General features: G+C 38.1%; 3 protein-coding genes and 1 pseudogene across 3 annotated transcripts; 2 read left to right on the top strand and 2 right to left on the bottom strand.

The window, feature by feature from the left end:
• Positions 1-4,592: 4,592 nt before the first annotated feature.
• LOC134375968 (E3 ubiquitin-protein ligase TRIM58-like) lies at positions 4,593-20,649 on the bottom strand. Its single transcript, XM_063094682.1, has 6 exons — positions 20,227-20,649; positions 17,684-17,779; positions 14,678-14,908; positions 10,877-10,899; positions 10,680-10,780; positions 4,593-5,182 (listed from the first exon to the last, which is right to left on the bottom strand). Exons 1-6 carry the CDS (start codon positions 20,647-20,649, stop codon positions 4,593-4,595), a joined length of 1,464 nt encoding a protein of 487 aa, XP_062950752.1.
• Positions 20,650-43,069: 22,420 nt separating this feature from the next.
• On the top strand, positions 43,070-44,041 carry LOC134374740 (olfactory receptor 11L1-like). Its single transcript, XM_063092679.1, has one exon. It carries the CDS (start codon positions 43,070-43,072, stop codon positions 44,039-44,041), a length of 972 nt encoding a protein of 323 aa, XP_062948749.1.
• Positions 44,042-58,843: 14,802 nt separating this feature from the next.
• Positions 58,844-60,089, top strand: LOC134375814 (annexin A5-like). Its single transcript, XM_063094540.1, has one exon. The coding sequence runs from the start codon at positions 58,975-58,977 to the stop codon at positions 59,938-59,940; it is 966 nt and encodes a 321-aa protein (XP_062950610.1). The 5' UTR covers positions 58,844-58,974; the 3' UTR covers positions 59,941-60,089.
• Positions 60,090-65,912: 5,823 nt separating this feature from the next.
• LOC134375969 (olfactory receptor 2A12-like) lies at positions 65,913-66,858 on the bottom strand (annotated as a pseudogene).
• Positions 66,859-72,089: the final 5,231 nt, after the last annotated feature.

Raw genomic sequence — 72,089 nt, forward strand, 5'->3', positions numbered from 1 at the left:
AGGGAGTGAGTGAATAGAAACTGAGTCATTGCAATCAGCCAGGCAGCATCGGAGAAAAATCAGGCTGATTAGTTTGAATCAGTTTACAAAAAAATTTACCAAAATGATTGATTGGGTGCGTACTTTTGAGTACATGTAGTCATAGAATTAGGAATTAAAGACAATATTCCATATAGGTGAATGTGTATAATTTGTACATTTGTAGAACATGTATGCTACATATATGCAGACCACATCCATCCTCTCCTCCCGTATACCAGAACAGCTCCACAGAGGGTCCCAGGAGCACACCGAAAGCATGCATTGAATGGTCAGTGCTTGAAGAGCAGACAGATTTAATAAATCCCAGTGTTCCCAATTTCTCTGCCCTTTGGGATGCTAAGAGTTGAAATCACCACTCTACATTGTTCCCTTACATTTGCTGGCTAATAAGGCTGCTTTACTTCCCACTCCCAACCAGCTCCACATATCCCCCTCCTTCCACTTCCCTTCATCCAGGACCTTCTCAACATGCTTGAAAAATATGTTTGCTTAGTTAGTTTGCTTAATAAATCAGTCACTTGATTGGCAGGGGGAGGCGCTGATCAAATTAATTATTTGAATAAATCATCCAGTCTTCCGGATATACTTCGTTTGTATAGACATAGTTCTGCAGAGTTGTAGCTTAGGAAACACTTGACTTGAAATTTGGGGATTGACTTTTTCATTAGTCTTTACAGAAAAGAAGAGGATTTGATTGGTAATTGTCAGAGCAGTGCTTAAGGATATGTCACAAAAAAGAAAAAGATAATATGGGCTAGAAAAAAGTCTGATGTATAATAACTGAGGGATGCACAGTGGTAGAGAAGTGATGGGGAAGAAAGCAGACCCAAGACATCCCACTGCAGAGGGCACGGCTTTATTGTCTAGGTCAGATGAAGAGAGGCACATAAAGCATGCAAGAGGTAGTGTTTTTTTAAAAAGGTTTTAGTCTATATAAGTGTATACAAAGTTCCCCACATTCCTAGTGAATGTATGTGTGAACTACATAATCTCACTTTTCTGTAGAATCTAAAATAGATTCATAGAAGCAGAATGGAATGATGGTTATCAAGGGGTAAAGGGATGGGGAAATGGGGAGATGTTGGTCAAAGCATACAAAGTTTCAGTTATGCACGATGAGTGAGTCATGGAGATCTAATACGCAACAATGCCACTATCACTAACAATATTGTATACTTGCAATTCATTAACAGGGTAGAACTTAAGTGTTTTCACTACACACACACAGAGGGGCAACTATATGTTTTAATGAATTATTTAATTAATATTAAGTAGTTTTATTGTAATTATTTCACAATGTATATGCATTTCAAATTATCAAATTGTGTACTTTAAATATATACAACCTTTAATTGTCAAGTATTCTTCTATGAAAAGTAAAATAAAATAAAATCACCTAAAATGAAAAAAAAAATTTTCCGAGGTGGCTCCTGTTATATGAGACGAAGCATAATTCAAAGGTGTCAAACTACAGAAGACTCGATGGGACTGCACCTGGGCATGCGAAGTTATTGTGACACTAAAATCCATCATCTTTACAAAAATAGCCTTCTATTCAAACTTTCTCTATACCTAAAAATTGATTTTACTCATTTAGCACTTGGCATTGGACTTGATTGGCATTGAACTTTATTGTCTAGTTACAAAAATAATAATATATTAATTATGTAAAATTATTAATTTATATATAATTATTTATAATTGATAATAATAATAAAATATTAACACTTTCAGGTCCATCATTTAATTCTGCTCTCTGGATAGGCAATCATTTATTCATTCAACAAATGTGCATTGATTGATAATCACATAGAAACCAGTGTTTGGTGTACTTGGGATATGTCACTGTCAACAGACACAGATCCCTTTCCTCATGGTGCTTACATTGTATCACAAAAAGGCAAAACATATATAAATACATAAATAAGAATAAATCTAATAAATAAGAGAACAATATAATACATTAGAAGTTGATATGTACTATACAGGACAAAAGAGGCTCCACTGAACTCAGTGAGGGGGACTGGGAAGGTGAGTTCTGGGTGGGTTCAGGGGTGGGTAGGGCTGTGCAGTTCTCACTGAGAAGGTGGATTTGAGCGCAAGCTTAAAGGAGAAAAGGAGGTGGGTTAGGGGGACATCAAGAGAAAGAGTATTTCAAGCAGAAGCCACAGCTAGAGGGAAGGCCCTATGTTAAGAAGGGGAGGAAGAAAGAGTCAGAAGGGATTGGGGTTCGGAACCTCTAGGAACTGAGGATTCACTGTGAAGATTTTGACTTTGGGTTGAATAGGAGGAGGTCACTGCAATGGTCTTGTGTGCTAAAAGGATCAGCTCAGCTGTGATGTTGGGAATGAATGTGGGAGGCGCTGGAGCCCAGCCAGGACTACTGTTAGGAAAGGAATGTGGTAATGACTGTGGTTACAGCCGTGGAGCAGTCAGGGCTGGCTGAGCTCTGGGTACATTCTGCAGGCAGAGCCAGCAGGGTTTGCTGATGGACTGGATGTGGCATATGGTGAAAGCAAGACAGGAACCAACCAGATGTTTAACTTAAGCAACTGAAAACAGAAGCGCCATCCACTGAGATGGAGAAGCCTGTGATTATTTATTTATTTTTCCAGTTAGAGGGAGACTTGGGGAGAAACTTAGGGTTAAGTTTTAGGCATATTGAGTTTAAAATGTCTATTTTGATGGCAAGTGGATACTCGAATATATAAGGCTAGCATTCAGAAGGAATGACGAGGAAGAGCAGGAAATAGGTATGAATTTGGAGGATTTTGCTGGTAATGAATTAGAATTCCAGAGGGAATAGTAGAAACCTTTTGTAAACTGGGAAGGAGGAGGGGTTCATAACAGAAGACACATAAAGCTTTGTGAAGCTTAGAAAGCAAGGAATAAAGACTTACGTGGATTTAGTGACTCACATAACCACAATAAAATGTGCAATAAGGTGACAAGACTCGAGAGTGACAGTGGAGACCAGGATGTCAGGTTACATGGTGGGGAAGACGTATTCCTGGGACTCACTTTTTCACCTTATGAAGAGGGTAGAGGGCACGTGTAGGTAGTGTCCTTCCCAGGGAATGGGTGCAGCCCCCAGGGAAGGTTCGGTCTCAAACCAGTGACACAGTCCTTCCTGATGCCCTTGAGGAAGGGGCTCTACTGTTGAGCTAAAGTTCACCTTCCCTAACCAAACTGTGCATCCAAGAGGCCTGGGGCATGAATGGACTGTAAAATATGAACGAGAAGTATGTAAGGGTAGGTTATTTTCTGTTTGCAAATGAGAGACAGGGAGGAGAAGTGTCCGCTTATGTTCAGACAGTTAAAAAATCTAGAAAGAGAGCTACATTAATAACATGATTGCAAGGTAAGTGAATGATGTCAGTCAAAGATATCTCCCTGGACTTAAAGAGGAGGAGTAAACCTTTGGTAGATTATCATCAGGATAGCGTTAAATAAAATTGCCATTAATTCATATTTGGTTAGCATTTAAGCACTTTAGCATTTGCTTAGCAATTATTTATTAGGCACAGATACAGAGAAAGATGGCAACAAATTTAGCCTTCAATGACTTTTAAGAATTATGTTGGAAAGGTACAGAATATACTTTAAAAATAAATTAAATCTTCTCATCATTTCATTATAATCATCTTTACATTGTATCTAAACAGCAAAATTGAATCCTTTATGACTTTAAATATTTACCACAACGCTGTGAGGCCAGTATCATTGTTCCACGTACAGGAACACTAACCAGTAGCCAAGACAGAGAGAGAGAGAGAGGTGTGTTTATTTGAAGTCTTATAACTAACTAATAAATGTCTAGCTCAAAGAACTGGTTGAACCAAATTTCTGAGAAAGTCCTACTTTAACAAAAAATGTATCCCAAGATAAGAAAAAGTCTAGAAATCAGTGATATTAGATTCACATTAATAAATTTCATAATCCCCAAAAATACATCCCAAAATAAAGAGAATTCAGAATGTAATTGAATCTAGTAATAGGAAACTGAGTGTATATAGGAATGGTTCTGAACATATTAATCTAGAAGGAAATGAGGTTAAACAATGAGGTATATAGCAAAAAAATAAAAATAAACAAGAAAGAGACAGAGAGACAAAAAGAGAAAAAGCAGAAGAGAAGAAAAAGAGGAAGAGAAGTGGGATTACGGATCTGACACTTGAACGATATCAGACTGTTCGGAACCAACTTCAGAACTGCCATTTTTAATTATCAATATATGGAAGGTTTGGAATGAAAAGATATTCAAAAGAATGAAGAATTATAGTGAATGTATAGACATATTTGCTTAATACAAGGTCATTAATTTAAAGAAACCCATCAAGAAAGTGTATGGAGCCATTTGGAAATAGAATTTGATGAGATTCCTCCATTTCTATTTTATATTTTCTCTTTTGTCCCTATGGGAACATTGCCACAGCCACAAGGAATAAAGTGCTGACCTCAATGGGAACATGTGTGGAAACAGCACGTGTTTCCTTCACTCCCCTCCAGGAACCTCTGTCAGGCTAGGAAGGTATCTTGGGAAGAGACTTTTAGGAATGACCATCTCTCACATTAGATGCAGGGTCAGGATGACCCCTGGATGCACAATTTCCTGATTCTGCTTCTGTCACAGGTGGCAAATTAAGAGGAATTGTGTCACAGATGAAAAAATAAGGACGGAGGATACCAGAGAACAGCTGGTTAAATGTACAGATGTAAGACCCGTTTGTGACGTTGTAAAATGAGATTTCCCCGGCTTCATAGTCCAAGAAGATCCCGATGCAGCGAGGCCGTTCCAGTGGGAGGAGAGGCACCGATGGGGAGGCCAGGACCATGTACTCACTCCCTTTCAGCAGCCACATGGCCCAGACCCCGTTCTCAGGAGACGGGGTGGTGTCCCCCTTTCTTGGCACTGTGTCTTGACAGATGCCTAAACCCCACTCTGATCTTTCTCCCACCACAACCTCCCAGTAATGCCTTCCTGACGAGAAGGTCTGCAATCCCAGGATACAGGGCCATGTGTCAAATCGCTCGGGGTTGTTGGGGACGTCCCTCCACAGTTCCCCATCCTGCACACTGCGCAGGTCAGCGGTCAAGAGAAGGCTCGGATGAGCCGTGGCAGGATCCAGCTTTACATCAGCTGTGGAAAGAATTTTGTGGGACATGTAAAAGGACAGAAAGGACTAGTAAAAACTTAGTAAGTCACTGAGGAGAAAAGTCATCCAGTTCCTCATTCGTCTCTCTCTAATAACTCCCAAGGGAAAACAAATAAGTATTTCAGAACCTTGCAGGTCCTTCAGCATATTCGCCGTTACTCTCTAATGTATTCTGCAAAATCCAGAAGTCATGATCACTCCCAATAGAAAACATACCATTGATGCTATGACAAACCAAATGCATAATCATTTAGATTCCTTTCTTTTACATCAAAAGCATTTGGGTGCACTTAGGAGGATCTTATGCATTTAACATAAAATTTATAAACTCCTTGAGGATTTTTTCTCTCAAAACCTAAAGGAAAATTTTATTAAAACCAAATCTACTGCTTTCAAAGTTATATTATTGTGGTTGGCAGAACTTTAAAGTGGACCCCATGACCTGCACTCCTTAGTGTTGCCCTCATGATATGTTACATTATATCACAAGAGAGAAATTATCTGGGTGGGTCTAATTTAATTGCATGACCTTTTAAAATCAGAAAGGTTTCTCTAGCTATTGGGTTGGTGGCAGAGAGGAAAATCAGAGATTTGGATTTGATATATCACTGCCAGCTTTGAGAATGAAGGGTCACATGAGGAGAAAGGCAGGTGATCTTTAGAGCTGAGAGTGGCCTCCAACCAACAGCAGGAAAATAGGGATTGCAGTCCAGCAATTGTAAGGAACTACATTATGACAATGACCCGAATAAACCTGGAAGTAGACTCTTCCCCAGACCCTTCAAAGAAGTTCAGACTGACCAACATCTTGACTTTGGCCTTGTGAAAACCAAAGCAGAGGAGCCAGCTGATCCCACCTAGATATCTGATCTTCAGAATTATGAGCTAATAGATTGGTGTGGTTTTAAGCAGCTAAGTTTGTGGTAATTTGTTACATAGAAATGAAAACCTAATACTGACACTGTGAAGTTCCAGCAAGATTGATGTGACATTTGACCTGTATACATAATAAACAAATACATCTAGACATGAAATCTCAGTGAAGGGTGGATGTAACATATTCAGAGTATTTCCTTATATTTATTCAAAAGTAGTAAATTCATTAACATAGTTTTATTTTTAATATTGTAACAAATACTACTACCACAACTACTGCTACTACTACCGTTAATCTTACTCATTTTTAAACCACTTCTAGTGAAATATTATTGATGCCCAAACCTTAGTGGTCACATAACTAGGCACTGCATGCACATTATCTATATCAACCCATGTAACAGCCCTCAACATAGCTGTTCCTATTCCTGCATTAGAGATGAAGAGATGAAGAGTCAAAGAGTTTATGTGTTTCCCCAAACTCTAGCAGTAATCAATAACAGGGATTGAAATGTAGGTCTCCATGGAATTCTGTAAGGTTTATTTAACATATGTTATGGAACGTTACACACCGTTCCTGCTCCAGCACATTCGTCTTTTCATTTATAAAAAGAGATCTATGGAATGACTTTTGATGGCTACCTACCCCTTCTCTATTAAACTCAATTGCTCATCATGACAGAACCACCCCCCACCCAAACTGCTCATGTCCATCTTCCCAGCGACCTCCACACTGATGAACGGTTACTTGTCAGAGTTCACCTAACATGATTTCTTTGTAGCACTCAACACGGTTGAGAATCCACTTGTCCTGAAAAACCTCCTTTCTCTTTTCCAAAGGTACCAGTCATCCATGCTTTCCCCCCTCTCTACTCCCTACTCTTTGGTTTCCTTTGCTGTTCTCTCCTTTTCTCCTCTATCCCTACCACTGCAGAAACCTTGGTCTCAAGACTGGGACCTCTTCTCTCTCTCTGAGCTTACTCCGTGTGTGTCCTTAAGTTGGCTGGCTCAATGCGTTAATTAAATCACATCCATATGCTGACTGATTCCAAATGCATATCTCTAGCTTAGACTTTCCTCCTCAAACTCGATATTTGTAAATGCATCTGACTACCTGACATCAGCACTTGGATATTTAGCAACATCAACATGTCCAAAACCTAACTCACCTTCTGCCTCACCAGCAACTTTACCCATCAGTGTAAACGTCAACTTCATTATGCTAGTTCTAGAGACCCAAAACCTTGGAATCATTCATGGCTTTCTTCTTTGCATGACATGTTATAACTAATCCAACAGTACATCTTACCAGCTCAGTCTTCAAAATATACCAAGAATCTCTCTTTCTCAGTTTCTCCAGTACTAACACCTGTTCCAATCCATAATCATCTCTCCTGAAGTTATTGCAATGGCCGCTAACCATGTTTCTCACTTCAATCTTTGCCTCTCTGTAATTTATTCTCAATAAAGCATTCAGAGTAATGCTCATAAAACATTAGTCCAATCCTGTTTTTTTTCTATGTACAGCTTAAAAGTGATTTCCTGCTTCACTCAGAGACAGAGAATCTTGCTCACTGTGTCCTGCCTATCTGGACCCTCCCTGGCTTCTCCCCCATCCCCCACTCGCTCTGTACTGGTGTCTGCACAGAGCCCGGAACACCGGAACACGTCCACCAGGTATCACTGGTCGTTGTTTCTGCTGCCTGAGTGCTCTCCTCCAAATCAGATATTTGCTGAGTTATCCCTACTGGGTGAGGTCTTTCTTTATCACACCTTATTCAAAATTAGAACTTCTGGTCTCCCTTCTCATACTCTTTTTTTTTTTTCCTTCAAAATTCTGTATCATCTTCTCATACTCTGTGTATTTTGCTTAACTTAAGTAAATATTTGCAAGATGTTTGTTGTTGTTCAATGATATGTTATAAGAGTATCTGGCATAAAATATACAATATTGATTGAATTGATTATTTCATTCAGTAAAAAAAAAAAAAGAAAAGAAAAAAAGAAAATGGGAATATGAGGTCACTGGGTCTGAATGTGCCATAATGATTTTCATCAAGTCATGAGGTTAGTATATACAGATTGAGCATCACCAATACAAACATCCAAATCCCAAAATGCTCCAAAATCTGAAACTGTTTGAGGGCCCACATGACGCTCAAAGGAAATGCTCATTGGAGCACTTCGGATTTCAGATTTCTGGATCAGGGATGCTTAACAGGTATGTATTCTGCAAATATTCCAAAATCCGACCCACACTATATTCATCTGCCCATCAGAACACGGATGGAGTCACTGAGCAGTATTGCGGAGGTGGCTTTTCTCATGATGGGACAAAACTTTTTACACGTAATCGGTGAAGCCACTACTTAGCCACAGTTTGTTTACATAACTTGGCATAAATTATATGTAAAAAATGAAAAAAAAATATTGAACCTATACTGCTTGAAGAATGACATAATCAGACTGAACAAAGTAATTGATGACATTAGTTATTTCTACATAAAAATAGTTGATTGAATATCTTTGGCTTTATTGACTCACCAATTCAAGCAACTTATCAAATGTTAGCCAATAAATTGAACCAAACTTCTTGTTAACTGATACTCTGCAATGCTTTCATACTGATGATTTTTTTGGGGGGGGTCAAACATGTTTAACTTAGTCCTCCGAACAATGTGTTTTTTTTTGCATTTTATAAACAAGGAAATGGAAATTTACTGGAAATTATGTTACTCATATCACAGCTAATAAGGTATGAACTACTCTTTCAAGCCCATTGTTCTAACCAAATGCAGACTGTATGGGTGTCTGGGACTCTGATATTCTTTAGGATTGTTCACGAATATCCCAGTCCTCATTCTCCTGGGCATGGTGCACTCTCCCAACTATTTTACAGTTTGGCATAGCCATGTGCTTCACTTTGGTCAATGAAATCTCCAGGGAAGACATTCACCATGAAGGCCTTTCAGGCTCTATAACTGTGATACTGTAAAATACATATTTGGTTTTCACCCACAATTCTTGACATGTAGCTCCTAAAATCCTTAGAATCTGCAGAGCTATAAGAATGCCTTTTGCATGTTAATAAGATGAATGCCAGGGGAACCGACCATGTAGAGGGCTGCCACTTTCGGTTCTACACACCCTCCCTCACCACTGAGACGGCTGAAGGTTGAATTAATGAACCAATAACCAGTGATTTAATCAATCATACCTACATAATGAAGCTTCCATAAAAACTCAAAGAGACTATGTTCTAAGGGCTTCCCTACAGCTGAACACGAGGTGTCTGGAGGGTGGCACGCCCAGAAAGGGAACACGGAAGGGGAAAGGAAGTTCCCATACCTTGTCCTATTTGTCTCTTCCATCTGGCTGTTCATCTGCATTCTCTATAACATCCTTTATAAAAATGGTAAATGTAAGGACGTTTTTCTCTGAGGTCTGTAAGCCACTTTAGCACATTAGTCAAACCCAGGAGGGGGTTATGGGAAACCCGATTTGTAGCCGGTTTTTCAGGAGCACAGGCACAATCTGCGCTTGCAACTGGCATCTAAAGTGGGGGAAGTCTTCTGGGACTGAGCCCTCAATCTGCGGGATCTGATGCTATCTTCATGTATATAGTGTCAGAATTGAATTGAATCAGAAGACACCCAGCTGGAGAATCTGCTGCAGAATGGATGTGAGGCAGAAGTAAGGATAGGGCTGACAGGAGAGACTCCATTTTGTTGTCTGCTCTGAGAACCCAGCAGTAGTCTCTGTGCTGGAAATGCAGCAGAGACCCTCAAGGCAACAGACCACATCCTGTTCCAGGAAACACCAGAGAGGACAGGGGTTAAAGATAAGCCCTAAACATGTTGGTGTATCTCTTTCCCACAAGCATGTCATTACTCAAGTTTGCTTAACCCCCTTGTGTAAGCATTCTTTTACAGACCTCAAGAGAAAATGAGGTCACCACCTGATAAAGCTGAAAACAGAACGCCCTGACCAACTGAGGAAGACCCCAATCATGAGACCGGAGACCTCACCCTCTTTCCCATACCCAACTCTTTTGCCTTAAAAAACCCCTCACACTAAACAATCGGGGAGCAACACTCCTCTTTCATGTTGGCCCCTTGTGCACAAGCTATCTTTCAACAAACGTAGCTTGCTCAATCTCACTATGGGTTCAGTGTTCATTTCCATGACATTGACTCCCAAAGAACCTGGCATTCTAGGTCTAGGTCGGTAACAGATTGGCTGTTGTTGGAGAGAAATCTCCACATACTTTCATGACCAGAGATGTGTTGTACTGACTATGTAAGAGAATAGGGGAAAAAATGGCCCTTTTCCTTCCTATCTCTTTAATCACCTTACCCTTTTCTATCACCAACAGCACCCAGAAGGAGATGGAGCTCTGTCAACATGGATCTCAGAGTGAGAGGTTGTGACACAAAAGTCTCCACAATTCAGTAATCAATCAACAGCAGGCTGTTCAGAAAAATCTTGCTCATTTTGGCCATGAAGACTTTGGGTTCTGTTAGTTACTGCAGCCTGACTAGCACAGTAACAAAATGCAATAACAGCCAAACCCAGGGATCAGAGTTCTCCTATGATGCAACCTACCTTGGAACTTCCTCAACATTTCCCTCATGCCAGGGATGCGACATACTGTCTTCAGCTCCGTGGGGATGGTGTCTGGTTCGAGCCGTGTGACAGCCTTACTTCTGAGGAGAGCAGAGAACAGTCAGATTTCAGTTGGGTTATACACCTTCCTCCTCTGCCTCTCCCAGCCCCTTCACTGATTCAGAAAGTAAACGTACCTGCTCAAGGCTCCTCTCACACCCTGAAAGTGAAAGAGAAACAAAAACAGCTGAGCTAGACACAAGGGACAGTAAATTTCTTTTCATTAAAGCCCAAAATAGGCTGTCATTTAATTTTCTCACACATCTGATATAGCAGAATCATTAGTAATTGGAATAGAATCAGCTACAAAAACTTTAGGTTAATTCCTATGGCATCTATCAATGTATTTTCTGAATTGATAATTCTGGCACGCGGACGTTTTAACAGAGATTTATGTTCTGCACCTATTACAGATGGAATTATGGTAAAAATGGATCCTAAATATTTGTGGAATTTATTTGAGGAACAATGGTAAGTACAGACATAAAATGTTACTCTCAAAGTCTTTATAAGAGAACCCCAAATTGCTAATTCATTGAACCAACACATCAGAGCTACCCATAAGAGTAGGTTAACAAAGCAGATAAAAAAGGAAGTCACTAATATCTAGCAACCTATTATCTCAAAGTTGATTATTAAAAAAGCCTCCTGTGATACACTTCACTCCTTCCTCTAAAAACAGTCACCAGCCAGATAAATTTTGATAGAGCATAAAAGCAGGGTATAATTCATCTTCCCCTGCATGGGAATGACAGGACTTGGTCTTAGGCATTGTCAGGAAAATATAGTTTATTGGTACTAAAGAAGAAAAGTAAAGGACAGCATAAAAATAAACATAAATTATTTAAGAATATATTCTCCCTAAGATTTGTATTATAAATTATTTTAACATTTATTTTGTGCTAAGAAATGCTTATTCTAAATAAGATGTTATGGAGATATGGTGAAGTAAAGCAATGAATATTATTATTAAAAATGTCAAAGTACTATGTTTATTTGATATCTGCTATTTAGAAAGTTAATTTCTTTCTTTTTTTTTTTTTTTTTTTCGAGACTGGCACTCAGCCAGTGAGTGCACCGGTCATTCCTACATAGGATCCGAACCCGCGGCGGGAGCATTGCTGCGCTCCCAGCGCAGCACTCTACCGAGTGCGCCACGGGCTCAGCCCTAGAAAGTTAATTTCTTTCTGACCCTTCATTCACTTATAAGGAAATGGGCATAGCAATAATACTAATAATGCTAATAATAAAAGAACATAAATTTTACTTTTATATATATATTTTGAAAATAAAATGTGAAAAATTAAATGAAAATGCTTTATAAATAAAAATGCTTTATAAACCTACTCATTTAATAATTCCCCCACTATGTGACCAGTATTGTTTAGTAATTGTAAATGTTATACAGATAGTTAATATAGTTATTTATAACTATGTCATTTTCAGTGTCTAGAGCTAAGTCAGACAAAGTACAATCTGTCAGGCAGCTACTAACTGAGAATATAAATTACTTAGTACCAAATTTCCTGAATGAGTCACTGGGGATGAGACACAGAAAATTGCGCCCAGATAAATTCCTGCTGCAGGTGATTCCATCAAGATAACACGCATCCACCAACAAACACCATGGTTTTCCCTGTTCAACTGGGGTTTAATATCTTCATGAGGGATTAAAAACAATTATTTGTTTCTCTCTTATTTTTCCTTCTGCTCTGTAATCTCGAGTACAAGTAAATAGTGAGAGCTGCATGGGAGTCCATGTACTCCCTCCCCACCATGCCTGGACTGGGCATGCCACATGGGCTAGGAAATTAGCATTCACCTTAAATTTTTTTTATTTATTTTTTATTTCAGTGCATACTTATCATGTCAAAACAAGAAAAGTGAACTGCAAATATTACACATGTAGGAACAGTGTACATTATTTTATTTTGTTTTGTTTTGTTTTGGTCAGTTTTTTTAGCCTGGAAGACATTATGTTAAATGAAATAAATCAGGCACAAAAAGATACAGCATGTTCTCACTCATATGTGGGAGCTAAAAAGAAAAACAAAGGTGAATTTTTAGAAGTAGAGGTAGAATCATGGTTATTAGAGGTTGAAAAGTGGAAGGAGAAAGGGAATGGGAGAAGTTGGTTAATGGACACAAAATTACAGCTAGATAGGAAAAATAATTTCTAGTGCTATATAGTAGAGCTAGGCATCTATAACTAACAATAACTTATTACATGTTCTCAAATGGCCAGAAGAGAGGAGCTCAAATGTGAAACGAGTAAGGCTAGGCCTGAGAACAAAACTGATTTCATTTTCCCTGCAGAGGACATTTTGTTACTTTTCCACTGCTCAGTCATGAGAACCCCCAGGGCAAATGATTACCCCAAGGGCTGTCCTGACAAAATAGACTGAGAGGGGAAACAGATATTTACTGAGTTGCAAAACCCCTCCCCAAGACTTGTTTACTGTGATTGTAAAAGTTACAGATTAACTTTAAGACCCCTTTAGGAATTCCCACCTGTGCACAAAGCATCAAGGTGACTGCTACAATGACCCTCCTGGGGTGACAGTGGTGTTCATGTGCTACTGAGCATGCACACATGACGCAACCAGGAAGAACCGAACAGACCACCTCCAGTGACACTGGCCTGCCACCCCGTAACTCCTTTCCTTATAAAAGACCCTAAGCAGCTCCCCTTGGGAGGCTAGCTTTACTGTTGCTACCCCCTTCTGCATAAGTCTATCCCCTATTTTAATAAAGCATTGCTTGCTTTACTGTTGGGTACATTGTTCATTTCTATGACTTTGGAATCCGGGAGCTTAATTTAGTCACTGGTGAAAACTGGAAAGCTTTGAGCACCAGAGAAGATTCTAGCTGCAAGATGCAAGCGGCCACTGGGACTATTTTGCTCCCATGTCTCTGCGGCTGGTAGATCTCTCCTGGAGTCCCTGGCCTAACTTCTGACAAGCCAATGGTTATTCTCTTTACCTTTCTCTGATTTTTCTGAGCCCTCTTCTGTTTGGTTGGATTGTATCTATTTCTATATAGGTGCACCCTGGAGGGCTCCTGGCTATGCTTTGTTTTTCTGATTTAAGTCTAGTCGATACTTTTCTTCTTTATGCTGAAAACAGTGGGGAGAACTGCTTTTATCAATTACTGTTAATAGAATAGGTTGGCCCCACCGATTGGGACTAGGATAAACTGGACCCCACTGCTTCACTTTTCTCTTTCTTTGTTTGCTTGGTTAGACATTTAGTTGAGTATCGGTAATCTGAATAAACCTTCCAATCTTTGCACCAACTTTTGGACTTTCAGGTCATTCGTTTAATGTGAGAGGGCAAGCCGAGCCTGGCCTGTCAGTAACAAACGTTCTCATCACAAAGAAATGATTAAGTTTTACAATTATGAATATGCTAAATACTCTGATTTGATCTTTACACAGTGTATACATGTACTGAAGTATAACTCTGTACCCCATAAATATGTACAATCAATACACCTTAAAATTTAGCATGAAAATTTAAAGTGTAACAATTTAAGGCACTATTCATACTTTTGGCTATTTATACCTGAAATGGGTTACCAAAGACTTTTTGGATTGACATCGCTGAGAAACAGCAATATTATCATTGACAGACCGTTTCACAGCCAGAAGAGTGTAAATTTGATTGTCTTTTTCCTGTTTAAAGTTTTCATAAACCATTAAATTAATTTTAATTTTTTAAAATTTTAGGTTTTTTGTCTTTAATATAAGCTGTATGATGCTCTAGGGTCCCTTCTGATTCTGATGCTAGATTTAGGATTAAGATGCTTTCCAAATAAATTATAGGGTACTCTTTTGCTAAAGAGCATAAATGCCCAAGTCGGTGTCTGGAAATGTCACTGTCCTCTTGTTTCTGTTCTCTTGGTCTCATTTCTGCTACCCTTCCCGCACTCGGCCTCACCTCCAGCAGACCCAGGGCTGGGCGCTGGCACCTCTCCTCCAGCTCCTCGGCCAGCTCCTTCAGGGCCTTGTTCTGCTGCACCAGCCGGTTCTTGCTCTCCCGCAGCCTCTGCAGGGTCAATCGCTCCTCCTGCTCCAGCCGCCTCAGCTGGAGTTGCTCCTCCAGGGCCAGAAAGCCACGATACTTCTCAAACTCCGACCTGAAGCACTGCCTCTGCATTTCCACTTTTTCCTGGAGTGAAATAAGGGATCACATCATCAGTGATTGGGGCAAGGTGTCTGAGTCTCCCCCTACATGTATAAGATGGTGGAGCAGGAGAACGCAATGTCCAGAGTTCCCTCAGCTCTATAACTCTGTGGACTGAATGGCTGCATTCTCACAAGATGCAGAATCCAGGCACCACTCATGTGAGAAGTGGCCTGGGAGAATATTCAAACTTAGAGTTTGAGAAAGACTGTTAGATTTGGGTTCCCATTTTGCCATAGGCTTGGGGCCAAGGTACTTTTATATTCAAGTTTCAACATCATATATAAAATGCGGGGAAAAGAGGAATATGTGGATTAGTGTTGAGCACAGTGAATATCATGGTGTAGTAACACAATAGAAGTTTCTATTTACTATTAATATATACATTAGTCGCTAGAAACACTAGAAAACAACTGAATTATAAACAGAGATTAGAGAGACCTGGATTTGTAAAGGTGAATAAGAAAAGGCTGAGAGATTAGAAAACATGAACTTTCTTTCAGAATATGGTAATTGCAAAACCAACCTTAAGGTTAATGTTCTCTGTACAGAAAAGAAAGAACAAAATGTTCCTCGGGCCACTTATTTCAGAGTTAACTTCAGAGAATTGTCCTGATTTCCTCCCAAGTCTCACATCTACAATTTTTTAACAGACCTAAGGAACATATTTTGCTACAAGTTTATTATATCTAAATTTAATTCTCTCAGGTTAGTATGTAAGAAGGTAGCTTTAAACTGAATATGAGAGGCAAATTATCCTCCCAGAGTATCTACACCTTGAATTCTCGGCCTTGTTTTTAAACATTGTAACTTCTTGATTTGACTAAAAGGCATAAGCTATCACTTTTTTAAAACTCTAACAATGGTTCTCTCCAAATCCTGTAAGACTCAGTTCCTTCCTCCAATTTTCTATCTCTGCCTTCTACCATTTTCTAAAACAACAGATTCATACAATCTTGACCTTTTTCTAAAATCAACCAACTCTGAATTTCACATTTAGATTTTTAAAAGGTATGATTCAATTAAATATAAGCAACTCTCCCCCATACTGGGGGTGGCTGTGCTGTTGAGCAGTGGAGTTAATAACTCGGCCACTGGAAATGAGTGGAGCCACATTCAGGGCATGAGAGATGATGTGGTGCGAGGGGTTTGGTTGCAGTTCATTTTCCTTTCACACATCCTATTGAGTACAGGTCGAGCACCCCAATCCAAAACCTCAAAATCTGAAAGACTCCAAAATCCCAAACTTGGATTTGTGATGCTGAACTGGTAAGTATATATAATACAAGTATTCAAAAATTCGAAAAGAATCCAAAATCCAAAACACTTCTGGTCTGAAACATTTTGGATAAAGGATACTCAACTGTATTAAAATTATATCTGCACACGCAGGAAAAAAAGTATTGTTTTAGAATTTAGAGTTTATTTTTATCCAACCTGTGTTTGTTGCATTTGACTCACATGGATACATTATTGATGGCAAAGATTATGTCGGTTTACTTGGCTTTGCCCTGGGATCTTAATAGCATCTCTATAATAATCAATGGAGCGTTTTTAAAAATGTAGTAATCCAGACCTTGGATATGGGGATTCTGATTTCAGTCTCTGGTCAGGCCAGAATTTAAAACAGCTGACTCGGATTATTAGCCTAAAAAGAACATAAAATTGTCAATTAATATTTAACTTTACCTATAATATACATAGTGATAGGAAAGCATAAGACTTATCCGAGAAGAAAAATACAGCAAAAAATGGTTCTTTGGAAACATCTGTCTGAGGACAGAGTTGAAGACTAAATTTTCAGAGGAAAAAAGAAGAAAATAATAAGGAAAATATAGAGAATGATCGCAGATGAATGACTACTTGGAGAAAGAGAAAGAGTAGAAATAACCTATAAAATATATCCTATATCATATAAGACATTGTGTAAATTTATAGAACTATAAACACAGTTTCTATAGATAGTTTCTCAATCTTAACAATACAGACATTTTCACCAGATAATTTCTTTGTTGTTTGGTGTGGAGACTGGAGACTGCCCTGTGCGTTGTACGGTGTTTAGCACATTCCTGGCTCCACTCACAAGACGGCAGTGGCACACTGCACACTCAAGTTGTGACATTCAAAAATGTCTCCAGACACTGCAAAATGTTTCTTGATGAGGGGCGCAAAATCACCCCAGGTTGAGAACTACTGTGTGTGTGTGTGTGTGTGTGTGTGTGTGTGTATGTGTGTGTGTGTGTGAGTGTGTGTGAGAGTGTGTGTGTGTGTGTGAGAGTGTGCGTGAGTGTTCGCAGGTGAGGTGTGAAAAAGAGGGAATATGGATATGAATACTGAAAGGAGGCTGAAAGTTCTGATAATCTTTCTCTATGTAAGATGACAACCATTAGTTGTACTGCACGTGCTATAAAGTTGTGAAGTGCTCAATATTTCATCTATCTAACAAATACTTTTTTAAACTAGTAGTGACAGTATGAGATTCTGTTCTGGGGATACAGCAATAGGTTTTACAGTCAAATTAAGACAGTAAAGCTATTTATTTATAATTTGGAATGGGTAGTATCAATAGAAAGAACAAAAGTGGACCATATAATTTGGGGGGACGGGATGTTCCTGGATGGCACAGAGATGTTTTTCTTGAGGAAGTATGTGGATGAAATATAAGTATTGGGGAATGGGAGATGGTGGAAGAAGGATTTATTGACCCAATTCTGGATCCTTCAGATGGGCAAGACTCCTGAAGCGCCCATATTCTATTACCTTCCAAATGACAGTCTTCCTCCCCATGTTAGCTTCCTGAGTCAAGGCCTCTTGCATCTCTTTCCTCACAAGTTCCAGAGCCATTTGGAGCTTTACCTGTTTGGGAACATATACTAAAATCATTATAGATGCACCCAGATGTGTGAGGAAATACAAAGATAACCTGAAACAGTCCTTAGAAAGCATATAAACAAGAGGGCTCGACCGTGGCTCACTTGGGAGAGTGTGGTGCTGATAACACCAAGTCAAGGGTTAAGATCCCCTTACTGGTCATCTTTTAGGAAAAAAAAAGAAAAGAGAGAAAGCATATAAACATGCTCCACCTCATTAATAACTAAACTAAACATAAATGTATTTAATACCAGATACAATCAAAGATTTATCTCAAAATATGTTCATTGCATCATTATTTACAAAAGTAAAACTGTAGTTAAACACAATGGAGTAAAAAAATGTTTTATGTTAACAGGATATAATTAAAATAAACTGTTGCAGAATATTTAATGACAAGAAATACAATTATAATGTCATGTAAAAGAGTATATTCTATAAAACAACACCAATTTTGAAAGAAAAGTGCTTGTAACGAATACATAAAAACTAGCTGAAGGTAAAGAAAAATGTTATTAGATAAAATATCATCCATTGGTGCTAGGTTAAAGACATGCTATTTTTATATCTCTCTATATTTCAATTTCTAAAAATTATTTACTACTTAATGATAATAAAAGAATCTATTACTAGTAGTATTATTAGGCCAAAAGAAATGTTGTGGATTCACATGCTTAAAATTAAAAAAAAAAAAAAGTATGTTGTAAATCTTACAATGAGTAAAAAAGTAATCCAATGAAAACTACATCTCCCTTCAACAATACGACCCTTGCTAGAGGTAAATATGTGTATTTTATTTAAACTCACAAAGATACACACATAAACACAATTTTAATAGGGAAAAAAAATTTCTATTCCCAAAGTTATTCAATAAGTCCTACATACACATCATTGCCTCTAAAAGGAGGATATTATATAGCTGTAGATGGTGTTGCACATAAAACAACAGTAGAATTTGTGGTGCCATTTGACAGGATGGGGTGGGTGGCATTTATTTCAGTGTGTACAAGAAATAGAGAATTTTGACACTTTTAGATGTAGAAAAGTTCCCTCAGACCCAGGAATTGTGAGCAAAAGCAAGGAGGTGAAAAAACAGTGTGGCACATTTGGGGACAACAGTGATTAGGCTAATTTTGCTGAATCTCATGGTTGGTTAAGACAAGAACTGTGGATACATAACTTAGGGCCCTAGAAAGTCTTGACTGACAGGCTCAGGAAATTAGATAATATTTATTTGTTATTTAATTAAGGAACTACGAAAATATAGAGAATGTCTTTAGAAATATTTCACTAGCCATGTGGTACTTTCTGGATTAAAAAAAAAAAACACACATACATATGAGATCCTATATATCGCAAGTCTAGCTAGAAAGTACCTAGTACGTGAATTTTGTAGATGACAACTGAAATCAAGAAGAAAAACCAAGAGAAGTATTTTCAGATAGATCCAGAGGGAAGTTTCCAGAGGGAAAATATACCCAAACCTGATTAAGTAACCAAACGAACAAAATAAATACATAAATAAAATTCTGAGAAAGCTAGTATTTGCAATTTATTAGTGTGATAGCATTTTAGTTACATATGTCAGTAGATTAAAGATCAAAGATGACTCCGGCCTCCTTTGTGCTAGTAGCTGTTCCAAATGTCGGGAATTTAAATGTGCTCAGAATATGTCCACAAACTTTTGAAGAGCACCAGGAGGAAGAATCCTACACAGAGTTTCGCAGTTGCCACCTTTGGGGAACAAATACTCCAATACAAGTCACTCTTCACTGAGGATTTCCAAATTATAAGTTTTCAAATATTTGCCAGCGCGTGGCCTGTGTCCCTCCTGCGTCAGGGGAGGCAAGCCTGCTCAGACTTTAAAGGTGGCAGGGACAGAGCCCGCCAGACTGTATTCCTAACAAATGCCCCAAACTGAGGGCTGTTAATTAATTAATATTACTTAACGCAGAGATAAACACTATGAAAAAGCAAAACTTTGTACGAATGAAAGTTATTAGGACGCCTTTACAATACAGATGTACACGGTAACCAGCCGGACCGCACAGCCCTCCCCACCGGAGCTCAGACGATCAGCATCGGGAAAAATAAGACCAGCATGAAATTAAAGAGCCAGGAAGGCTTCGGGGGAGAGGCGGGCAGCCTAAAGTGACGCGTGCGTTTGGGCTCCTGAGCAGGAGTCCCTAAGGGAGTTCGCCACCAGCGAAGGCTGGGGCCCCGTCTGAGCGTGAGCTGCGACGGAGGAGCTGGGGTGGGTGCAGGGCAAGGGGAGCAGGAGGCAGGAGGCCGGGGAGGACGCTTTGGCTCTGTCGCTGCGCAAGTCACTTCGCACCCCGGCTCAGCCTGCCCCTCTGTCGCAGCAGCCTTTCCAGACCCCGAATGGGGCCTCTCGGGTGCGCCCTGCCCGAGGACGGCGCAGCGGCTCCCACCTGGTAGCAGGCGGCGGCCTCCTGCAGCGGCGCCGTGCCGTGGCTCCTGTGCTCCGCGGTGGCGTCGCAGACCCAGCACAGCGCCACCTGGTCCTCCTCACAGAAGCGGCTCAGGTCCTCGCCGTGCCGCGCGCACGGTGGCGCCCCCGCGGGCCCCGCGCCCGGCCGCAGCTGCCGCACGCTGTCCACCAGGCTGGCCAGCTGCCGGTTGGGCCGGAAACCCGCGGGCCGGAAGGGGCCCCGGCACTGCGGACAGGCGTACACGCCGCCCTGCGCGCTGTCGCACTTGTCGCACAGCTCGGAGATGCACCTGCGGCAGAAGCTGTGGCCGCAGTCGACGCTGACCGGGTCCTGCAGGAAGTCCAGGCACACCGGGCACCTGGCCTCCTCGCGCAGCCGCTCCCCGGGAGCCCCGGAGGCCATGGCCGGGCCGGCCTCGCCTGGCCCCGCCGCTAGTGGCGCGGCCTTTCCAGCCGCCCGCACTATCTCCTCTCGCCGTCTGTCATTCAAGGGAGGAACCCCACAGCCTCCGGAGAGGGAGAGGCAGGCCAGGATGGGCTTTATCTGCTGGCTGCGGCTCAAGGGTCCAAATGAGCGACTCCTGATGAGACGCTACCACTCAGACACCCTTCACCACAGGTATAAGATTAACACTAGTGACCCAGGCCTCCTGGGACACTGAGCATTTCTCACTGGGATGCATCCCTCATGGTGCACCTTAATGAAGTCTCTCATTCCAAATTGTCACTCTCAGTCGACTTGGAGAATTGCTGAGCTCCTTTCTTTCATTATTTACCAAACTATTCCGTGGTCTTCTCAAGGCTCATGGTATGATCATTATTTTATTTTATTTTTTCCTTATAAGACATGGTCATTTTTTAAAGTCTTTTTTCCAAACATCAATTTTTTTTTTTTTTTTTTTGTCGTTTTTTCGTGACCAGCACTCAGCCAGTGAGTGCACTGGTCAGTCCTATATAGGATCCGAACCCGCGGCGGGAGCGTCGCCGCGCTCCCAGCGCAGCACTCTACCAAGTGCGCCACTGGCTCGGCCCCAAACATCAATTTTTTCTATCTTCCACCAACTATCTCACGATACCGGCTAATGGGGAGATAGATGCCTGCACACGAATGTCTATGCTAATGATAGGTCTAGAGCCCAATAACAATTGTGAATATGTAAATGAATATCTGACCCAGTTCAGTGAAGGTCCTATGATGAATACACACCTGTGTTTAGATTGGAGGTGACAGAGCTGTAGGCGAGATATTTGCTGGAAGGAATCATTCAAGCATAGCCTATCAGTGCTGCACGTGTGGAAGCTGAGACAGACAAGGAGGGAGCAAGATAATTTGACAGGATGTGATCCACCAAGGGGAGGCGGAATCAGGGTAAGTTTGGTGACGTCATTAAGGTCATCCAGAAAGTAGACATGTTTGGAGAAGTGTCAGTCATCTGAGTGAAATGTAATTTCACCATGGATGAGTTTGAAGTGATGGTGGGGCACGCCTCTGGTTAATCATTCAATCATTCCTCATCACTCTTTACTGCACATTTATGTTTGTTGATAGCTATGGAGTTTCAGGTGCTGCAGCATGCAGTTTCAGAAGGCAGGAGGGTGAGGAAGAGAGATAAGGCCCTATCTCTCAAGGAAAACTAAGATCAGCTGTGAGAGGTTCACGCGGAGTCGTGCAAACATATACAGTCCTCTGTCGGTATCCTTAGGGGATTAGTTCTAGGACCCTCCACAGATACCAAAATCCTCAGTGCTCAAATCCCTTGTGTAAAACGCATATAACCTACATGTATTCTTTTGTATACTTTAAATCATCTCTAGATTACTTTTCATACCTGATAATGTGAATTCTATGTAAATAGTTGTTACACTCTGTGGATTAGGGAATAATAATAAGAAAAAAGTCTGTACATGTTCAGTACAGATGCAATTTTTAAAAATATCTTCGATAGGTGGTTGGTTGAATCCACAGGTGTGCAACCCATGGATATGAGGGCAGGCTGTAATTACAAACAAATAGTTGGGGAAAAGGCCCCTCACCAATCCTGCAGAAACAAAATAAAGGACTCTGAACTAGTCTGTGGGATCAGGGTCAGACTCTTGAGGGTCTCTGAGCTAGCATCTGAAGGGCAAGTACAAGCTGGCAAGAAGGAAAGTGGTGGTACGGGGGGCTCCGCAAGCCTGAGCAGCCAGTCACAAAGTGAACTGAAGGAGGGAGCAGGATGGACCCAAGTGACCCAGAGATGTGTCACGGGCTTAAAGGTTAGGTGAATCATGACAATGGATAGATTCTTTAAGAACAAACATAGGTGTGAGCAAAACATCAAAGATGTCGTGCTAGAGAAGAAAGCAAAAGGGTTGAGGGCTTAGCAAAAGAGAAGCAGAGCCTGGCTCCAGCCTGAAGCTGGTGCCACCTGCTGAGAGGTTTGAGGTGAGCTGTGCCACCTTTCCATGCTGCATTTCCTCTCAAATGCAGTGAGTGATAATGCCACTCTCACAAGACTGTTCAGAAGATTAAATGAGCTAATAGACATTGTATACTTAATATAGGTCCCAGAATGTAGCAAGTAAATTGAATTGAGTATTGAAAAAAGAAATAGCAAAAAGAATGGGAGAAGGAAGGTGAGTCAGCACCTTACAGAATGACTGGCATACGCAGATTCTCAGTAAATACAAGTCGAATAAACAAGTGCATGAGTGAATGAACAGAATCAGGACAGTTGTCCTGGAAGCTAATAAAGGAGAGAATTTCAAAGGTGATAGTATCATAATATGAGATCAAACGTGAGGTACAAATTTTTCTGCATGACCTTTCTCTTTGTCCTCATGACTCTGGCAGATGCAGAACATTTTTCTATTGTACAAATATTTATCTTGAGACCCAATAAAGCAAAATTTTTTCTCAAATGTATGGATGAATTAATCACCAGGCTCACTTGAATTTAGATTTCTTAGTGCCTGGAGGCTAAGGAAAGGTCACCGGTTTTTGTGAGGGTCACAGTGCTTTTCAGGAGGGTGTGGGGAAGTGGGGGAGCTCACTCCTTCTTCCCCCACTGGTTCTAGAATTAAGCTTAAGCTGTCTTGTCTCTTTCACTGGTAGGCTAGGGATAAGATCTATACCACTGTTCTTTAGGAACACAATTTCCCTTACAGCACATCCATGGAGGTCAGCACCGGACTGGTTAATAACTAGGTGTCACCGTATTTACAAATGCTATGTCAAGTGCCTCCCCAAGCACTTTCCTCTTTAATAGGGGAACGTAACTTAAAATTGTATTTTTTTTGTGATCTTTCCGCTGGGGTGAATAAAGCACTTCTTTGTTTATGCTGATACAACCACACTCTGATGCACCCCTGCTTAATCCTATCTTAACTCCATCCCCAACTCATTTACAGGGTGCATGGTTGCAAATCTTTTACCTCCCCCACTCCCCACCATCCTCCTTCTCTAAAACTCCTCTCCATTTGTGTCCTGACTTCTCTGACATCCTGTTAATTCATTGAAATATGGAATCCACCATCATCTGAACATTCCTCCCTGCTCTCGTTCTTAACCTGGTTGGCATCGTGGCTGTGGGTTCCTGAAACTGTTTCTTCAGGACAGCAGTATTTTCTTCCTTACCCATGAACCCTTTTCACCAAGGCTGTCCTCTCTTTGTGGCCACACCCTTTGCCTCCGCTTTGGGGATTCACAATCTCCCAGCTCCACGACCCAAGCTCAGTCCAATTCACAGTGGGGGAGAAATGAAGTCAGCACAAACCTCAAGAGCAACAGCCGCTGACTCAGCATTTTCTCCCCTGCTTGTGGTTTTTAAAAGAACAGCTGTTTGTTTGCATTTTTCCTCCCAATTTTTTACTGTGGTAAAATACGAAAAGTTTACAGTCTTAACTATTTTTAAGTGTACAGTTCAATGATGTTAAATACATTCATAATGTTACACAACCATCTTTTGAATTCCTTGCATCTTTTAAAACTGAAACTCTTTACCCATTAAAGAATAACTTCCATTTCTTTCCTCGGCTCCCCCACCCCAGTCCCTAGCAATCACCACTCCCCTTTCTGTCTCCATGAGTTTGACTACTCTGGGTACCCGATATAAGTGAATCACATTATTTGTCTTTTTGTGACTGACTTATTTCACATAGCATATAATGTCCTCAAGATTCATTCATGTCATAGCACATTGCAGAATATCTTTCATTTTTAAGGCTGAATAAAAGTTCTTTGTATATGTATACCAAATTTTGCTTATCCATTCCTTTATGGCCACTTGGGTTGCTTTGACATTTTAACTGTTGTGAATAATGCTGCCGTGAACACGGGTGTACAAATATCTCTTTGAGACCCTGCTTTCAATTTATTTGGGTACATACCCAGAAGTAGAATTGCTGGATCATAAGTAATTCTGTTTTTAATTTCTTCGGGAACCTGCATACGGTTTTACACAGTTGCTGTACATCTTATATTCCCACCAACAGCGCACAAGTTTTCCTATTTCTCCACATCCTCACCAACACTTTTTGATAGTTGCATCCTAATGATTGTGAGGTCATAAACCCTGCATTTTTATTTATTTATTTTCCCCAGGAGCTATCTGGAATTACGGTTGAGCTAAGGTTGATGGTCCCTGTGGGCACAGGCTGAACTTACCCTATCTGAATTAGGGTTGCTGGGATCTAGTGTACCTGTGTGCTTCCATGGAAGGAATTCAGAGAGAAAGTTTAAAGCACAGACAGCTCCTGATGACTGTGATGGTGAGAGTGAACCAAGAGGTCTACAAGAGATGGACACAGAAGAATAAATGCTCACCTTTGTCTTGCTTTCCACACACATGAGCTCCAAGCAGTATATGTGCATTTTAACAAAGGTACATTTATATCATAATGTTTTATGTATTTATTTATTTGCATTATGTAGGATCCAAACCCTTGAACTTGGTGGTATAACATTGCACTTTAACCCACTGAGCTAACAGGCCAGCCCTCTGTTATATTTAAAGAGCAATTTACATTCTTTTTCACATAATTTGACTGAACCAGAGGAAAAAATGTATCCTGTTAATATTTTTATTTCAACATCTCTACACCGGGCCTGCACAGAATAAGGGCTCAGTGTATAGCTTCTGTAATAAGTTATTAAATGCAATGTGTTGTATGAGAGATACAATCACTCTCTGAAGGAGATGGTGTAAACTCCATCCATATTTTCAATGTGAGGAATTGGAATCTTGAGCAAGTGTATGAACAAATCCTATTATTACAGGTCCATTGTTGGATGATGCTCCTGGTGGGCTGATCACAGACATCTGTCTACTTGTTCAATAGAGTGTTTTAGGAGTCAGGAACCACGTGTTAATTAAGACACAGAGCTAATTAAGAACAGGAGCCTGGAGTTCGTGTCCTACTGCAGGGAAGAACTGGCGCATGGACAGAATAAAAGCACAGAGGGGACATATAATATAAGATGCAAGAACCAGAATGAAGATGCCACACAAGAGCATGGGGAAAGGGTTCTGAGAACGTTCACAAAGGAATTTCTATTTGAATTCAGTGCTCCAGAGACCTGAAATTTCAAGCCTGCCTCTGTAGTTCTAGAGGAATCAGTCAGAGAAAACAACACATACAAAGTCCAGCAGAGGATTAAAAACTGTGGTGTGTCTTGGAACCTTCCCTAGTTCTATGTGGCTCCAACTTAGTTGGCATTTGAGGCAGACCAGATAATTGCTAGTTTTGCATGCTACACAAAAGTTCAATTTTTATTGGTAGGCAATGGATATCAATGACAGACTTTCATAATTATCTTCATTGAATGTGGTATCTGACCTTGCTGTCCTCCCTGGTGGTTGTGTCTGCATTGAAACCCTGTGGTCACTGAATTAGAGGCTTTCTCTATCCTCAGGAATGCTCTAGGGTGGCTGGGGATGGGTGGGATGGAACAGCAAAGTTGTGGGATTTTCTAACAACTTTTAGAAGTAGCCCAGACCCAACTGCATTTCCATAGATCCTATTGTTCCATATGATAAATGTAAAAACAGACATGCTAAGGCTTTCTGGCCACTTCTCCAAGGAAGGTCTATGAAAAGTTCTTCAATGAGTTTGCCCTGATATCTCAACCCCCCAATTCCATTTTTGTTCTATGTAAAATGCATAGGAGAAAGACACAGAGGCATTGTTTTTTTCAGGTATATAGACTTCCTCACATCCACAGTGAATGGTCTAGCATTAGTCCAGTTTTTTATATTGTGCTATTGTTGTAAATCAGCTTGATACAAAAATATGTACTGGCACTTTGTACTTTTATGACATGCCCATGCTAAGAATATCTGTGAGTTCAAGGGTCTTCTGCAAACACAGCATTATAGCACAAGAAGAAAAAAAAATGAAAAATCATGAAAGAGGATTTTATTTCTGCTTTCTATAAGACTTACAGGAAGGTAAGAAGCATATTTATTGGATTAATTGGTGGCAGGGTGGGAGGAAAATCAGGAAACATCTCATGATGATATTTGAAGGGGATTTCCCAGTAGCAGAAACAGCAAGATGCAAAGCATTCAAAAAAAAAAAAAAAAAAAAAAAGATTACAAAGTTAAACCCCAATTTTTAAAGAAATGAACACATTTTCAAAGTAAATAAGTACAGGAGGTAACATGATCCGAGCTGAGCCTCTTAAAAGTAAAAATTTTTAAATTTAATTTTAAAATTCAAATTTGTCTGAAAAGCAGAGGTATCAATCCTGGGGCTATATCCTGAACACTCTCCCCAGGCCCCCTGCAGAGGGCTTCCCTTTTCAACCCCATTGCCCTCTGACCCTGCCTCACCCCTTCTGTGGAGGGAGATCTCCAATTCAGGTGTAAGGTTCCTTCCTTGTTTGTCTCTCTGGCTGCTCCTGAATTCCTAGCACAACCAGTGACCTTATGTCATTTGTATAACTAACATTTACTCATTTCCTTTTGGTGCCCCTCTGAGCTTGATTCTACTACTATAGCAGCTGTAGTTTCAATAATTGTCCTGAAAACCATGCATTCTGGCAAAAGACAATGGTCTGAAGCTGAAACAAACCTGTGTTCAAACACCAGTGCTCTGATATACCCACTCTGTGATCCTAGTGAGTCATGTAAGCCTCTCTGCCTTTGTACTCACTGCAAAAATGATTCCTTTTACAAGGCTTATGTGGGATATTGTGCGTAAAGTGTCTGGAATCTAATACATATTCAACAAATGCTCATTCAAACCCTGGCTCCCCAATCACATTATGCATCTGGAAAAAAGAAAAGGAAGAGAAATCTTTGGGGACATACTTTGTTCAGTTGTCTGAAAGGGCTAATTGTTTTGAAGCTTTCTTATCTCCATTGTGTTTAACATGGAGGTCTGCAGAAGTAAGGGCTTTCTCCCTAATTTTGTGTCAGGAGGTTTATGAACATAATAACAAATTACGTGCTGATTTCCAGATGTAATCGACTTAAAAAGAATAAGTATGTATTCCTAGATTGGTTATTTATCTTCAGTGGCTGATTTTTTCAACTAATTCACCAGCTGGATTCAGGTACTTGAGTCCAGAGAGTGGTTATAAATTAAAAACAGCCATCCTGCCAAAGTTTGACCTTGGAATTTTAGAAATTCTAAAAATATATAATGTAATTATCACTCTACTGAAAAGATAATGCTAAGATGGTTCATAAAGGCCATGAATTCCCACACCATACACATAAACACATAGAGAAGACAGCAAGCAATGAGGTATAAGGTTTAGATGATTCCTGTTCTCACTTTATAAGAAAGTTAAAATGAAGCTAATATATTTGAAAATAACTTTTCCAGCCATGTAGACTGCTGGACTCAGAATTCTTGGACCCCCGACTCTATCCATCATACATCAAGTTCTCACCATAGTAAGCAATGGTATAGTATTAGGATGGGATTCAAGAGAGGTGGTAGCTTTTTTCGAATCACAGCCTTAATTAGTGCACTTTAGAAAATCCCCTCCACTTTGTCTCTACGCAGAGGCAATATCTATACTGACAAAGCTGAATTTAGATTTTGTCAAGAAACTGTGCCCCTAAGTTAGTTCAAATTAATTTCTATCTATGAAATCATGGAATTAAATTTTAGAGAACACTTGGGTATCGACCTTCTCTATCAAATCATTATTCCCTTTTATAATATCTAACCAAGTGATAATCTTCTGAATAACATTAAGCCTGAGTTTTAGAGTGTTCTTCCTTTTATTGAACCAAAACATATTTTCCTAAAGGCTCCATTAATGGCATTTCTACTTTTATTATGAATCAGCAATTTTAATTCCTCTTGCAAAACCATTTAATTCCTCTTTTTAAAATGATCCATATTTATCTTCTATTGTTTTCTCTAAATCATATGAAAAACCTCCACTTCTTTGTCCTTACTGTTCTCTTGGCATAATTCTAAAACCGCACAACATCCTCCATGCAGTACATACCACATTATCTAGCGGCTTCTCAAGCACTGTTTTTGCTTCTCAAAAGCAAGGACAGTGTGCTTCACGAAGCCTGCAGATAAAGGCGTTCTGTCCCCAGTGCTTACTGTGTGAGACTTCTACTGACCTAAATACAAGATTGCTTCCCCTTTATTATTTTGTGAACAGGTATATTTGGAAAGGCAGGGCGTTACCATTCTCTACAACTGGAGAAGCAGGAAAGAGTTGTATTTGCAATATGACTTCTATATACAGATATTCTGGGTGGAACTTGTAGTAACACAGTAACCTTGAGCTAGGTGGCCTTGAGTTAACTACCTCCTTTCCGGGCCTCAGGTGTCTTGCTTGTAAATTGATACTCAACATGTAGACCTGTTGTGAAGGTCAAATAGTAATGTGTGTAAAGCATTTAGCACTGACTCACACTAAATAAATACCCCCGAACGCCAGGTATATTATTATAATAATATCATCACCATTTTTATGTTTTATAAAATGAAGTTAGCTTGTTACTACAATGAAACGCTATCACTTCTTTTAAGTTGTAATAACTTTTAGCAACATTTGGCTAGATTTAAAATTACCATTAAATATTTAAGTTTTCGTAATACCCATAAAATCATGATGATAAACAGTTACAGAATTTCAAATTTCTCTGTGCACTGATAAATGAATTAGCTGTGTATCTGTGAAGAAAAGTTTAGAAGCAACTTTACTGGGAAATATAAAAGAAGAATTCTTGAAATATTTCTAGATAAAATCTGAATATTTGAAAATAAATATCAGTAAATGTGCTGTTGTAGTGTGATATACATAAATGAAGGATTATATTTAACTTAACATAAATATTTATTAGTATGAAATAAATTATAGTCAAACATAAGGTTATAATGTTCAAAATGAGAAACCAATAATAGGATTTTAGATCCTCTCTGTAATGAAATGTACAGGAAATGGCATTATCAAATGGCATATTCAAACATTCCTAAGATATGACACTACCTTAATAAACCATTAGAAGCCATGGTGCTCACGGGAAATGAAAGGCTTTTGGAAATAATACCCAAGTTACTTGGGCCAGGAGAGTGGGGAAAGATAACCAAGTGAGAGAGGAGCATCGAACAGGGACTTTAAATAAATAAAATTAAGTTCTTCTAGTGGGTCATGGGTGCCTAAGAGTTTATGGCATTAATACTATTAGAAACCTACAAATGTGTGCTGTCCCTTGCAATTTACTTATTTCACAATGTGTGCTTTTTTCATCAATATACTCTTCACCTTTAGAAGTGATGTTTATTCACCTATTAACTTCTTGCCACAGAAAAGAGATGTCAACCCATGTCAAGACATGCTGAGGGTAGCTTACTGACACCCACTATCTGCCATGACCTGCTCTTATTGGGAGGCTGGGCTAATTCGTGAAGCCTGACCACTTGTGGTTGTGGTGATGTACACTGATTATGTTCCGAATACCCTCTGGTTGTATCTCCCTCATGTGTAGGCAATGATGGTCTTTGTAGGCCTGAGCATGCTCCCATCTCCTTTAATCCGGCTGTGGCTGATATGCACAGATCTGTTATTCTGTTTCTGCAGCTGTCAGAGAAAGTTGATGCATAGTCTGCTTTGCAGGCTCTATCATGCCTTTCTCTACAAACATGCCCATATCACAAGAGCTAGATTTGAGATGAGATATGAAAATCCCACATCAAACAATGGCCTATTATGCAATCCATAAATGGTGTTTAAGTTTTTTCCCCTAAAATTTAACAGGAGAAGAAAAAAAACCTATGTTGGAAATTAACTGTAAAAGTAACAATTTTTTAAAAAGCCAAGATACAGGCTATATAAAATTAGGGGCAGAAAAAGCCAAGATGCAGTCAATATAGTAGTAACCCAATTGTATTATCCAATGTGGGAATCACACAAAGATTTTGGAAGACAAGACATTAGGTGCCTAACTCGGGAAGACAGTACTATTGTTGGAGTGAGCAGGACTGAAGCCACGTTGGGAACTGAAGCTGCCTGGGGTGCAGAGGCAGGGGAGGATTTTTAAAAAGAGTTTTTTTCTCTCCACTCTTTCTTCCCATCCCCTGACTTTCTTATCTCACTTGCTAAGTAGGAAAACAAGGCCAAGAAGCTAATTTTGGCTGTATTCTGGAAGACTGGCCAGCTTTTAATTGTGCACCCATGACTGAGACAGGAATGATGCTCTATTGCAAGAATGAATGTGTCACCTATGTATGTGTTAGACTGTGGAGAAAGGTGGCCACTAAATGGATCTCTTAATTATCAGACCTTGGTACAATTGGAATGGTTTTGCCAGAGACAAGGCAAATGGGATCAAATACTTTGTTTTTAGTCTTTTATGCTTTTACATAAATAGGACTCTTTGAGAGGAGGACCAGGGTCCAAACTGATGGTTCAATGAGGTGGCTCCTCTAAACTGTCTGACAAGCCACCTTATTATTCCCCTTTATCAGACAGTGAGAAAAAAAAGGATAATAAAATAGAAAATCAATAGTTGTTAGAGGCTTTGAGTCGTATGGGACCTGCAGTGGCACCTCTTCCTGAGCCACTGTTTGAGACACCTCAGCTTCAAATGGTGGCCCCAGAGCTTCCTGATGATGAATTAAGTGGGGCATCAACCCCACTCCAATATGGCCAGGGCCTCGGAATGGCCTCTCCTTCTAAGACCCAGCAGAGGATCTATTTTGGCCCAGGTGCATACCCCACCATAAGGGGGCAATTTTCACTCCACCAATTCCTAGTTGGTGGACTGAATGTGCCGGGCCAACCTGCAGGATTTTTCTTGTCATATATGCTGTGGAGCTGGGGCTAAGGCTAATGTCTGGAATCCTATTGACATTGCCAATTGTAGAACTCTTAATCCTGTTTGTGATACCGATTGTCTAGCTACACGACCATGCTGGATGTCGGGCTCTTTTACCTGCCTGTAATCCTGTACTGACTGGGCCAATTGCCAAGCGAGGGCTGGGACTGGAGCTCACAGACCCCTCAAGCCCATTCACAGACTGGGTCACAAACCCTTCACATGCCAGGCTGGGTCCCCAGACCCCTCACATACCAGGCTGGGCCATTAGACCCCTTCATGCAGGTCTATGAGCTATATAACTGGCCAAATGGTCCTTGGAGCATTGGTTGGAAAGCATGGCCACACCGGGTGGACGCTTGAGGCAGATGCCCACCCACCTGCATTGCTAAAACTCTTCCGTCTCCCTCCCCCCCCTCTCAGAACACAAGAATAGCAACAAAACTAAAAAGATACATTGGCACACATGCGCACTAACTCCACACACACACACACAATTTGCTTACAAAGGATGTGCTAAAACCAGACCCAGATGGACCCGAGGTGAGGGTCCTGACCAAACTATTCTATTTTACCAACATACGCCTTTCTCTACCTTGGATGTTTTAAATTGGAAGCATTCAAACCCTCCATGTGGAGATGATCCGCAGAAAATGACTTAACTCTTTACCAGTGATTTAATACTCGTGGACCCATGTGGGCAGATGTGCAGGCCTTAGTGAGAACTGTATTAACAGCCAATGAGAGCTGACTTGCTATAGATAAAGCAAAAGGTGAGGCTCACCACCTCCATCAAGAGCATCTAATGGAACCCCAGATTCTGCAGGGGCTGTGCCCCTGCTTGAGCCTAATTGGGACCCAAATAATGATGGAACTGGAAGACATCTCTGATGATGAGTGAGGGGACCAGGGGGCTCCACTAAACCTTTCAGAGCTACTAATTCTTTCCTCACAGAGGTCCAAAGTACAATTGACAGTGGGGAACAAATTAATTGATTTTCTACTGGAGACTGGAGCCAGTCACTCATTCTTAAACACTAAACTAGCTAAAAGTGCTGGGAAGACAGTTTCCATACTAGGGGTTAGAGGTAGGCCCCAACAAAAGCCTTTTCTTTGACCTCTGGAGTGCCACCTGGGGGACATAACATTGAGACACAGCTTTTTGTATATGCTTGAGTGTCCCATCCATTTGCTAGGAAGAGATTTACTATGCAAAGTGACTTTTTCTCCTGAGAAACAATATATGCAGAGATGAGTGCCTCCAAGACTTGCAGTTCCAGATGCTCCTTACAGGAGTCAGACCTCCAAAAATGTGAACTGTTTCCACCCAAAGTCTGCAATCAAGTGAGTAAAACAGTTTGAGCTGATGGGGTCCCTGACTGAGCCAAAAATATAACTCCCATATCTATAGAACTGAAGATAGGAGCAGGAGTTCCTAGGAAAAAAAAGAAATATCCCCTGCAAAGGGAAGCCTTAGATTGTATTCAGCCTGTGCTGTAGAAGTTTTTGAAACATGGACTTATTTGGTCTTGTCAATCTCCCTATAATACCAATATGTTGCCAGTAAGAAGCCTCATACTAGTGAGTGTCACTTTATGCAAGACCTCAGAGCTATGAATAAGATGGTAGAAGATATCCACACCACTGTTCCAAGTCCTCGTTCATTACTGATGACCATACTGGGAGATTATGGTCCGTTTTCAGTTTTGGATTTAAGGATACATTTTTCTGCCTATCAGTAGAAGAGGAGGCACAATTGTTGCTTGCCTTTAAATGGTAAGATTAAAAAAACAAAAACAGAAAAAAACTGTTTTCCAGTGTGGCTGGACTGTGTCATCTCAGGGATTTGGAAATTCTCTGGCAATATTTGGCAAGGTGCTAGCTAGAGACTTAAAACCCTTTCAGCAGATGAAGGAAACTTATTGCAATATGCAGATGATCTGCTTATTGCTAGGCCTACTTTTGACAAATGCTTAAAGAACACCATTATCACCTTAAATCATCTGGCTGAATGTGGATATAGAGTTTCTTCTTCCAAAGCCCCAATTTGTAAGAAAAAAGTTAACTTCCTAGGTTTTTCACTAAGTAAAGAAAAGTGCAACCTTCTCTTTGAAAGAAAGATAAGTACAGCAGCAATAAGTCCCAAGCAATAGGAGACAATTGTGAGGGTTTGGGGGAATGGCCAGATTTTATTACATCTGGATTCCAAATTATAGGCTAACAGTAGAACCCTTATTTGGGGCATTAAAGGGGTTAGACACTGAGCCTCTATGTTGGACTAAGGAGTGCCAGCAGGCACTTGAAACCATGAAGGAAAATTGATGATGGCTCCTGCTTAAGGCCTTCCCAAGACTCAAAAGCCTTTCAGCCTGTATGTACACGAAAAACAAGGATTTGGACTGGGGCTTTTAATCCAGTTACTTGGAACTGTACCCCAACCAATAGCACACTTCTTTAAACAGCTGTAACAAACAACCAAGGGATGGCCACTTTGTTTAAGGGCTGTAGCTGCCACCTGTGATATGTTACAAAAAGCAGAAAAATTTTACTTTGGGACAACCTGTTGCAGTGTGTGTCTCCCACCAGATGCTGACTCTTTTAGAACAACAGGGAGGTTGCTGGCTTACTGCTGGGCATATGGGCAATATCAGGCAATTCCTTTGGATAATTCCAATATAGTCTTACAGACAACCACTAACCTGAATCCAACCACCCCGCTGCCCACCAGTGGCACAGAACACAGTCTAATTAATGCATGACTGCCTTGAAGTTATGGATGCAGTCTATTCCAGTGGGCTGGATCTTTTAGACCAGCTATTGCCTAACAGAGACTGGGAATTATTCATCAATGCAGCAGCTTCATGGAGCACAGACAGGGTGTGGCGCTACTGCAAGGCTAATGTCAGAATACTGCTGGCGTCGCCAATTGTGGAGGTCTTTTACCTGCCTGTAAACCTGCTGACTGGGCCAGACCCAGCCCTAGCTCAACAATCGGCCCAGACGGTACAGGATTACAGGCAGGTAAAAGAGCCTGACAACTAATGTGGTCATGGAGCTAGACAATTGGCATCACGAACAGGATTCCAGAGCTTAGCCTTGACTTCACAATTGGTATAGTCGGGACAGGATTAAGAGCACTACAATTGGTGATGTGGACAGTAGCCAAGAGCTTTACAATTGGTGTAATCAGGGCAGGATTAAGAGCTCCATGGATACGATATGGTGAATTTAACTGAGGAAATAGAGGCCCATGGCCCTCCCAACTGGTATCTCAGCTCAAACAGCAGAGCTGATTGCACTTACATGGGACAAAAAGTACAATATAAGGGAATCCATCCTTTTGAGGACCAGAAAATAGATTTCATTCAGATGCATAAGACAATGGGAAACTTTAAATACATACTTTTAAAATCAAGAAATTGATCATCAATGCTTTTATGAGGAATGCATTGATCAAAAAGGGGGAAATAATGTCTTGTCTACAAAAGCAGTTCTGTAAAGTTTCCTGGCCTTGAAGAGGGTGCTCACAACTTGGATGAGGTGTCCTGTTCCTAAACAAAGGATTCATGTACGTTCTTAAAAGACTTGATGTACTAATGTAGAGCTCTGCTAATGTCAGAAACCTGCCGATGTCACCAATTGTAGCGCTCAGGCTGGCTCTGGAGCTCACAGACCCCTCAAGTCCATTGTCCAGACTGGGTCACAAACCCTTCACATGCCAGGATGGGTCACCAGACCCCTCACATGCCAGGCTGGGTCACCAGACACCTCACATTTAGGTCTATGAGCTAGGTAACTGGCCAAAAGGTCGTTGGTGCCATAGGTCAGAGAGCACGGCTATGCAAAGCAGACGCCCCAAGCAGTATATGCCAGCCAAGATGGCAATGCTGCACATGCACACTAATTCCACCCACACACAATTTGAAAACAAACAATGTGCCACACTACTCCCAACTGGGCCTGAGGCAAGAGTGCCTGATTATTCTATTTTCACAGGTACTAATAATGTATAGTTTGCTAACTATGAGTAAGCTGTTAATCAACTGTTAAGATGATAAATAAGCAAATGCCCTTGGTCCATCCACCACTCCAGCTGGGCACCAAAAGCTATATCCTCCATCATGTCAGATAGTTCCATTCCACATTAACCCCTACTGTGCCCTGAAAACAGCTCAAATCAGTCAGATGAGCCAGCGGCCCATTCCATAGAAATGGAAGGAACTACTGACAGTGGGGAGTTGTTGGAGTGAGCAGGACTGAAGCCATGTTGGGACCTGAAGCTGCCTGGACTGCAGAGGAGGGAAGGTTTTTTAAAAGACAGTTTTTTTTCTCTCCGCTCTTTCTTCCCGGTCCCCAGACTTTCTTATCTCAATTGCTAAGTAGAAAAACAAAGCCAAGAAGCTAATTAGTACTTTGCAAACCTAATAGTTCTTTCTTTGAGACTTGTAGTGTTTTGAGAAATGATCAAGGTCAAATGACTGAAGCTGACCTTGGGCACCAGCCAAGTATACCCGTGCAAATCAAAATCTTGCAGGGTCCTGAAATAACAGAGAAGATGAGAACAGAAACCAGATGAGGCCTTGGCAAGTCCTTGTACCTGACCCATAGAGACAGACCCCTCATAGCTCACATCTCCTTCTCTCCTGCTTTTCACCTCCCACATTTCATTTCTTCAACCTGTCCTTTAAAAACCCCTCAGTAAATGTAAATCTTTGAGATGAGACAGCCTACCATCTCCTTCAGTTGAATACATCTGCTTTTCTAACACCAACCGTTTGATTTTGAGTTTTTTTCCTTTCCTTTTCAAGGGATTGGGCAGCAGGACCTGAGTCCGGTAACACTATTGGTATATTAAAAGATACATTTTTGTCTGTATTTTCTTTTCTTTTCCAATTTTTCTAAAAAATGTACACATGAATCATATCATTTTGAAAAAAATGCACATTAATTAAATCAAACATCAATAAATAAGAAATGATGTCATCCGACCCCATTAGACAATAATGTTTATGGACTCAATGGCATATCCCAATTCCGAAAGATCCCTATGCGTATAGTAGGTGTTAAATGTGAATTTTGTTGAATAAATGAATGACTGAGAACCAAACAAAATAAGTATGATTTTCTTCATTTATTTATTTAATCCTTTAAACTTTGTAAACTAAAAGATCCAAATTTAATTTTAAAATATTAATAAACTAGCTTTTCTTAATTAGACAAACTTCCACACACTTGGAGGTTTTTTATTTGTTTTTTGTTTTTTTAAATCCTGTCATATTAGGAATGGGTTGAGAATCTGTTTCGAAAAACAAAACACAAACAGTTTTTTGTGTACTCTCTTACTCAACAAGAATCCACACAGAAGACCAGCGTCTGACTTCTGTAACCAAATGTGTGGCGACTTTTTCTCACTGGCAAACAAGCCATCAGTTCTTCTGCGGACACTAGCTGGGTGTCTTCTGATTTAATTCTGGTGCTATCTACCTGGACATAAGATCCCACAAGTTGAGGTGTTACCAAAACCCCAAAAGTCCGTTTGCTCAGCACTCAATAGCTAATAATTGGGAGACAAGTGTCGGTGTAAGGAAAGGTTCCTTTAATCAGGAAGCTGGCAGCCTGAGGAAATGGCAGACTTATGTCTCAATGACCCTCTCTGCTTCTCCAAGACATGGCAAAGGGTTTGATAGGGACAGGTGGTAGGGGGGCCGATTCATGGTGATCTAAACAGGAACGTGCAGGCATAATCATACAATTGCACATAAACAGCAAAGAACTTCTCGGCTGGGAGCTGAATCATGTTGACCATCCTGCATGACATCAAGTAACAGATTCAGTTCCTGTTAATGTTTTAAAAAATCTAGTTAGTAAGCTAGCAAAGAATGGCCACCTGGGCTAACAGTTTCTTCTATAATTATTGTGTGTACAGTGTGAGCAAAAGTCATTATGTTCTAACAATCATGTGAACAAGAACCATTCTGTTTTAATGCCCAGCTGCAAGCTATGTGGTTCCGGTTACAAGAGTAAAATAAAAAATAAATAAATAAAATTTTTTAAAAAAAACCTTCTTAATTTAGAAGTTTAATAAAATGAAGCCACTTCTGTTCAGCCTGTTATAAAGGCTCAGTCCCCAAGATTGTCACGCCCTTCAGATGTCAGTTGCAAGCCTAGACCTCTGGAACTTCTAACCAAGGAGCTATAAATCTAAATCAGCGTTTCCACAACCCCCTCCATGGGTTCAATTAGTTTGCTGGAGTGGCTCGCAAAACTCAGGGAAACACTCGCTTTTACTGGTTTGTTACAAAGGCTATCTTAAAGGATACAGAGAAACAGACAGATAAAGAGATACATAAAGCCAGGTCTAGAAGGGTGCAGGGCATAGGAGCTTCCTTTCTCATGGAGTTGAGGTGCACCACCTTCCCAGCACAAGGGTGAGTTCAGCTGTCCAGAAGCTCTCTGAACCCAGTTCTCATGAGTTTTTATGCAAGCTTCATTGCATAGGCATGATTGATTAAATCACCGGGCACTGGTAGTGAACTTAACCTGCAGCCCCTCACCCCTCCTCAGAGGTTGGAGATGGGACTAAAAGTCACACCTCAGTCTTTTTTTAATTTTTTTTTCAAATTTTTTTTGTGTATGTGTGTGACCAGCCACACCGAGCGAACCGGCCATCCCTATATAGGATCCAAACCCGCGGCGGGAGTGCTGCAGCGCTCCCAGCGCCTCACTCTCCTGAGTGCGCCACGGGTCGGCCGGCCGGACACCTCAGTCTTTTCTGTGACCAGCCCCCTATCCTGAAACTACCTAGGGGCTAACAGCCATCATTAGCATAAGAAAAGAACTGTAACTAACTTATCACTTTGGAGATTCTAAGAAGTTTATAAATTGTATGTCAGGAGATTGGGATGAAAACCAAATGTATATTTTCAAAATATCACAGAATCTTTTCTTTTCCAACTCATCTTCTAAAACTCCAAGTGAGATATCCTTTCAGAGCAATTCATGTATTGCACTTGCTTTGTTAAATTGACAAATTGACACTAGAATGAGCTTTGGTACATTGGTACAGATTGCTTTAATTGAATGAATGGATTAGCTTGCAGTGATCATTTTTTTCTTAAATTTAGCCACACCTGTAATTAAAGTATGATGGTGAAATGCAGCCAATAAAAGCAGCCATCGAACTTTCATTGCTCAGAATAGGTCAATCACTAATTGCCTGCTTGCTGGATTTTAGAGAAATACCCTTTTGTTTGATTCGGTTTTTATTCAACATTATTGGTACTTATACTAAGTTAAATAAACAAATCCATTTCACAAAGAATGTAAAAATCACATCAACCCCAGGTGTTTTATCAACATCTAAGTCTCAGTGGGCAGAGTTTAATCTCAGAAGGTTGATTTCATTGTTTACTAACTCGACTAGCAAATTACAGAAGAACATCTGGGGAACAGGATTCATGGAAGGGACAGGTCCCCAAGAAACCCAGGGTTGTTCAAAGAAGTCTGCTTTCTGTCAAATGCCAGCAGAAGATGGCAAATTCTATTCTCACAGTGAATGCACAGTCCAAATTTGGGTTAGAGGAAGGCAAGGAAGATCCTGGAATAATTTAGTGCTCTGGATACTGAGAAAATGGAGAGGTAGGGGTGGTTCCTACAGATAAATGCAATTTTTTTTCAGAAGGAAATCAAAGTGTTACATGTTTTAGTGTCAAATGACATAAATTTTCTTGTTTTGGTTGTTGTCACTGAAGATGTTAAATTTAAAATTACTTCGACCTAATAAATTATTCCTCCTTATTCTTATCAAGGCAATTTTAGACTCTACAGATGCTCTGTCTATATGGAAACAGTGCAAAGATTTTGCCTGTAACTGGCTAGCATATAAAACTATAGTAACAGAAAAGTAACCAAGAAAGTGTTCTTGAAAAGTCAAAAGGTCACTTAGTTCACTCTAGGAAAGACTGCATAGAAGAACAATAGCATTCCTGATTATGTTTATTTTCATATAGTTTTAAAGAATGCCACAATATTAAATCTAGTTTACTATAGTTAAGCAGACTCAGTATTATTGGAGGCAGATTTTTTTTCAGTTCTATATAATTAAGGTAATTATGAGTGTTTAAGTAGTTAATATTTTAAGATGTGATTAGCTACTCATTGCTGAAAGTAAGCAATGAATGGTGATTAACAAAGTTGGGTGTTCTCGTGCATTTGAATGTGTACTGAGCAAAGGACTTTTAGTTAACCAGGACATTCAGCCAAATGCCCTGTAAACATTGTCTATTGTATTACACTGCTGTTTTGATTTTATTGCCATCTTCCAAACCTAGCCCTCATTGTTCCACATGTTTATTTTATTAATATAATACATTTACTGTTCATTTTAAATTGAGTCTCATGGTAACATTTTTACAAAAAATGAGAGAAAGCCAAGAGAGGGTGGGGGGAGACCATTCTGCAAGATAACATTGTTATTTTACTAAGAGAGTCTGTGAGCATAGCTGTGTCTCCAGAAATCCGCTATCATATCTTCCTCTTTCTGTACAAGATGATCTATGTAGATTAAATAACAGTATTCTAGCATCCGTTAGTTGTTCAACCAATGGTTTCAAGCTAGAATTGTTGCAATATTCTGCCTTCAAACCAAGATACACCGAATACTTTTACCTTGAATCCATGTCAGAAGCTCTAAGAACAGAGAAGGTGACATCTGAGCTGGCTGAAAAGACATGAGAATGAGCCCCATAGAAATGTTCAGAGACAACATCCCAGGGAACTGAACTTATTAAGTGGAAAAGGTGGTATGTCCTGGGTAGTTCGAGGAATACTAAGGAAACCAGAGTGCTGGGAGGTGAATGGACAAGGAGGAAAGTAGACTAAGAGGTTGGAGAGGCAATGGGAGGAAAGAACAAATAGGGCTCAGAAAACTGTTAAGGCTATGGCTTTCTTTCTCTCTCTCTCTCTCTCTCTCACTCTCTCTCTCTCTCTCTCTTTAGCTTTATTTAAGAAATTGAGTACCATAGACTTCAATATACATGGCATGACATATTCAATATTGTGGTTTTGGTAGCCAATGCATAGATTTGCTAAGATATCAATTTCACTCAATGTAAACATTTCATGATCACATGGAGATAATATTCCCAGTGATTTGCCCAAGTCGGAGAGGAGAAAACAGAACACAGCAAAAATGGTAAACTACAACAGAGATGAAAAACAAAAACAGCCAATTAACAGACCAGTTGATTCCTAATAGGTGCATAAAGTGATTGTTTGGTCATAGTGTTTTATTCCTTTACAGGAACAATTCATAGTACTTTCATGTTCCCTGTGTAAGCTATTGCATGTTCAAAGAATTTAATTTTGGCTGCTTTATTGAGCAGGCAGTGTGGAAATGGAGGAGCTGCAAGGAGACTGTTGCAACAATCTCGGTGAGAGATAGTGATGCTCTTTCCAGGGAGCACGGGATGTTAGTGAATAGTGATATAGTGATCGGATCAGAGTGTGCTTATATTCTCAGGTGGAGTCAGCTGACTTCACTGAAAAAGTAGATATTGGGTCTCACAGAAACAAGAATTGAGCAAGTAGGAGGATGGAGTGGCCGTTAAATAGATGGAGGTACTGCACTAGGAAGGCTGAGTATATCCGTAATGCTGGTTAGGTAGGGTAGGTAACTTAAATTTCAGATGCTGCTTAGACATGTGAGTGCTTTTCAAATAGGGCTGTGGTTTACAGAAAGCTTATATTCAAGCTTGATATATAAATTTAATGGTTGAGAGCTAAATGATGGCATTTAAAGTCAAAAGACTGCCTGAAACCAAAAAGGAAGTGAGGTAGATTAAGGTACTCAATCCTGGGGTTATATAAACCTGAAAATCCAGATCTGTAGATCATGGATATCAGGTGACTAGAGTCATCCCAGAAGAGGGACAGAACAACTGTGGATGCTGCTGACAGATCACAACAATTAGGAATGAGGATGCATGATTGGAGGGTGAGGACAACATGGCAGAGCAGTTTGTGGTAGTAGCCAGAAGAAAACCCTGATTGCTTTGGATTCAGGAGAGATAGGAAGCAGAGCAATAGGGGAGCTGAAACAGATGCTTTCAGAAAGGGAAAAAAGAAAGAAAAGAGTGAGCAGACAATACAGGCAGCATTTAATGGAGAACAGGATAGCATCAAGACATTCCTTTTTGTCTTTTTAAAAGAGAGATAAAACCAGTCAGTAGGCCTGCTGAGGAAATGACCAGCAGAAAGAGGGCTCTTGATTCAGGGGATGACGATGGTGTAACACCTGCAGTATCTTCCGGTGGCACCTCATGCCCACGGGGGTGGGCACAGACTTTATTCAGAGGGAGATGGAGGAAGTGGATGCACTAGAACAAAAGGTGATATGTGGGGGAATTTGCAGATATTCTCGTTAGAAGATTTCAGTTTTATTTAGTAAAATAGGTTTCTTGTTGAAGGTACAGATAGACAAGGATGTTTTGAAAGATTGGAAAGAGAAGAGCATAAATGAAATAGTCATTTAGGAGACTGGAAAAGTGAGTATATGAGGGAAATGGAGAATGATTGCTCTGTAGCACAAAGAATACACCAGTTAATTGGTTAGGAATTTTAAGGTGGCAATATCATGTGTTGTGTCTCACCCCCTCCATTGCATGAAGCTCACATATGGCAGGTTGACAGTGAATTTATCCAAAACTGTGTTAGACAATGAATTAAATGAAAGGAAGGAGAGGTGTACACGAGGAAGTGATTGCAGTGGCTGAACACAAGTACAGTATCTAACTGGGCAAGAAAGGACACTGGTGGATAAGATACAGGTTAGCTCAGCACAAGGCTTCACACACACACACACACACACACACACACACAGCAGGTATTGATAAATATTGTTTGAGAGAAGAATGAATAAACTTTCTCAGAATGTCATAGAAGATGCAAGTGTCTGTTCTCTTTTCCAGACAAAATCCATATATGAGAAAAGAAAGACATTTGATCCCATATGTGTGTGATTTTTTAAAGACCTTTGTTGTTATTGTTAGTTTGTGAGGTCTGTTTATAACTTTATTGAGGTATAATTGACAAATAAATATTGTATATATTTAAGGTGTACAACTTGATGTTTTGATATATGTATATACTGTGAAATCACAATCGATCTAATTAACTTATCTATCACCTCAAATAATTAAAATTTTTTCTTTTTCTTTTCTGGTGAGCACACTTAAGATCTACTGATCAGAGTCCTTTTTTTTTCTATTTTTTTTGGATTGAGACTTCTAGATTTCAGACAATTCCAACACAGAAAACTTGAGTCTCTTTACAGGATCTAATCTTCACAATCAGCTTGTGATTTCAAAATGTATTCTTACAGAAAAGAGCTGGAATTATGCATTTGCCCTTCTAAATAGCCACAAATAAAACTCTAAACTATTAGGAAAAAATTAATTCCTGAAGTTCCAAACACAGATAGTTCTAAATATTGTTATGGCTTGTGTACTGTGCTTTTCCAAAATGTTTTCCACCCCCCACCCACAGGCAATGGAGCACCAAAATGTGTCCAGTGTCACTGAGTTTCAACTGTTAGGATTCCAGAACCTTCTTCAGTGGCAGATCCTACTCTTTGCCATTTTCCTGGTCATCTACTTCCTCACCATCACGGGGAATGTCGTTATCATCACAGTGGTGAGCCAGGACCAGCGACTGCACTCACCAATGTACACATTCCTCAAACACCTCTCCTTTCTGGAGCTCTGGTACACATCCACCACTGTGCCCCTTCTCCTAGCCAACCTGCTCTCCCAGGGCCAAGCCATCTCCTTCTCCGCCTGTATGGCACAGCTATACTTCTTTGTGTTCTTTGGGGCTACTGAATGCTTTCTCCTGGCCGTGATGGCTTATGACCGATATCTGGCCATCTGCAGCCCACTCCACTACTCCTTCCTCATGAGTCCTGAAATCTGCACAAAGTTGGTGGCAATCTCCTGGTTGACAGGGGTGGGCACAGGCTTTCTGCCTTCCCTGATGATTTCCAAGTTGGATTTCTGTGGGCCCAACGAGATCAACCATTTTTTCTGTGACCTCCCGCCACTCATGCTGCTTTCATGTTCCAGTGTTTATACTACTGAAATGGCCATCTTCATCCTTTCAGTTGTTGTTCTGTGCCTTTGTTTTTTTCTGACACTTGTGTCCTATGTTTTTATTGTGTCCTCCATACTGAGAATTTCCTCAGCTTCTGGACGGATGAAGACCTTTTCTACATGTGGCTCCCACCTGGCTGTTGTCACTATTTACTATGGGACTATGATCTCTATGTATGTGCGCCCCAATGCTCATGTGTCACCTGAAATCAACAAGATCATTTCTGTCTTCTATACCGTGGTCACCCCATTGCTGAACCCATTTATCTACAGCTTCAGGAACAAAGACTTCAAACAAGCTGTTAAAAAAGTCATGAGAAGGAAGTGTGGCACCTATGGAGTAAGACTGAAAGGAAATTTCTTTATTAGGTAAGGAAAATCTGTGCAGGACACACAGTAGATTAAGTACAGGAGTAAGTGAATGCTAGGTTCACAGCCTTCAAACCTGAATGCCATTGTCAGTACTGCACTGAATTCTTCAAGCCACAGTGAAAAAGCTTCTTAATGGTTTCTTGTCAATAACCAGTCAGAAGCTAAATTGCCTCCACCAAGCCATTTTGGGGGCAATTTTGTTATTAGACACTGTCTTCCAGTTTTTGATGAGAATCTGTACAATTTCAGTACATGGTAATTACACATACATGACTTCCAGATTCTAAAATAGGATTTTTGTTTGTTTGTTTTTATAGCCTTATACACAGAAAGTTCTGCATCTGTTTAGTACTGTGAAGACACTGGTCTTGTAGACCTAAAACCTTGTGGGTACCATTAGTGCTTATTAAATAGATGTACAAAGAATAAATGAAAAAAGAAAAAAGTATATTTGAAATGTGTTTTGATCCACATTATCTCCTAGTAACAAGAAAAATAAATAAATAAAAAACAACAAGGAGTTTTGAAGTGTCAAACCTTTATCTACAATAACTTTGACTTTAATCTTTTTTTGTCTGCTTAATGAAATTCTAGCTAAGGAAATAAAAGAAGGAAGGAAGGAAGGAAAAGAAGAAGGGAAGAAAAGATCCAAAGTATTACATGCTATCATGAGCCTTGGGATTCAAAGAGTGTACACTAAAATGCTTAAATCACTTTAGGATTTCCTTTTATTCAGCTAATATTTATAAGATTTCTACTAGTCCTGCCCACTCTTCCATTCATTAATTTCACATATATTTAATCTCCTGATATGCGCCAGTCCTGTGATACAGTCTGAGTTCTTTGAGGACACAGTAACATAGAAAGGGCCATGGAAGTCTTTGCCTTAATGGAAATTCCAGTCAGGAAGGGAAGAGAAATATGTAATGAAGGATAAATAAATAATTAAATGGCTGTTTCTATTTGCTATGATCACTCTGAAGTGATAAAGCACAAGCTGGTGCATGCACATAGAACAGTAAGTTTGAATCAACATAGAAGGCTGGGAAAGCTCTCTGTGTTTATATAGTACTTTAAGCTACACTGCAAGGAGTAGGAGAACAGGAATGGAAAGAGTGGTCTGGAGTAAATGTCAAGAGAAGGCTGAGGAATGGGGGAGATGGATGAAGGAGATGAGTCTGAAGAGAAAGGCAGGAGCTTGTCCACACAGGTCATTAAAAGCCCTGTAGGGTTTATGGGTTTTGCACTAAGTGAAATGATTGATTATCAAAGGGTGCTAATTAGGAAATGACAATATATTTTGTATTTGCAAATCTCATTGCTGTTTAGAGAAAAGACTGAAAGAGAGCAAGAGTGGCTGGGGGTCATTCCAGTAGCCCAAATGGGAGATGAAGTTGGCTTGATTTTAGGTTTGTGGACGTAAGCCGTATAGTAAATGCCTCACAGATAGTGAGGTCAGGTGTGAAAATTCTGGTCTCACCTACTCATTCCTGGGCAGTGGTGCCTGTTTGTAGCCTCTTCATAGACTTGGGATATGTTCTTCATCGACCTCTGAGCTTCAGTGGTAGGTGCATTTTGATCTTCTAGCTCACGTAATTTCCTCCCACTACATGTCCTTAGGTTCTTTTACCCTCCTTTGTCCAGCCATCTCATTCTCTCTCTTCTGGGATTTGGCCTGTGAGAGCTGTTGCTTGCGGTTTTTCTTTGTGGTTTGATGATTTTCTGTAGTGGTACGCTTTGAATTCTTCTTATTTTTGTCCTGCGCTTCTAATAACAATTTTTGCTTTGTGTTTGCCGTGAGGCTTACATAGAACTTCTCACGCTTATAATAGTCTTTTCCAAGCTGATAACAACTTAACTTTGATTGCATACAACAACTCTACACTTTTACCCCCGCTTCACGTTTTATGTTTTTGATTTCACAATTTACATCATTTTGTAATGAGTATCCCTTGACAATTTATTTTAGCTATAGTTGTCATTAATAATATTGTCTTTTAACCCTCATAGAGTAATAAAATAGCCTTACACACCTTCACTATAGCCTTAGAATATTCTGAATACAGGTTTATGTTACCTATAATATTATGCTTATGTATACTTCTTGTTTTTAATAAGTAACTTTTAATTTCAGTTTAAAGAACGCTCTTTAGAAATTCATGCAAGGCAGGTCTAGTGTTGATGAACTCCCTTAGCTTTTGTTTGTCTAAAAAGTTTTCATTTCTCCCTTATTTTTAAAAGCTTGGCTGTATAAAGTATGATTGTTTGGTATTTTTTTTCTTTTCAGCACTTTTACTACATCATCCTACTCTCTCCTGGCCCACCAGGATTCTGATGAGAATTCCACTGATAATCATATTTGCACTCCTTTATATGTGATGTGGGGTTTTTCCCAGCTTTATTGAGGTATAATTGATATATAAAAATGAATATCATTAACATATACAATTTAGTGAGTTTGGACATGTGGATACATTCAAATTATTAACACCATAATCAAGGTGATAATACACTAACAGAGCCACCACCTCAAACAATTCCCTTGTGTCTTCGTGTTTTTGTTTTGATATGCTTTGTTTTTTTATAATCGACAGATAAAATGTTATGTATTTATCGTGTACAACATGATGTTTTGAAGTATATATGCACTGTAGAACAGTTAAATCTACCTAATTAATAAATAAATTACCTCACATAATTATCATTTTTATGGTGATGAAATAGAAGGTGCTCAGTCCCCCTGGGATCAGGTTTTGGGCCACTCCTCTGGGCCTCTAACTACTTCCCTTGGACTCAAGCCCCACCTCTGAGTCCTAAGCTATGGTGGCCAGCATTTTTGGCACCAGCACATGGAGGCAGACTTATGTCATCCCAGTTGCTGATCACGCTCAGTAAAAAGGAGTTTACTGCTTAAATGACTTTCCACTGGAGGCACTAGAGAGCACAGTATATTTGAATATATTCATTGCATGTGGTGGAATTTGACTAGTTAGCATGCTCTAAAAGAGACCAACAGAGCATGTGCAAGACTAGGTTACATAACTTAGTTGAATATTCATTAGATACCATGAATATATATAGATTACCAAACTATGAAAGTTGAATTCAGGAAGAAGGAGGGGCTGCTGCTCACCTTCTCAGTCAGCCTGCAGTTTGTCTGCAAATGTGTATTTCTTACTTTTGTATTAAACTTGGTGGGTGCCCTGCTCAGTCTCTGAATCTAGACCACACTATACCTGTGATGTCTGTACTTCTCGTTCTTTCTATTAAACAGGTTTTCACTTTCTACTGTGACTCTGCTCTTGAATTATTTCCTGTGGCAGAGTCAAGACCTGGTAAGAGGATGGGGTGGGTTGAGGTCGGCTCTTGGGCCTCCCCAGATCTTCTCCTCCAGTGTCAGTGAGGACTCTTAACATACTATTTTTTGCAATTTTCAAAGAAACAGTATATTATCATTAAATGTAGTCATCTTGCTGTACAATAGACTTCTTGAATTGATTCCTCACTTCTTAATGTAATTATGTATCCTTTGTCCAGCATCTGCCCACCCCGTCCTCTGGTAACCACCATGCTACTCTCTACTTCTATGAAATGAACTCTTTTGGTTTTGACATATGAGTAATATCATGCTGTATTTGTCTTTCTGTGCCTGGCTTATTTCTCTTAACATAATGTCCTCCATGTTCATCCATATTGTTGCAAATGACAGGATTTCTTTCATTTTTATGTCTGAATAGTATTATATTGTGTATATGTACACCGTATTTTCTTTATCCATTCATCCATTGATGAAAACTAAGATTGATTCCATATCCTGGCTATTGTGAATAACATGAGAATGCAGATATCTCTTCAACATACAGATTACATTTCCTTTGGACACATACTCAGTAATGGAATTGCCGAATCATATGGTACTTCTATTTTTAATTTTTTCATGCTGTTTTCTATAATGGCTGTACTAATTTGTATTTCCACCAGCAGTGTACAAGGGTTTCTTTTTCTCTACATTCTCACCAACACTTGTTATTTTGGTCTTCTTTACAGCCATTTTAACAGGAGTGAGGTAATATCTCATTGTGGTTTTGATTTTTATTCTCTGATGATGATAGATATCTAGCATTTTTTAATATACCTGTTAGCCATTTGTATGTCTTCTTTTGAGAAATGTCTACTCAAGTATTTATTTCACCCATTTTTAAATAGGGTCATTTGTTTTCATACTATTGACTTGAGTTCCTTATATATTTTTGATATTAAACCCTTAGCAGATGTATAATTTGCAAATATTTACTCCCATTTTGTAGGTTGTCTCTTCGTTTTGTTGATTATCTCCTTTGCTATGCAGAGCTTTTTAGTTAGATGTAGTATCATTTGTTTCTGTTTGCTTTTCTTGCCTCTAATTTTGAAGTCATATCCAAAAAAATCATTGCACAGACCAATATCATGAAACTTTTCCCCTGTGTTTTCTTACAGTAGTTTTATAATTTTTGGTCTTATAGTTAAGTCTTTAATCAATTTTGATTGGAGTTTTGTACATAGTGTGAAATAAGGGTCCAATTTCATTGTTCTGCATGTGCATATCCAGTTTTTCCCAATACCGTTTATTTAGAAGACTGTCCATTCTTTATGTGTCTTCTTATTACCTTTGTGGAAGATCAATAAATGTATGAATTTATTTCTGAACTCTCTAATTTGTTCCACTGACTATATGTCTGTTTTTATATATACCAGCACCTTGCTGTTTTCGTTACTATAGCTTTCTAGTAGATTTTGAGATAAGGAAGTGTGATGCCTCCAGCTTTGCTCTTTTCGCTGAAGACTGCTTTGGATACTTGTGCATTTTATAATTCCATAAAAATTGTAGGAATGTTTTTCTATTTCTGTGAAAAACTTCATTGGAATTTTGATAGGAATGACATTAAACCTGTAGATTGCTTTGGGTAGTATGGACATTTTATCAGTATTAACACTTGCAATCCATAAACACAGGATATCTTTTCATTTACCTGTGTTTTCTTCAATTTATTTCATCCATGTTTTATAATTTTAGTGCAAAGATCTTTCATCTCTTTAATTTTATTCACAGGTATTTTTTTGTAACTATTGTAAATGATATTATATTCTTGATTTCTTTTTCAGATAGTTCCCTAGTGGTGTATAGAAATGCTACTGATTTTTGTACGTTGATTTGGTATCTTTCAAGTTTACTGAGTTTGTTTGTATATTCTAACAGTTTTCTGGTGGAGATTTTAAAGTTTTCTATGTATAAAATCATGTTGTCTGCAAACAAGGACAATTTACATCTTCTTTTCCAACTTGGATACACTTTCTTTCTTTCTCTTGCCTAATTGCTCAAAGACTTCTAGTACCATATTGAGTAGAAGTGGTGATAGTGGGCATCCTTATGTTGTTCCAGATCTTAAAGAAAAAGTGTCCAGCTTTACCCTGTTCAGTATGATGTTAGCTGTAGGTTTGTCATTTATAACCTTGGTTGTTCCAGATATATTTCTTCCATATGTTGAGGGTTTTTAATCATGAAGCAATGTTGAATTTTGTCAAATGCTTTTTCTGCATCTATTGAAATGAGTGTATTGTTTGTACTTTATTCTGTTAGTGCGATGTATCATAATTATTGATTTGCATTGTTGAACCATCCTTGCATCTCTGGGAAAAATCCCACCTGATCACAGTGAATATTTTTAATGTGCTGTTAAATTTAGTTTGCTCGTATTTTGTTGAGAATTTTTGCATCTATGTTTGTCAGAGATATTGGCTCATAGTTTTGGGGTTTTTTTCTTGTATTCTCATCTGTTTTTTTGTATGAGGATAATGCCGGCATCATAGAATGATTTTGGAAATATTTAATATTTTTGGAATAGTTTGAGAAGAATTGGTATTTATTGTTACTTTTTAAATGGTTAGTGAAATTCAGCACTGAAGACTTTAGGTCTTCAAATTTTCTTTAATGGGGAAACTTTGTTTTTTACTAATTGCATCTCCTTACTCATTATTGCTCTACTCAGATTATCTGTTTGTTTGTTTGTTTCATAATACAATCTTGATAGATTGTGTGTGTCCAAAATTTATCCATTTCTTCTAGGTTTTTCAATTTACTGGTGTATAATTGTTCATAATAGTCTATTATGAACTGTTTTACCCAGTGGTGATGTCTCCTCTTTCACTTCGATTTTATTTATTTATTTACAGAGCTGTTTTTTATTTTATATTTTTAATTGGAACATAATTGAGTATACGTATTTATAAGGTACAGAGATGACTATCAGTATTTTTGTACAATATGTTTTGATCAAATCAATATTATTAGCATGTTAATCATTATAAATCTTAATTGTTCTTGTGCTCCTTACCAAATTTCTTCCTAATCCCTTTTCCTCCCCCCTTTGCAAATCTATTAATCATAGGTCTGTTCTGTCCTTATGAAAGTTCAATGTATTTCTGTAGTCTTTCTCTCTTTCTCTCACTTCCTCACTTTCTTTCTTTCTTACTTCCCACTATGAGTGACAACATGCAGTAGTTCTCTCTTTGTGCCTGGCTTATTTCACTAAATTTAATTTTTTCCAAGCTCATCCGTGTTGTGAATGGCAGAATTTCTTTCTTTTTTATGGCTGAGTAGTATTCCATTGTGTATATATATCACTTTTTCCTTATCCAACCATCTATCAATGGACATTCAGGTTGGTTCCAAATCTTGGCTATTGTAAACAGAGCTGTGATGGACATGAGAGTGCAGGTATCCCCTCGACATGAAGATTTCCATTCCTTTGGGTATATACCCAGTAGCAGGATTGCTGGATCACATGGTAGTTGTATCTGTAATTGTTTGAGAAACATCCTCACTATTATCCATAATGGTTGCACTATTTTACAGTCCAACTACAATATAGAGGAGTTTCCCTTTGTCCACATCATCACCAGCATTTGTTATTCTCAAGTCTTTTTGATAATAACCAGTCTAATGGGTGAGATGACATCTCAACATGGTTTTGATTTGCATTTCCTGGACGATTAGTGATATTGAGAATTTTTTCATGTATCTCTTGGCTATTTGTATGCCTTCCTTTGAAAAATGTTTATTTAGCTCCTTTGCCCATTTTTAAATTGTATTATTTGGGATGTTTACAGTGAAGTTGTTTGAATTCCTCAAAAATTCTGGATATTTGGCCTTTGTCAGATGTACAGTTTGCAAATATTTTCTCCTGTTCCTTGGGTTGTGTTTCTGCATTATTGATTTCTTTCTTTGCCATGCAGAAGCTTTTTAGTTTGATATAATCCCATTTGTTTATATTTTCTGTTGTTGCTTGTGATTTGGGGGCCTTAGTCATAAAGTTTTTGCCCACTCCTACATCCTGAAGTGGTGTTACCTCTGTTTTCTACTACGAGTTTCATAGTTTTGGGTATTTTACTTAAGTCTTTAATCCATTTTAGGTTGATTTGGGTATATGTTGAGAAGTAGGGGTATAGTTTCACTCTTCTACACATGGATATCCAGATTTCCCAGCACAAATTACTGAAGAGGCAGTCCTTCCCTTAGTGTATGTTCTTGGCTCATTTGTCAAAGATTGCTAGGCTGTAAGTACCTAGGTTGATTTCTGGGTTTTGTATTCTGTTCCATTGATTCCAGTGCCCCTTTTTATGTCAGTACCATGCTGTTTTTGTTATTATAGCTTTGTCATATAGTTTAAATTTAGGTAGTGTAATGCCTCAATTTTCTTTTTATTTTTATTGCTCAGGTTTTATTTGGCTATTCAGGGTCTTTTGTTGTTCCATATGAATTTTGGGATTGTTTTTTCATTTCTGTGAAGAATGCCATTGGTATTTTGAAGGGTATTGCATTGAATCTGTAGATCACTTTGGGTAGTATGGATGTTTACACAATGTTAATTCTTCCAATCCATGAACATGGAATATCTTTCCATCTTTTGGTGTATCCTTTCATTTCTTTCAGCAGTGATTTGTAGTTCTTATTGTAGAGATTTTTCACCTCTTTGGTTAAGTTTATTCCTAGGTATTTTATTCTTTTGGTAGCTACTGTAAATGGGCTTGCTTTCTTTTCCTGCTTGTTCTTTGATGGTGTGTTAAAACACTACTGATTTTGATGTATTGATATTGAGAGTGGCATCCTGGTCTTGTTCCTGTTCTTAAGGGAAAAGCTTTTGGCTTTTCCCCATTCAGGATGATATTGGTGGTGGGTTTGTTATATATGGCTTTTATTGTGTTGAGATGCTTTCCATCAGTACTTACTTTGCTGAGAGCCATTATCATGAAGGGATGTTGAAGTCTGTCAAGTGCTTCTTCTCCATCTGTTGAGATAATCATAGTTTTTGCCCTTGATTTTGTTCATGTGATATATTACATTTATTGACTTCTGTACGTTGAACTATTCTTGTCTCCCTCAATTAATCCCTCTTGATCATGATGTATAATTTTTTGATGTGTTGATGTATTCTGATTGCTAGTTTTTTATTGAGTATTTTTCTATCTATGTTCATCAAAGATATTGATCTGTAGTTTTCTTTTTTGTTGCTGTATCTCTGCTTTTGGTGTCAGAGTGATGCTGGATGAGTGGTCTCTGTTTCAATTCTTTTGGAATAGTTTCAAGAGAATCGGTACTAACTCCTCTGTAAAAGTCTGGTAGAATTCAGCAGTGAAGCCATCTGATCCTGGGGTTTTCTTTGCTGGGAGACTGCTGATCTCAACTTCAGTTTTGTTGCTTGTTATTGGTCTGTTCTGGATTTGTATTTCTTGGTTCAGTCTTGGTATTGTGTATGTGTCCAGAAATTTATCCATTTACTCCAAGTTTTCAAATTTGTTGACATGTAGTTTTATGTAATATTCTCTATTGATTTTTGCATCTTTTTTTTTTTTTTTTTTTAGGGATCCAAACCCATGGCCTTGGTGTTATCAGCACCGCACTCTCCTGAGTGAGCCACAGGCCGGCCCAATGATTTTTGCATTTCTGTGGTATCTTTTGTAATGTCTTCTTTTACATTTCCGGTTTGTTATTTGGGTCTCTCTCTCTCTCTCTCTCTCTCTCTCCTCTTTGTTAGCCTAGCTAAAGGTTTGTCTATTTTGTTTATCTTCTCAAAAAAAAAGCAACTTTTTGTTTCATTGATGTTTTGCATCACTTTATTGGGTCTCTATTTCTTTTTGTTCTGCTCTGAACTTAAATTATTTCTTTTTGTGTACTAATTTTGAGATTGGTTTGTTCTTGTTTTTCCAGGGCTTTGAGGTGTAGGGTTAGACTGTTTATTTGAGTCTTTCTAAATTTTGATGTAAGCATTACTTACAATAACCTTTCCTCTTAGTACCACTTTTGCAGCATTCTACAGGGTTCAGTATGATGTGTCTTTATTTTCATTAGTTTCAAGAATTTTTTAAATTTCCTGCTTAATTTCTTCTTGGACCCATAGGTCATTCAAGTGCCTGTTTTTTAATTTCAAAGTGTTTGCTTAATGTCTTTAGTTTTACTTGATAATTTCTAGTTTTAATCCATTGTGGTCTGAAAGGATACTTGGAATGATTTCAAATTTTGCGTATTTGCTCAGGCTTGATTTGTGACCTAACACTTGGTCTATCCTGAAGAATGTTCCATGTGCTGATGAAAAAAAATGTATATTCTGTAGTTGATGGATGAAATTTTTCTGAAGATATCTGCCAGGTCCAGTTGATGTAAAGTGTGGTTTAAATCCTGTGTTTCTCTGTTGTTTTGTTGTCTGTATGATCTGACAAATGGGTGTTCAGGTCCCCCACTAGTATTATACTGAGGCCTATCTCTTTCTTTAGGTCTAATAGTGTTTGCTTTATATATCTGGGTGCTCCAGTGTTGGGTTTATATATATTTATGAATGTTACTTCTTCTTGCTGGGGAGATTCTTCTACCATTATATAGTGGCCTTCTTTGTCTCTTTTTATGGTTTTTGGTTTAAAGTCTATTTTATCTGATATAAGAATAGCTACTCCTGCTCATTTTTGGTTTCCATTTGTGTGGTATATCTTTTTTCATCTCTTCACTATTAGTCTGTGTGCCTCTTTACAAGTGAGGTGGATCTCTTGATGGACAGCATATAGTTAGGTCTAGCTTTTTAATCCAATCTATCAGTCTGAATCTTTTGAGTAGAGAGTTTAATCCATTTACATTTAGGGTTGCTATTGTTTTCTGTATTCAAGTGAAATTAAGTTGCTATCAAATTTAAATAGAAGAGTATAACTAAAAGATATTTAATAAAACTCTTAAAATAATATATAGATATAGAAAAAGATAAAGAGAAAAGCAAACAAGAAAAAAATCACTACAACATCATCAGATAAGAAAGTAACAGTGAGTGAGAAACAGGACAAAAAATACAAAATGGATATCAAACTTGTATTTTTTGTCCTTTAATCAAATGATTAATAAAATATTAATAGTGTTTACATAATAATTTCCTTAAACATAAATAGATTAACCTCTCCGGCCAAAAGGCACAGAGTAGCAAAATGGATAAACAAAAAAACACGATCTAGTGATCTGCTCTCTACAAGAGACTCAGTTTAGATTTAAAGACACAGTATAGTGTAAAGTGAATGCATGAAAAAATATATTTAATACAGATGGGAACCAAAGTAATGCATACGAGGCTACCATTATATCAAACAAACCAGATTTTTAAGTGTAATACTGTCTCTGGAGACAATGAATGTCATTATATTATGATAACAGTATCTACTAAGCAAGAAGATATAACAATTATAAATATATGTGCATTTGGGGAAAATAGGATAATTTAGTCAGGCTCCCTCAACATTTCTTGTAAACAAGTTGTGTGGGTGGAGTTAGTGTGCATCTGCACCCATGTACATTTCTAGTTAATTGCTTTTGTGTGTTCTGCAGTTTGAAGCAGAATGGCCAGCAGAGAGCTCATGTCTAACAGTAGAGCATGTTTACTCTGCTGGCAGCTGCTCAGTTTCAGTTTTCCTTTGGACATTGCCAGTAGCAGTTGAGTTTCTGAGTTTCTCTTTGTATTGCCTAGCTCTTAAATGTGTGTGTGCTGAATAGAGACTATTCCTACTTCAACCAAGGCGACAAGGACCTTTTTTCCAGTTACTAGCTCTTATGCCTCCATGTGAAGGGTTTGTGAATGGGCTTGAAGGGTTTGTGAGCTTCAGACCCTAGCCCTAGCTCTACAGTGCACACAAACTCAGACTCCTTAATTAGATAAATCAAATATTGATAGATATGAAAAAGAAATTGATGGCAATACAATAATAGTAGGGAAACTAAATACTCTCTTACAATAATGGATAAAACATACAGACAGAAAATCAATAAAGAAAAAGCTAACTTGAACAATATAGTACACACTGTGGTCCTAATAGATATACAAGTGGTCTTCAAAAGATACGTAACATCTTTTAATTCCATTTTCCACAAACTTTTTGAAGTAAACTCATATATAAACTTTCCATACAATAGCTGAATCCACTTTTTTTCGAGCAAATATGGAATAATTCTCCAGGAGTGATCATATGTTAGAACACAAAATAAGTTTTTACACGTTTGAGAAGATTGAAAGTATATCAAATGTCTTTTCTGACCCAAATGGAATAAAAGTATAAATCAATAACAGCAATGAAACCAGAAAATTTATAAATAAATGGAAACTAATCAACACACAATTGAACAACCATTGGGTTAAAGGGGAAATGAAAAGAAATTTTAAAAGTATGTTGAGATAAACAAAAATAGAAATGCAGCACACCCAAACCTACAGAACATAGCAGTAGCAGTTCTATGAGGGAAATTAATAGCAATAAATGCTTTTATCAATAAAGAAGAAAAATCTCAAATAAATACCCTAACTTTATGTAATCTATGCTGTTGGATGTCAGGAAAGTGGTTATCTTTGGGGAGGTATTGATCAGAGTTTGCATGAGGGTACTTATGGGTAGTAGTAAAATACACATGCACATGTATTTTAAAAGAAAAATGTGATGGAATTGTGAAAATTCACAAAGTTGTACACTTTTTTTCTATTGGTTATGAATATTCATGGGGTACAAAGTTGACCGTCACCACTCATGCCCAAGATGTGATGGCCAGAACAATATTGGCAGCATGCTCTGTACACTTCTGAAAAGTGCATATTTTGTCAGTAAAAGATTTAAAAATTACCAGGCAAAAAATTAAAGACCAATGGGATTAAAATTCAAAGGAGACAAAATAGACTAAAAGCAGACACATACAGGGTGCAGAAAACTGGTATTTTCAGGTATGGACTTCAATATAATAATAGGTAAATTTTATTTATTCATTTTATTTATTTATTTATCTATCCATTTATTTATTTATTTATTTATTTATTTATTTATGTAATCACTCACATGAGTTATTTATGATATTATAATTAAACTGAGCCAAAATAATTTTTCACAAAAGTAAACCAAAATGCAATAATTTTACTATTATTTTCCATTACTGATGTAAAATTTTTGAAATTCATATACAGAACTTTAACAAATTGTACCATATGTATAGAAACATAAAGATATTTAAATAGTACCTGCCATTACTATTTGAAAACCACTCTGTTTTCTTCTCTCCTCCCTTCCCTCACCTTTCTTCCTTTTCCCTCCCCTTCCCTTTTCTTTTCTCTTCTCTTCTCTCCTTTCCTATTCACTTTGTTTTTCTTTCTTCAATTATCTTTGCTACTCTATTGCATTTGATCCTACTGTGTTATTGGATTGATATCAATAGGATACTAAGAGGCAGGCAAAGGTCAGTCAATTTTTCTCTGAAGGGCCAGGTAGTGCATATTTTAGACCTTGCAGGTCATATGGTTTCTATCACAAGGACTCAACTATGCTGTTCTAATGCAAAACCCTCCATAAACATTATGTAAACAAATGAGCATACTATGTTTCAATAAAGCATTATCTACCAAAACAAGTGGAAGTTTAGATTTGTTTCACATGTAGTTTTCTGATCTCTGATCTGAATCAAAACATCCTTTTATGAATAGTCTTGAAATAGAAGGAAAAACACTTTGTAATTCATCATTTCTAAAATTTAAGGCCATGGTATTTGTGAAAAACTAATTTCTTGGTGTTTTATCAATATATGCCTGACTATAAGCAACATAACAATTAAATTGACATAATATCTTGCTTGACCAATATTTCCATAATACCAATATTACCAATAGATTAAATAATAACAATAGTTACAATTACTATTGGGATAATAGGGATAATAATGTCTAGCATTATTGTGTGTGTGTGTGTGTGTGTGTGTGTGTGTGTGTGTGTGTGTGTGTGTGTGTTAGTACCCCTGTATTTCTAAAGTGGCATGGAATGGTCAAGTAATATGCAAACATTTCCTAGATAGGATGTGACAGAATTAGGTAGGATATAAAAAGTACTCAACATTGAGAAAATTTGATTAAGAAACACTTTAGCATGTCATAACCATTCTCAGTAAAGATGTTTAAATTGTGCTGCTAATTAAATGTTTATGCTGTTAGAGGGATCCCAAGTTTGAGAAATTCTGATGCTTTTAGATCATATTCTATTTACACTCTGTACCATTTAATAAGAAAAACAATTTTAATGAGAAAATCATATTTAAGAGATAAGATGTCTTAGTTTGAGGAAAATAGTGTATGCAATAAAACTATCAAATAAAATAGAAAAAAAATTATAGTAGTATCAGAAAAAAATACAAAAGGAGGAATTACAACTGATACCACAGAAGTAGAAATACTACTACTACTACTACTACTACTACTACTACTACTACTACTACTACTACTACTACTACTACTACTACTACTACTAAATCTACTCTAACCAATTAGCTGACAAAAAAGTTGGATAACCTAGATGAAATGGATATATACCTGGAAACATACAACCTACCAAGAGTGAATCATGAAGAAACAGAAAATCTGAATAGACCAATAACTAATAAGATGATTGAATCAGTAACCAAAAATCTCCCAACAAAGAAAATCCAGTAACTGATGGCTTCACTGCTGAATTCCACTAAACATTTAATGAATTAACACCAATTCTTCTTAAACTTCCAAAAACTTGAAGACTAGGGACTGCTTCCAAATTCATTTTATGAGGCCAGAATTACCCTGATAGCAAAGTCAGACAGACACTGCAAGAAAAGGAAATTATAGGCCACATCCTTGATGAACATAGACGCAAAAATCCACAATGAAATGCTAGAAAATAAATTTAACAGCACATCAAAAAGTTTGTTTGCCACAATCAAGTGGAATTTATTCCTGGGACATGAGGATGGTTCAACATACGCAAATCATTAAATGTGATGTAACGCATTAACAGAATAAAAGATAAAAATAATATAATTATTTCAATAGAAGCAGAAAAAACATTTGACAAAATGCAATGCCTTTTATGATAAAAAACTCTCAACAAATTAAGAATAAAAATAATATGCCTGAACAAAATAAAAGCCATATATGACATGCCCACAGTAAACATCATACAAAATGGTGAAAAGCTAAAAGCTTTTCCTCCAGGATCAAGAAAAAGATAAGGATGCCCATTGTCAGTACTTCTATTCAATACAGTACTGGAAGCTCAAGGCAGAGCAATTAGGCAAGAGAAAGAAATGAAACACATTTAAATTGGAAAGAAATAAGTAAAATTATCTCTTTTTGCAGATGGCATGATCTTACATATGGAAAACACTATAGACTCCAACAAAAAACCATTAGAACTAATACACAACCGTTGCTTGGAGCGGGCTGAGCGCAGCTGCCCCGATCCTTCCCGCCCGCATCCCTGCCCAGCCCTGCGCGCCGCCGCCCCGCCATCCACCGCTTTGCAGGAGGTTCGGGGCACTTGGGTCCCCCTGTCTGGCCCTGCATCGCCTTCTCCTGCCCTGACCGACGAGTCGCCATGGCACAGGCTCTCAAAGGCACTGTGACTGACTTCCCTGGCTTTGATGAGCCGGCTGATGCAGAAACTCTTCGGAAGGCCATGAAAGGCCTGGGCACCGATGAGGAGAGCATCCTGACTCTGTTGACATCCCGAAGTAACACTCAGCGCCAGGAAATTGCTGCGGCTTTTAAAACTCTGTTTGGCAGGGATCTTCTGGATGACCTGAAATCAGAACTGACTGGAAAGTTTGAGAAATTAATTGTGGCTCTGATGAAACCCTCTCGGCTGTATGACGCCTATGAACTGAAGCATGCTCTTAAGGGAGCTGGGACAAATGAAAAAGTACTTACAGAAATTATTGCTTCAAGGACACCTGAAGAACTAAGAGCCATAAAACAAGTTTATGAAGACGAATATGGCTCAATCCTGGAAGATGATGTGGTGGGGGATACTTCAGGGTACTACCAGAGGATGTTGGTGGTTCTCCTTCAGGCTAATAGAGACCCTGATGCTAGAATTGATGAAGCTCAAGTTGAACAAGATGCTCAGGCTTTGTTTCAGGCTGGTGAACTTAAATGGGGGACAGACGAAGAAAAGTTTATCACCATCTTTGGAACACGAAGTGTGTCTCATTTGAGAAGGGTGTTTGACAAGTACATGACTATGTCAGGATTTCAAATTGAGGAAACCATTGACCGGGAGACTTCTGGCAATTTGGAGCAGCTACTCTTTGCTGTTGTGAAATCTATTCGAAGTATACCTGCCTACCTTGCAGAGACCCTCTACTATGCTATGAAGGGAGCTGGGACAGATGATCATACACTCATCAGAGTCATGGTGTCCAGGAGTGAGATTGATCTGTTTAACATTAGGAAGGAGTTCAGGAAGAATTTTGCCACCTCTCTTTATTCCATGATTAAGAGTGATACATCTGGGGACTATAAGAAAGCCCTCTTGCTGCTCTGTGGAGGAGACGACGATTAATGGCCGTCTGGAGAGAGACCCCTGCTCCGTGCCCGCCAGAGCTGCCACTACCTTCCTTCAGCACATCTAGCTGCACTTTTTATATGCCAGTGCTCGACACATTGCCTTATTCATATGAGCATGCTAGTGACCAAACATATGTGTCATAGAAGAAAATAGCGGTGCTTCTTTCTGATCTTCCTCTCTGACTGTTGTAACTCTGAAGTGTACTTATGTTACTAAGTCTATGGCTGAGTCATTTATATTTTCCTTTAAGAGGTCAGATTGCTTGTAGCCTTTTTAAAAAACTTCATTTATATTAAATGGATAACCATATTACCTTAATAGAACCTTAGCCTTGAATTTTTGAACTCCTGGAAGTGTTGTTAATCAAGTTTTCTCCTAAATTAAACCTGCAAAATTACAATGGTTGTATTCAAACGAATAATGAGAAATAAACATTTCCTTCCCCCTGAAAAAAAATAAATAAATAAAAATTAAAAAAAAGAACTAATACACAAATTCAACATATATAATAAAGTTGGACGATATAAAATCAGTGGTGCTTCTATACACTGTATATTATAAACCACATACTACAGTATATATGTAATAAACTATCAAAAAAAAGCAAGGAAACAATCCAATTTACAATAGCATCAAAAAATAAAATACTTACGGTAAATTTAACGAAGAAGGTGCAAAATTCATACATTGAAACTATAAACCATTGACTACAGACACTGGTGAAGACAAAAATAAATGGAATGACATCTGATGTTCATAAACTGGAAGAATTAATATGATAAATTGTCCATATTATCCAAAGCAATCTACAGAGTCAGTGTCATCCCTATCAAAATTTCAATGATGTTTTTCACAGAAATTGAAAAAAAATCTAAAATTTGTATGGAACCACAAAAGACCCCACATGTCCAAAGCAATCATGAGCAGAAAGAATAAAGCTGGAGGCATCATACTACCTGATCTCAAAACTTACTACCAAGCTTAGCAACCAAAACTTCAAGGTGCTGGTATGAAAAACAGACATACAATCTGTTGTAACAAGTTAGATAGTCCAGAAATAAATCCACACATTTAATGATCTTCCAGAAGTGTGAAATGAGCACACAATAGAGAAAGAAACACATCTTCAATCCATGGTGCTGGGAAAACTGGGTATCTACATGCAGAAGAATGAAATTGGACCCTCACCTTATACCATATACAAAAATCTACTCAAAATGGATTAAATATAAATCCTGAATCTATAGAACTACTAGAAGAAAGCATAGAGGAAATGTTTCATGACATTGGTCTGAGCAATGCTTTTTTTGTAATGACAACACAAGCAAAAGTAGACAAGTGGGATTGCATTAAACTAAAACATTTCTGCACAGTAAAGAAAATAACACAGGGAAGAGTCGACCTATGGAATGAGAGAAAATGTTTGTAAACCATATATCTGTTCAGTGGTTACTATTCAAAATATATAAGGAACTCAAACAACTCAAAACTAAGGAAATAAAAAACCTGATTTTTAAAATGAGCAAAGGTCTTAAATAGACTTTTCTCAAAAGATGTATGAATGGCCAACAAGTATATTAAAAAAAAAAGAAGAGCATCATTAATCATCAAGGAAATTCAAAACAAACCACAATGAGATATCATGTCAAACCTGTTAGAATGGTTACTGTCAAAAAGAGAGAAGATAAGTAGTGTTGGCGAGAATGTGGAGAAAAAGGAACACTTGTCTGCTGCTGGTGCAAATGTAAATTATTATAGTTAATATAGAAAACGATATGGGAGTTTCTCAAAAAATTTAAAATAGAAGTACCATATGATCCAGAAATCCAAGGAAATGAAATCAGTGTGTCAAGGAGAGATCTGCATTCCTACGTTTGTGTCCACATTATTCACAATAACCAAATAAGGAATTGATGCTAGTGTCCTTCTGCAGGTGAATGGATAAAGAAAAAGTGATATACATGTATCATATATATCATATATATCACATGTATCATATATATATGGGCTCAATGTAATACTATTTCAGCACAAAAAAAGAAGGAACTTCTGTCATTTACAACAATGTGCATGAACACAGACAACATTATGGTAAGTAAACTAAGCCCGGCACAGAAAGACAAATACTACATGATTTCATTTATATGTGGCATCTCAAAAAGTTGAATGCAGGACCAAACCCGTAGCTCACTCAGGAAAGTGCTGTGCTGGGAGCGCAGCGGTGCTGGGAGCGCCAAGGCCGCAGGTTCGGATCCTATATAGGGATGGCCGGTGCACTCACTGGCTGAGCACAATGTGGGCGACACCAAGCCAAGGATTCTGATCCCCTTACTGGTCACACACAAAAAAAGTTGAATGCATAGAAGCATAGAGTAGAATGTTGATTTCCAAGGGCTGGAAATGGGGAGATGTTCTTTAAATGGTACAAACTTTTGGTTAGATGGAACTAATACATGCGGGATATCTGTAATAAAGCATAGTAGCTATAGTTAATAAAACCTACTGTATACTTAAAAATTGCTGAAAGTAGATCTTAAAAGTTCTCACCACACACAAAAAAACCTAATATGTGAGGAGGTGGATGTGTTAAATAGATTGATTTAATCATTCCACGATGTATACATATATCAAAACATCTTGTTGTATACAGTAAATGCATATAATTTTATCTGTTGAGTATAACTTAATAAACTGGAAAAAGATAAATTATAAGATATTTTACATAAGGTAAAACAAGGAATAGATATAAAAATAAATTTTGTGTGAGTAAATATCATTACTATTTGGGAACAAGAAGATTAATTTGTAGTGTAATACTGAAAGAGACTGAAATATTTGCTGTATCCAAGCATTCAGCAATCTATTAAATTTTTACTTGATTAGAACCCACAACAAAGAATTATTAAGCATCTCCCTCTCTCTCCTCTCTCTCTCTCTCTCTCTCTCTCTCTCTCTCTCTCTCACACACACACACACACACACACACACACACACACACACACACACACACACACACACACACACACACACACACACTATAGTCTGCCCTCTTTGTAAGCTAGAGAACAATTTAATGGGCCCTTAATTTATTTAATTTATTTGAATAGTCAGCTCATCTCAAATAGTTAAACTGTGTTTAAAGATCAAGCTTGTGTTTAAACGTCTAAAAAGCTGTCTTCATTTGTGTGGAAAAGTGTTGGGCAAAAATTAAAATACTTCTTTCCTTACCATGATCTCATTAAGATTTCTGGGAAGACTATGCTCTCATTACTTGAACAGAAAGTTTCTCCTGATTAATCCTTAGGGAAAATGACTTTGCTCAACATCTCATAATCGCACTTCCTTGACTATGGATTTCAGGTAACAGACTGTTTGCAAAATTCTTTAAATTTTCTATATCCACATTTTATCAGCAGCAAGTCCAAAATTTACTTTTGATGTTGGGGCAAAATTTGGTCTAACCAAAAGTGAAACTGAAGAAATCAGAAAGTTACTGAATGAAGTGAAAAATTTAGACAAACTCAAAGGTTTTCTAAAGGGGTGTGTGTGTGTGTGTGTGTGTGTGTGTAGGGGTGTGTGTGTGTGTGTAGGGGTGTGTGTGTGTGTGTGTGTGTGTGTGTGTGTGTCCGGTAAGGGGATCGCAACCCTTGGCTTGGTGTCGTCCACACCGCGCCCAGCCAGTGAGTGCAGCGGCCATCCCTATATAGGATCCGAACACGGGGTCAGCCCTTTTCTAAAGGTTTTAACAGAGATTATTATACAAGAAGTTAAGTTGATATATTTTGTGTTTCTTATGTAAGATCAGAAGAGAATAAACAGACTTGATTGGTGAATAGTACACAAAATTTATGCTCTCAGGAATTTTCCATTTAGAGGTAGCCAAACATCGAGCATGGGATTAAAATGGAGAGGATGGGTCATGTAGGGTACCCTGGGGAAAAAAGAAAAAAAAACTTTTAACATTGGTTAATACTGACTGACATTAAACAAGGGCTACTCAATTACAACTAATTTTTCTGTTTAACAGTCATTTCACCAAATATATTGTTATTTGGGATAATAACAGAAACACATTGCTTTTACTGCAATGTATTGGCTCTAGATTTACTTTAATCACTACCACAATCTCACACAATATTCTTTCATTGCTTGCTGTCTGTAAATCATAAGAGACAGATTCATTAGAACTGTAACATGATCAATTTGCAATGAACTAAAGATAGTCTGGTCATCAAATTCAAGTTAAATAAAATGGGCCCACAGGTTTACAAAGTTTGGTTTAAGATTTTATTCAAGCCTTCTGATTCACAATGTTTTTTCCCTTTCAAACCATTTCCTCAGGATGGTTTACTTGGAGCAATGGTTATGAGAGCAGGTTCTGATATTAGTGTATAATTATATTTGTAAGAGGCAATGCTTTGGATCATGACAGTCATAGTTTAGCTTTCAACAAATGTCACTAAAATATAGCCATTGCAAAATGAACACACAGAATACCATTCACATGCATGTTTGCACAATGTTGTAATGGAGACATAGATATTGCAGGTAATATTATGAATTAGGCACCTACTTTCTCACTCCACAGTAAGATTTGCTTTCTTTTTTATCTTATGGCATTGTATATTAAAATATAATAAAATTTTGACAGAGGAACAAATTCAGATTCTTGGATATTTTAGCATTAAATATCTTTACAAGAATGCAGAGGTCATGCATACACACGGAGCACCTGCAGTCATCCCCTAGGCAAAGGTATAAATCAGGTTAACTGAAGACATTAAGTTTTTTGAGGCTTCATATTTACCCACCATACATATAGAACCTCTAAATTATTCTAAGTGTACTTACTCCCCAGTATTGAAAAGAGGCGTTTCCAGATACATGGGAACATCAGCTTCCAACAATGATTAGTAAAGAAGTCTGAAAAGCTGTGTATTTAGTGGAATTGCTACACATTTCTTTTTTTTAAGTGAAATTCTTAAATTTAGCATAAAATCGTTCTTGCTCAATAGCAGATGGACAATGATAACATCTAGTGTAATTAAGAGTTTACCATATTTTAGGTATATTATATGTGTTCACGTTTGCAACAACCTATATATTGCATTTCCTAATTTTTCAAGTAGGAAATTGACTCACAGAGAGGTTATTTGGTGAAGGGCATAGAGCAACTAAGTGGTTGAACCTGGAATTAACTTTACAGCTTGCCTCCAAATTCAGCAATATTAATCTAATTAATATATAACCCTTTGAAATGCCATAGTTGTAAATATATTGTAGACAATATATATAAATATATAAAAAATAAATAGATAAAATAACTGTCAGTATTTATGTAAAGTATCTTTTATGTGGAGCAAACTGAAAGTCATTGAGAAGAGTTATTTTTCAATTTTAAATATAAAGAAAGCATTCCTTTTCCTAAAATTATTAAAAATTTAAACAAAAATCTAGATAAATAGAAAATAAAACAAAACAAAAAAAACAAGATTCTACACTTAACAAAAATAATTCTCATTAGTGATTTTAAAGATATGTTTCGCTTGTATTATGTAATAAGGTATTTCATATTCTGCATTGTTTTGCTTGAATTGATTGATAGAATAGGAAAGAATACCTTATAATTTGAGATCTTGAAAATAAATAGAAAATGAAATATTATAAAGGTAGTGACTGCAGGAAATGATAATTTCTTGACATGGAAGTTGAAGGCTGTGCTAACACAGTATTTGAGTGAACTGAAATAGCAATATTTCATCACAATAAATGAATATCCACAAATGTTCATTCATAGAGATGAGAAATCTGAATTGAAAACACTTGGGGAGATTTGTGAATATGTGATGACCATCTCATTCTGCAAGTCTGCTAAACTGGAATATCCTGTGATGAAGATTAGTCTCATAGAATTTGGATGTGCACATGTTAAAAACATAAACAAATATCTTTAATTTGTAAAGATTCTAGGGTGTGATTTTTTTTTTTTTTGTATATTTGTATAACTCTTCAATGGCGCCCTTGAATTCCTTGTTCCTCAGGCTCTAAATGAAAGGATTCAGCACAGGGTTGATGATTGCATAGAACACAGAGATCAGTTTGTCTCTTGCTGAGTTAAGGGATTTGGGATTCATATACCTGATCAATCCTGTTCCATAATCTGTGATCACTACAGTCAAGTGGGAAGCACATGTTGAAAAGGCTTTTCTCCTGCCCTCATCTGAGTCTGTTCTCATCACTGCCACCATGATTCAAAGGTAAGAAAGAATAATAAGGAGGAAAGGGAGTAATACCATTCCAGCCCCTCCTACAACCATCATGATATCCCACAGGGATGTGTCAGCACAGAGGATGTGAAGAAAGATGGGCAATTCACAGAAAATATAGTCAACAACATAATGACCACAGAGAGGGAGGATTGTGAAGTAGAGGGGAACCACTAAAGCAAGAAAGCCAATAGTCCAGGTTCCCACAGCCAGTGCCACACACAGACGAATTCATGATGAGCAGATATCTCAGTGGGTAACAAATGGCTGCACAGCGATCTAAAGCCATCATGGCAAGTAGGAAGCACTCAGTTGCCTCCAGGAATGAAGTGATGTAGGTCTGAGCAAGACAGAAGTTGTAAGATATCACTTTCCTGTTTACAAGAAAGTTAAAGAGCATATTGGGGACCACACTGTGCTAAAAAAAAAAAAATACTTTGAGAAAAGCCAGATGCCAGAGGAAGAAATACATGGGAATCTGGAGAGAGGGATCCAGAATTACTAATATGATAGCAGCTGTGTTTCCAAAACAACTTGATAAGTAGACCACAGAGAACAGGAAGAAGAGGGGAAACTCAGTTTGGGGATGATTGAAAAATCCCACGAGGACCAGCTCAGTGATGGTGCTGGAATTCTCAAGTTCCATTTTGAGAATTGAAATATGCCTGCTCATTAAGAAGAAAAAAAAATGGTCTTATATAAAAATTCTGAAGTCAAATCATTTCCCATTTACATCAACTTTAATGCTGATGATAAATGCATCTTAAATTGAAATAAAAATTATTTGTAAAAATTTCTTGGACATAAAGGTGTCCAAATCACAGTCTTCATCATATGATTACCAAGTTTTAATAAATTACAAAAAGCTTTTGGTCTGAAAGTGAAAATGTCACCCACTTATACTTACTATATCATATATGCTGCAGAGTACTTCTTTAAATTTGGCTAATCAAATATTATTATTCATTTCTTAAAAGAGAGCTAAAAGTTCAATAAAATAAAGCAACTTGCATAACATTACAAGTAGAAAACATGAAAGCTGAAAATAATTGTATTCTCCTCCCACTAGATTAAATATCAGAAATGATATTGTATTTTTCATTTAGTGAGACAAAATTTTTATTTTCTTTCCATCCTGATTCCTAGAGAAAATAATTTATCATCTCATATGTGTAATAACACACCTAATTTAATTATTTTGACTCTTTTAAATCTCAATGTTAGTAAAAATAATATAGTTAATCTTCCAAAAAATTCAGCTTCCAAATATTAATAGTGACCTTAGAGCAGATGTATGTGGGTGATAAATCCAGGATTTTTGACCATTTTAAGCACAGTGTGAAATTGCCTTTATGGGCTTATGACTCCTACATGTACACATATCTACAGCAACAAACTTCCTGTACTCTAAAAAAATCTGAAATAAATTTACCAGCATGTGCTGAAATGGAAGATATAGGCTGGTTTTATAAAGTGTAGAATATCTGATACAAAGCACATATACACAAATGGTATTTGCTATTAACAAAGCAACACAACACTAAACAAAAATAGAATGAAACTAACAGATGCTTATGAGAATACTTTTAAACACAAAGGAACTTAAAACAGAAAACATGGAGCTTGAGGTTCACATAGACTCTTTGAACCCTACTTCTGCTTTCTCTGTAAACTCATATTTCCAGTGCTTTCCCTTTGTCCCACCTTCAAATCCTCTCCCCCTCCCTTTTTTTGGTCACTTTCTGGTTGGCTTCTGGCTGAAAAAGTTTTCTAGATTTTGCTGCAACTTTCTCTTTAGCTTTCTTTTCTGTATGCATAGCCTAAATTACTAAAAGAGCAGACCATACGACTCACAAAGAGACAAGGTGGTAAAGGGTGAAGAGATGCAGAGAGAAAAAGGAGAAAAGAAGAGCCACAGAGCAAGAGATATACAGGGAGATGGAGAGAGAGTGAGAGAGCACGAGAGTGAGAGAGTGCACGCACATACCTACAGGCAGAATTTTGAATTCTCTAATTGTGGAAGGGAATGAGTTTATGAAGAGGAGAGCAGCTGACAAGCTTGCCCAGTCTTTTGATGTTAGGAAATCTGTTTATCCATAGTCAATACTGGCAACTGATGAAAAGGGTCAAACTATCAAACCTTCACCTACAAAGCAGATGGCGTGAGAACCACAGCCATTTGACAACCACTAGAGTTCATTATATTGAACATTATGCAGAAATTTTCTTTCCTTGGCAATGTGCTTCTCAGTATCCACGGAAGTTATGTTGAAAAGAATGAGATAAATGTGGCTACTAATAAGCAAAACTTGTTTTCCTGATTTTACATTATTAATTTTAGTATAGAAGTTATCCATATTCTCTGTATTCCTTTTCTTACTCATTCCAACTCTAATTTACATTTGGGATATTGAAATGTAGGGTAAAATAAATAGAAATTGTTTTCTAGGCATTATAAATCCAAAGGAGATATGTCAGTAAGTTGAGTAAAATCTATTAATAGAGGTAACGTTTTGAGCTATATTCAAAGGGAACAAGTTAATTTAATGTAAGAAAGAAAAACAAAATAATTTATGCCCCACTTGCTGCTAATGACAGACAGCTCATTAATGTAATTTGTAATTTCCCATTTATGGTGATAGCTGTTAACTCCATTGCTTTTCTGAGAGAAACATCTCATTTTGAAAGTTCTAAAAGTAATGTATTAATGATATTGCATATATTTTTAAAAACCTACAAACTTTTTAAGTTGAAATTTTGTAAAGTCCTGGATAAATTAAATTGTGTTTTTCAATGTTATCTGCTTACATTTCTCCTCATTAACAGAGTTCATTTTCATTCTGATGATATAGAAGCAAGTTGTATCAACATGTATATAAGGTATGAGTATTTGACAAGGAAAATTCACACTGGCAAAATGAAAATGTTCAACGTGTTTTGTTCACACATTTTCAATCCCATGAAGAGTAATAGAGCAGTTTCTGCACTTCCAGTGAGGATGTTCATGTATTTATCAATAAAAGTTATGCACCAGATTCTAATTTGATTTGGAGTTATAGCTAAAGGAGCTGTGGGAATGTTTTCTTTTATTTAAGTCATCATACGTTACTTAAGTGTGGTTAAGTCTTTTGTAAAAGTGCATTGGCAGTCAAGGAACTCTTCATTCAATAATATTATATAAAGCATGAGGCTGCATGTCCATTAACAATTGTAACTAAATTTGAATAGATTTAAGAAGAATTGATTTAGCAATTTATAAACTAATGAAAATATTTTATTTGTTTTTGTTAACCATTTTCTTTTTTAAAAAAATGGAGTTTTTGAGCATCAAATTTACTCAAGGTACAGTTATAGAAAATGGGAGAAAGTTATAATATACAAGATATTCACAAATCTTACATTCTAATGGGGAAATACACCCCATATATTCATGCATGCATCATAATTATATTATTCATGATAAGTGTTATGAATTAAAATAAAGCTTAATAAAATGAAGAATAATAAAAAATACCAATTTTGATGAAAGTCTGTCTGATATTGAGATATGTGAGTGGACACTGAGGGAAACTGAGGATGCGTATGAGGGTACTTCAAAAAGTTCATGGAAAGAGCTCAATTAAAAAAAATATTCTCATACATGTGAGGAATAATCATTTAGAGCACTCACACGTTTTGAGTGGGGAAAAAGAAGGTGGACTCATCAAATGATTCTGAAAAGGACCAGGGAATGAAGTAGAAAGAAAAAAAATGATGCTGGGGAAATTTGGTTCCAGTAATGATGATGTAGATGTTTGAGACAAATGCTCCCACCAGAAACAAATAGAAGTTGGACAAATTAACAAAAAGGATGCATCATGTTCTCAGAGGCATGAGGTAAACATATAAGTGTAAACAAATAGGATCAAAATCTAGGATCAGAATGAAACCTATGAAACTGGACCTGGAATTGGAATCTTTCCTCATAAAAGAAACCACTTATTCTGGAAGTATTAATGGAGATGCTGAGAATCCAGTAAGGCATTTTGGGAGACACAAAGGACAAACATTGGCATTTTTTGGGGGGGGGGCGCACATCAGATCATCTTTTATTTTTTAATTTTTTATTTACTTTTATTTATTATTTATTTATTTATTTATTTATTATTTTTTAAAATTTTATTTTGTCTATATACAATGTGGTTGATTATTGTGGCCAATCACCAAAACCTCCCTCCTTCATCCCTCTCCCCCCTCCCTCAAACAATGTCCTTTCTGTTTGCTTGTCATATCAACTTCAAGGAATTGTAGTTGGATTGGAAGAATCAACATAGTGAAAATGTCCATACTACCCAAAGTGATATACAAATTTAATGCAAACCCCATCAAAATTCCACTGACATTTTTCTCAGAAATGGAAAGAACTATCCAGACATTTATATTGAATGACAAAACATCACACATAGCCAAAGCAAGCTGAGCAAAAAAAATAGAGCTGGAGGCATAACACTACCTGACTTTAAACTATACTACAAAGCTATAATAACCAAAACAGTATGGTACTGGCATAAAAACAGACACACTGATCAATGGAATAGAATAGAGAATCCAGAAATCAACCCACACACCTACAGCCATCTGATCTTTGACAAAGGCACCAAGCCTATTCACTGGGGAAGAGACTGCCTCATTAGCAAATGATGCTGGGAGAACTGGATATCAATAAGCAGGAGAATGAAACTAGACCCACACCTTTCACCATACACTAAACTCAACTCAAAATGGATTAAAGAATTAAATATACACCCTGAAACAATAAAACTTCTTAAAGAAAACATAGGAGAGACACTTCAGGAAATAGGACTGGACACAGACTTCATGAATGCGACCCCAAAAGCACGGGCAACTAAAGGAAAAATAAACAAATGGGATTATATCAAACTAAAGAGCTTCTGCACAGCAAAACATTGGCATTTAATGTTCATAAGGGTGAATGGAGAACAAAGCCTAAGCATAAACAATCCGACGTAAGTGAAAACATAAACCAGAAATATGCATGCCCTTCCAGGGACTTACAGTTTTAAAATTTTTCCTCTAGTTCAGTTACCTGAAAGAGATAATGTCCTTTGATGTACTATAACTTTGCATTTTTATATATGTTTTAGAATCAGTGGTATTGAGTATTTCAATCCATGGACAATGTGTCATTGGGTAGAGACCTGTATTGGCTAGGATTTGGAAAAAGCAGACTCAAATTGTCATGTATGACTCTGTCGTTTGTTCTATGCTTTTCGAGATTTACTACAAACATTCAGAAGTGAGAATAAATGCACACATTTTCCCTCATGTTCCTGTGAAGCAGACATTCACCTGAATGTTTACAGTTTACGAGGCAGGTGTTCCTTTGACCTTGGAAGGCAACGTCAGACTGTGAGTTTTGTCTCTACATGCCCCTTTCTTCAGCCCACTTATACTTTGGGAAAATTCACTCTGCTTGGCCTCAATTCTACAATGAAATGATACACCTTAAGTATTATCTGATAAGATCTCAAACTTACATCCCAGCCAGAAGATGGAGCTCTGGGTTATCCTTGGCCAGGCTGCTTGTTCATATAAAACTTACGAATTTTTGTCTCCTTAAGTGCACCACATTTTCCTTTAACCATCCATTATTATATGTTGTTTATTTTTCATGCCTAAACACAGAGGAAACCTAACATTCAACCCTATAATTGTGAAGTTATATCAAGCTAGTCAGATGTAATCCTGGAGCCTTAGTTACAACTTTAGCCATTATCAATATACCTCATCTGAGCTTTGATTAAAAAAAAAAGTGGCAAAAAAAGAGAAAATCTACAAGATAGCTTTTACAGTTCCACTTCTGAAATAGGCTGTGAT

The sequence above is a fragment of the Cynocephalus volans genome, chromosome 4 (assembly GCF_027409185.1).
Source record: "Cynocephalus volans isolate mCynVol1 chromosome 4, mCynVol1.pri, whole genome shotgun sequence".
Taxonomy (NCBI): domain Eukaryota; kingdom Metazoa; phylum Chordata; class Mammalia; order Dermoptera; family Cynocephalidae; genus Cynocephalus; species Cynocephalus volans.

Excerpts from the sequence above, each read along its gene's own strand:
- LOC134375968 (XM_063094682.1), bottom strand. The coding sequence starts at position 20,649 with ATGGCCTCCGGGGCTCCCGGGGAGCGGCTGCGCGAGGAGGCCAGGTGC. Across the intron at positions 10,781-10,876 it reads GTGAGAGGAGCCTTGAGCAG|AAGTAAGGCTGTCACACGGC; the intron begins GTACGTTTACTT and ends TGCTCTCCTCAG. Across the intron at positions 5,183-10,679 it reads AATGTTGAGGAAGTTCCAAG|CTGATGTAAAGCTGGATCCT; the intron begins GTAGGTTGCATC and ends TTCTTTCCACAG.
- LOC134375814 (XM_063094540.1), top strand. The coding sequence starts at position 58,975 with ATGGCACAGGCTCTCAAAGGCACTGTGACTGACTTCCCTGGCTTTGAT.
- LOC134374740 (XM_063092679.1), top strand. The coding sequence starts at position 43,070 with ATGGAGCACCAAAATGTGTCCAGTGTCACTGAGTTTCAACTGTTAGGA.